Raw genomic sequence first — 62,835 nt, 5'->3', positions numbered from 1 at the left:
CCAATGAATATTCAGTACTGATTTCCTTTAGGATGGACTGGTTGGATCTCCTTGCAGTCCAAGGGCCTCTCAAGAGTCTTCAACACCACACTTCAGAAGCATCAAATCTTTGGCACTCAGCTTTCTTTATAGTCCAACTCTCATATCCATACATGACTACTGGAAAAACCATAGCCTCAACTAGAGGGACCTTTGTTGACAAAGGAATGTCTCTGCTTTTTAATATGCTGTCTAGGTTGGTCATAACTTTCCTTTCAAGGAGCAAGTGTCTTTTAATTTCATGGCTGCAATCTCCATCTGCAATGATTTTGGAGCCCCCCAGAATAAAGTCTGCCACTGTTTTCCACTGTTTCTCCATCTATTTGCTATGAAGTGATGGGACCGGATGCCATGATCTTAGTTTTCTGAATGTTGAGCTTTAAGCCAACTTTTTCACTCTCCTCTTTCACTTTCATCAAAAGGCTCTTTAGTTCTTCTTCACTTTCTGCCATAAGGGTGGTGCCTAAGGTTATTGATATGTCTCCTGGCAATCTTGATTCCAGCTTGTGCTTCTTCCAGCCCAGTGTTTCTCATGATGTACTCTGCATGTAAGTTAAATAAGCAGGGTGACGATATACAGCCTTGACATACTACTTTTCCTATTTGGAACCAGTCTGTTGTTCCATGTCCTGTGCTAGCTGTTGCTTCCTGACCTGCATACAGATTTCTCAAGAGTCAGGTCAGGTGGTCTGGTATTCCCATCTCTTTCAGAATTTTCCAGAGATTATTGTGATCAAAGGCTTTGGCATAGTCAATAAAACAGAAATAGATGTTTTTCTGGAACACTTTTGCTTTTTTGATGATCCAGCAGATGTTGGCAATTTGATCATAAGAGGCTTCCCATGTGGCGTTAGTGGTAAAGAACCTGCCTGCTAATGCAGGAGATCCAAGAGATGTGAGAGACACAGGTTCCATCCCTGGGTTGGGAAGATCCCCAGGAGGAGGGCATGGCAACCCATTCCAGTGGTCTTGCCTGGAGAATCCCATATACAAGAGGGGTGGTCCATAGTCCATAGGGTCGCAAAGAGAAACAACTGAAGCTACTTAGCAGCATATATAAAATAGATAAGCAGCAAGGTCATGCTGTGTAGCACAGGGAACTCTATTCAGTATCTTATAATAATCTATAAGGGAAAAGAATCTTAAAAAGAGTAGACATCTGAAACTAACACAACATGGTAAAGTAAAGCAACTATACTTCAACATAAAAAGAAACTGTTTTGGGGCTTCCCTGGTACTACAATGAACAAGAATCTGCCTGCCAATGCAGGGGACATGGGCTTGATCCCTGGTCGCGGAAGATTCCACATGCTGTGGGGGAAGTAAGGCTGAGAGCTGTAACTACTGTAGCACGTGTGCCTAGAGCCTGTGCTCCACAATAAGAGAAGCCACTGATGCCAGAAGCCAATGCATTGCAACTAGAAAAAGCTTCCATGCAGCAACAAAGACCCAGCAACCAAAAATCAAATAAGCAACAAAAATGCCATATTAAAAAATTAAAAGAGAAACTGCTCTCCAGTCGGTTTGGCAACATAGCTCCTCTTAGCCTGTCACATTCCCTGCTTAACAGTGACATGCAGCATCTTTTCACAGCCTCATTAGCCTGCTCTGATCGCTTTGCTGTGAATTGCTTTTTCCTTTCCTTCGCTTGGGGCTTCTCTGGTGGCTTGGAAGGTAAAGGCTCTGCCTGAAATGCAGGAGACCTGGGTTTGATCTCTGCGTCAGGAAGATCCCGGGAAGGAAATGGCAACCAGTATTCTTGCCTGGAGAATTCTGTGGACAGAGGAGCCTGGCAGGCTAACGTCCACAGGGTCATAAGGATTTGGACACGACTGAGAGACTAACACTTTCACACTATCCTTTGTTTGTCTTTTCTATGGGGTTGTTCATTTCTCTTAGCCATTTGCAGAAATGCTTACATCATGGACATGAATCCTGGTTGTGTTATACACATCATGCATAGTTTTGGCTGATGTTATTATCTTCACAGCATGTCTGGGGAAGATATTGCTGCAGCGACCACCCTGGTTTCAGGATGGACAGTGTAGCGACAAGACAGTCAGGGTAGAAGATGGTGGGTGGTGGAAAGAGAGAGTCTGCCCTCAACCACCTCTGATGGTCAAGACAGTGATGGATGCACTGAGGAAAAAGCAGGCAACTTGGAGACAAAATGACTGTTTACCCTTACCAACTATGCCATTTGGGACTTCACTTCTCTGAAGCTGGCTTTTCTAGAAAAGAGGGGAAATTTGATTTCTATAGGTTTTTGTGTGGAACAAATGAGTAAATTCATGTAAACAACCTGCCTCAGGGCCTGGCACTATCGGTCTGGTACCCAATAACATGATACAGACAGATGCCTTTTGGCCATTTTGAAGGATCATGAACTCATAGCTGATGCTACTTTAATATATTTTTATTATCCATTTGTCATAATGTCCTGGTCAGCTGTGACATATTCAGGAACTCTTCATTCAAAGCTTGGAGACTGAAATCCTCTGACTGCAAGGTCACCGCCTGCTTTCAGTGATTGGCAGATGAGGCACTGGGGCTGGAAGTGAGGAGGAGACTAAGTCAGGAGTCCTGGAGTCGGGGCGGCAACCTCACCCAGCAAAGCCAAGGAGAAGGGCAGGCGAATCCTTTACTATGGCTGGAAGAGGGGGTCTTCTGATGCTGGAAAACTTTATAGGTGGAAAATTTTTACCTTGTAGCTCATACCTAGATTCCTATGATCCCTCCACAGGGGAAGTGTACTGCCGTGTGCCAAACAGTGGGAAAGAAGAGGTGAGTACATTCTGCTGGAGGAGACTGAAATCTACTTAGCCTGGCAGTGACTTGTGGTACTTAATTTTCGAGGAGCAAAGGGGATTGCTAAATGTTAGCCAAAGGAAGGTTTTTAGTTCTAAGAAGGTTTACTTTGTAGCTGAGTATATATGATGTATGGAACAAATCTCAGGTGATCATATGCAGAAGTGACTAATAACCTAGATAACCTCACAGAGAGCCACATCCCTCAGACATTCCTCAGTGGCTGCTAGTAAAAAGTACTATTTGTAAGAATTATCATATTACTAAGTGTTCCCTTTCTCAATCAAGTTTGCCTGAATTTGCCACTATATTCATGGATTTCCAGAAAACCTGTTACTTCACTAACATAAACAAAAATTTTAAACCCAGGGATTACTTATCCTCTAGTAATTCTTCATGTCTTCAAATTATCTAATAAAGTAAATACCGATCATTTCAACGATGAAATGCAAAATCAAATTCCTACATATTTTTCGATTTAAATTTAACACTACTTTTTCTTACTCAAAGGAAACACACACACGTTAAAACTTTTTTTCAGTAATGTAAAATTAATATTATTCAAGTTTTGTAAGATATTTAAGATATATTTTATTAGTATCTTATTGCACTGAGAAAATAAATATATTTGAGGTGATAAATGTGGCTGATGAATATATACTCATCTAAAGCCTAATATATTTCAACTTATTTTGTAAAGCACAAAGAACTAGATTATTTTAAAGATAAGTGTAGTCTTTATATATATATTAACAAATAAGTAGTATATGCAAGGTGTTTTTTTAAAAAGGGTTAAGATATTTTTTTTCTCTATTGTTAATAATATTGTAAATCTGTTTTGTATTAAAAAAAAAACCTTTAGACTTCTGGATTAAAGTTTGCAAATATTGACTAGTTTGTTGGTTAAACTGTAACCCACAGTTTTATCTGTTTCAAATGACCTGGGATTACATGGGGAAAATCCAGCTTTGTGTTTTCCAGTTCTCTCTGTCTGAGTCCTTTCTGAAATAAAGTTAAAAATGACAAGTACATCAAATTCAGGTGAAATCTTTTCTGCAGCTAATGACTCAGCCTTTTCAGATGAGAAAGAGAGGGATCAGTACACCTGCCAGCAGAGGAACGTACATTTTGGATTTCCCAGTAACCTAGCTTGCAGACATTGCATCTGATCCCACAGATCTTATGTTTTTCTGGCTTGAAGAATATGGTTGTCATGCAGGTTACAAGCCCAGTGTCCCCTAAAAGTCACTCACAAAAAGTGTTGCAATGCTGCCAATGGGGCTCCTGTTCTTCCAGCATTTGCCTTGTGCTGTGCAGTCACTAAGCCATGGAACAAAAATTGTCCCAAATCATCATTGTAACACCTGTAAGTGAGACTTTATCATCATCCTTATTTTAAGGATGACAACGTGACGTGGAACAACAGACTGGTTCCAAATAGGAAAAGGAGTACGTCAAGGCTGTATATTGTCACCCTGCTTATTTAACTTATATGCAGAGTACATCATGAGAAACGCTGGACTGGAAGAAACACCAGCTGGAATCAAGATTGCCAGGAGAAATATCAATAACCTCAGATATGCAGATGACACCACCCTTATGGCAGAAAGTGAAGAAGAACTAAAGAGCCTCTTGATGACAGTAAAAGAGGAGAGTGAAAAAGTTGGCTTAAAGCTCAACATTCAGAAAACTAAGATCATGGCATCTGGTCCCATCACTTCATGGGAAATAGATGGGGAAACAGTGGAAACAGTGTCAGACTTTATTTTTTGGGGCTCCAAAATCACTGCAGATGGTGACTGCAGCCATGAAATTAAAAGACGCTTACTCCTTGGAAGAAAAGTTATGACCAACCTAGATAGTATATTCAAAAGCAGAGACATTACTTTGCCGACTAAGGTCCATCTAGTCAAGGCTATGGTTTTTCCAGTGATCATGTATGGATGTGAGAGTTGGACTGTGAAGAAGGCTGAGCGCCGAAGAATTGATGCTCTTGAACTGTGGTGTTGGAGAAGACTCTTGAGAGTCCCTTGGACTGCAAGGAGATCCAACCAGTCCATTCTAAAGGAGATCAGCCCTGGGATTTCTTTGGAAGGAATGATGCTAAAGCTGAAACTCCAGTACTCTGGCCACCTCATGCGAAGAGTAGACTCATTGGAGAAGACTCTGATACTGGGAGGGATTGGGGGCAGGAGGAGAAGGGGACGACAGAGGATGAGATGGCTGGATGGCATCACTGACTCGATGGACATGAGTCTGAGTGAACTCCGGGAGTTGGTGATGGACAGGGAGGCCTGGCATGCTGTGATTCATGGGGTCGCAAAGAGTCGGACACGACTGAGAGACTGAACTGAACTGAACTGAACTGAACGTGCTTATATCAATGATCACACGTACACACACACAGGCACACACTTTCGTAGCTTTTGCACTGTAGTGTTGCAGTCATAAGCGCAGATTGGGGTTCGACTGCCTGGCTTCAAAGATTGGCAGCACCACTTACTATGTATGGTCTGAACTTAGAGCTGAACCTCCCTGTGCCTCAGTCTCTTTATCTATAAAATGGGTATAGTAATAACATCTTCAGTGTTGTTCTGAAGATTAAACAGACTGACATATGTAGAGCCCTTTGTGTCTAGCATTGGTAAAAGCTTTCCAAGTATCAGCTTTTGCTGTTATTATTGTATATAGTGGATTAATACGTGCTCTATATTAAATAGACATAAGACGAATGTGACCGAAGACAACTTAGAAAATATGACTGGACTTGAATTTTCTGCTTTTCAAAAAGATCAGAGTTTTACATGGACAATTGGAAGAAGACTAGATTTGACACTGACTCTCCTCTTATTGGCTGGCAGTGGGGTGTCCCCGAGACTACAGCTCCTGGTGGAGATTTGAGATTTGGTTTCTGAGATGAAACCACCCAATTCCCAGAAATTTATAATTAGGATGAGAATCATTTCTTATACCTTTAGCTTATCTGAAAGTGACCTTGTTTACATAAAGAAAACAGGAAGGTGTGTAGATCAGATTTGGAGTGAGCGGGCCACTGAACTGTCCCGTCATGTGATGCAAGAACGGCTTCCCTGGTGGCTCAGTGGTAAAGAAGGGGCCTTCCAATGCAAGAGATGTGGGTTTGATCCCTGGGTTGGGAAGATACCCTGGAGAAGGAAATGGCAGGAAAGATGCTGTGATGGCTGGAAGACTGTGGGAGAAGATTCTGAGACTGATATGGGTCCCGTGGTGGAAGAAAATGTGTGATTATAGGTGCGAGAGGGGAGGAGTGAGACACAGCCTCTGGATGTGCCGTCTCTGGAAAGGGCATTGCTTAGATACTGCTTAACAGATTATTGACCGGGGATTTTTACAGAACATAATGCCTATGGCTGTGGGCTTCCCAGGTGACTCAGTGGTAAAGAATCCACCTGGCAATGCAGAAAAGGCAAGAGACGCAGATTCAAAACCCTGAGTCGGGAAGATCCCCTGGAATAGGACATGGCAACCCATTCCAGTATTCTTGCCGGAACACCCTGTGGACAGAGGAGCCTGGTGGGATACAGTCCACAGGGTTGCAAAGAGTCGGACACAGCTGAGCACACACACACAATGCCTATGGCTGGTGATTGGTTAGGTGGGTGAATGTTGGATCACAAGGATATTCGTCTTTTTCTTGGCCTAATATTTACATTGTCTGAATCAGGACTATATTCTGAAAAACTGTCATCATCTGAGACACAGTCAGACAGAGTATCTCTATAAAATTCACTAAAAATTTTTTCATCACTCAGAATGTCATGATGCATCAATTTTGAAAATTTTACAGGAATAAACTTGCATTTATAACATACACAGGGTTGGAACAAAAACCCAGGGAAGCAAAATGTGAATGATAACAAGAGTCACAAGTTGTATAATGATCCCTCAATCAGTTTTAAGAGAGGAGAAAGGCAGCAGTGCTTTAGTTGCTTAGTTGTGTCCAACTCGTGTGACCCCATGGACTGTAGCCCGCCAGGCTCCTCTGTCCATGGGATTCTCCAGGCAGGAATACTGGAGGGGGTTGCCATTTCCTTCTCCAGGGGACCTTCCAGACCCAGGGATCGAACCCAGATCTTTTGCATCCCAAGTGGTCTCCTGCATTGCAGGTGGACTTTTTGCTCACTGAACCACCAGGAAAGCCCTGAAGGGGCAGAAGATGCCCTGATAATTCATTCTGCCTGCATGAACTGGCCTTGCTCACATCTTCCCATTCATTGTTTGCTTTGGATTTAACTCTAAAACCCGGTCCCCAAGCCATCTGTTCAAATTCTTCTCCAACAGAGGACCCTTCCACTGGGTGGAGCCAGGCAGAGGCAGGGACTGTGGTTATGCCATAGCAGGCCAGCTGTGGTCTTGGGAACTACGAAGACCTGGGTTTACATCCTGATTCTGCCACTTATTAGCTGTGTGACATCTGGCAAGTTACTTGAGCTCTCTGTGCTTCAGTTTGTTCATCTGTAAAATGGGCTTAACAATACTCATGTTACAGAACTTTAAAGGGGGTTTAATGAAATAATTTGTGCAAAGCATTTAGCATCTTCCTTTATATATAAAAAATAGTCAATGCATAACTAATATGACAAGTTATTCCAAGTCAGAAAGACAGTCTGGGATGTGATTTCAAACTTATAGATTTTATCAAGTATGTCAAAACTTCTTTAAGAGTTTAGGGATTCAGTACACCCTTAAGTTTTCTCTCTCATATGATATTCAAAAACTTCAGTATTTTGAAATTACTGAAAATGTATACCAGCTATTGAAATAGCTTCTTTCGATTATCACCACATTTTGGATAACTTCATTGAAATGGAGAATTTGGGTTATTTTTTGTGGTGCCCTGCTTTGCTGGTTAAGTAAACAACACTTCATGGGCAACTCAGCACTGAGGAGTGTTAAATATTTGAAAGTTCAGTTCAGTTCAGTTCAGTCGCTCAGTTGTGTCCGACTCTTTGCGACCCCATGAATTGCAGCACGCCAGGCCTTCCTGTCCATCACCGACTCCTGGAGTTCACCCAGACTAGCGTCCGTCGAGTTGGTGATGCCATCTAGCCATCTCATCCTCGGTCATCCCCTTCTCCTCCCACCCCCAATCCCTCCCAGCATCAAAGTCTTTTCCAATGAGTCAACTCTTTGCATGAGGTGGCCAAAGTACTGGAGTTTCAGCTTCAGCATCATTCCCTCCAAAGAACACCCAGGGCTGATCTCCTTCAGAATGGACTGGTTGGATCTCCTTGCAGTCCAAGGGACTCTCAAGAGTCTTCTCCAACACCACAGTTCAAGAGCATCAATTCTTCAGCGCTCAGCCTTCTTCACAGTCCAACTCTCACATCCATAAATGATCACTGGAAAAACCATAGCCTTGACTAGATGGACCTTTGTTGGCAAAGTAATGTCTCTGCTTTTGAATATGCTATCTAGGTTGGTCATAACTTTCCTTCCAAGGATTAAGCGTCTTTTAATTTCATGGCTGCAATCACCATCTGCAGTGATTTTGGAGCCCCTCAAAATAAAGTCTGACACTGTTTCCACTGTTTCCCCATCTATTTCCCATGAAGTGATGGGACCAGATGCCATGATCTTAGTTTTCTGAATGTTGAGCTTTAAGCCAACTTTTTCACTCTCTACTTTCACTTTCAGCAAGAGGCTTTTTAGTTCCTCTTCACTTTCTGCCATAAAGGTATTTGGAAGTAGGCAGGAAAAAAGTGAGACATATACAGACCTGGGTTCTGGACTCATCCAACCCTCGAGTGGTTGTTCAGTTGCTCAGTCATGTGTGACTCTTTGTGACCCCATGAACTGCAGCATGCCAGGCTTCCCTGTCCTTCACTATCTCCTGGAGCTTGCTCAAACTCATGTCCGTTAAATCGGTAATGCCATCCAACCATCTCCTTCTCTGTCATCCCCTTCTCTTCCTGCCCTCAATCTTTCCTAGTATCAGGATCTTTTCCAATGAATCAGCTCTTCGCATCAGGTGGCCAAAGTATTGGAGCTTCAACGTCAGTCCTTCCAGTGAATAGTCAGGGTTTATTTCCTTTAGGATTGACTGGTTTGATCTCCTTGCTGTCCAGGGGCCTCTTAAGAGTCTTCTCCAGCACCACAATTTGAAAGCATCAATTCTTTGGCACTCAGCCTTCTTTAGGATCCAACTCTCACATCTGTACGTGATTACTAGAAGCTCTTAGCTTCTGCTCCTCAAGAGCAACAGGGTAAGGTGACCTTCTTCTGTTTACTCCTGCAAGGTCGAAGCCGCGGTGGAGGCGGCCAGAGCAGCTTTTCCAGGCTGGTCCTCCCGGAGCCCCCAGGAGCGCTCACAGGTGCTACAGCGGTTGGCGGACTTGCTGGAACAGTCCCTGGAGGAGCTGGCCCAGGCTGAGTCCAAGGACCAAGGTGAGAGGGGTCTGTGCCAGCCTCTTCCCTCTTTCTCCTGCCGGCTCTCTAGTGGGGCCAAGTCTAGTGCCCTGTCCTGAATGGAAATGCGCTTACTCAGATGCTGGCCATTCACGCCCTCCTTCCAAGTTGTCAATCATATGAATAGAACTCAGGACTCTTTCATCATGTGGCCCCTTGTGGGCCCATCAGGTCCGCCCACCCAGTGCTTCTCATGGCAGCAGTAAAGCTTGGAAAGCCCGACCAGCCAAAGCCTCTGAAGGCTGAGGCTTGCAACTGGCCCACTTCTGCCTCAGTCTGATGGTCAGAGCAAGTCAAGGCTGAACCCAAGTTGAAGAGGCAGGGAAATAAACACACTGTTGGTAGAAAGAACTACAGAGATCTTATGGCAAAGGGCATGGATTTGGGGAGAGAGGGTTGAGATTGCAGCCCTCCACCAGTTCTAAGTAGAGAGTTTCAAACCAAAAAAAAAAAAAAATTGTCTCTCTTCTTTTTTAACTGCATTATTCATTTGTATTTTACTATTTTTTTTTTAATGGAAGTATAGTTGCACTGCTGCGTTTAAAATGGATAACCAACAAGGACCTACTGTATAGCACAGGGAACTCTGCTCAATGTTATGTTGCAGCCTGGATGAGAAGGGAGTTTGGAGGAGAATGGATACATGTGTATGTATGGTCTGAATTGCTCTGCTGTGCACCTGAAACTATTACAACATCATCAGTCAGCTTTACTCCAGTGTAAAATAAAAAGTTAAAAGCAAACAAAACAAACAAAAATTAAAGTATAGTTGATTTAAAATTTTGTGTTGGTTTCAGGTGTACAGCACAGTAATTCAGTTATATATGTCTATATACACATTCATATAAGTGTGTGACTACTCTTCAGATTGTCTTGTGTGTGTGTGTGTGTGTGTGTGTGTGTGTTGGTTGCTCAGTCATGTCCGACTCTTTGCAACCCCATGGACTGTAGCCTGCCAGGCTCCTCTGTCCATGAAATTCTTCAGGCAAGAATACTGGAGTAGGTTGCCATGCCCTCCTCCCGAACCAGGGGATCTCCCCAAGCCAGGGATGGAACCCATTGCAGGCAGACTCTACCCTCTGAGCCACCAGGGAAGCCTATATGTGTGTGTGTGTGTGTGTGTGTGTATGTGTGTGTATGTGTGTATGTGTGTGTGTATGTGTGTGTGTATGTGTGTGTATGTGTGTGTATGTGTGTGTGTGTGTGTATGTGTGTGTGTGTGTATGTGTGTGTGTATTAGTTGTTCAGCTGCTCAGTCACGTCTGACTCCTTGCGACCCCATGAACTGCAGCACGCCAGACTTCCCCGTCCTTCACCATCTCCCAGAGCTTGATCAAAACTCATGTCCATTGAGTTGGTGATGCCATCCAACCATCTCCTCCTCTGTGATTCCCTTCTCCTCCTGTATTTAATCTTTCCCAGCATCAGGGTCTTTTCTAAAGAGTTGACTCTTTGTATCAGGTGGCAAAAGTACTGGAGCTTCAGCCTCAGCATCCGTCCTTCCAATGAATATTCAGGACTGATTTCCTCTTGGATTGACTGGTTTGATCTCCTTGCAGTCCAAGGGACTCTCAAGAGTCTCTGTGTGTATATATATATGTTCTTTTTCAGATTCTTTCCCTTTATAGGTTATTACAAGATATTGAGTATAGTCCCCTGTGCTCTACAGTAGGTCTTTGTTGGTGATCTATTTTATATATAGTAGTGTGTATATGTTATCCAACCTCCTAATTTATCTCTTTCCCCACCTTTTCCCTTTGGTAACCCAAGTTTGTTTCCTAAAAGCAAAGATAATTTGAAGGGCACAAAGTCAAGTAATGTAGGAAGATTTCCAATATGTCAGTCACTGTTCCACTCCCAACACAGTTTCCCAATGTTTAAAACTGCATCCCAGAAGTCATCGTAATGGAGTAAACATCTGCAAATCTCTGTAAAGATATGTTAGGATATACGTGTATGTATAAATATGTATATGTATGCTGCTGCTGCTAAGTTGCTTCAGTTGTGTTCGACTCTGCAACCCTATAGACCATAGCCCACCAGACTCCTCCATCCATGGGATTCTCCAGGCATGAATACTGGAGTAGGTTGCCGTGCCCTCCTCCAGGGGATCTTCCCAACCCAGGGATTGAACATGTGCCTCTTAAAGTCTCCTGCATTGGCAAACAGGTTCTTTACCACTAGTGCCACCTGAGCAGCCCTGTATGTATGTATGTATGTACGTATGTATTTATGTATATGTGTGCTGTAAAGTGGCCTAAAGTTAGAAAGCATCTTGACCCCAAACCCTTAAGTAGAAGATGCTTCCTGACGTGGCAGAGTCTCCAGCATCACTAAAGATAGCTAAGGGACAATTCAGGTAAGAGTGTGTCTAGGAAGTGTGGGGGGCCCGTGATGGTGAGCAAGGGCCACACAGCATCCTCTGCTGGTTCCCATCAGCGTTCTGCCACATGCTCATCTTAATGGCTCCACTGTGTGCTGAGGAGTTAATCAATATCATCACGTTTTTTGGTGATATGCAAACACAGCTGTCTTAACACCGATTATTCCAACCCCTCTGGGGCATGTCCAAAGCTTGGTGATTCTGAATTGAAAGAGCTGGTTCGGGTGAAGTGGTAGCATCTGGAATGATGATAGCTATGAATCATTCAGTCTAATAAGCAAAGATTATTTGACTCACTTCTAACCACTTCTACTTCATCTTATACTCTCACATCTAATTATTTCATAGTCTTATTAAACCATGATCAACACTCTCTGTAATCAAGCAATGTCCATCCCAGGCTGGAAGGAACAGAAGCTGCTTCAGAGGGAGCTGGGATATGTGTGTGGTAGCGTCTCCTCCAAGTTCGAGGTGAAGTACACTGACAGTGCCTTCTGCTGACTTCTTACAGGGAAAACCATAACCCTGGCGAGAACCATGGACATTCCCCGGGCTGTGCAGAACTTCCGGTTCTTCGCCTCCTCCATCCTGCACCACACATCTGAATGCACACAGATGGACCACTTGGGCTGTCTGCACTACACAGTGCGGGCCCCTGTGGGCATCGGTAGGTGCTGTGCAATGACAGCTGGGCCACAGTAGCACATAGAGATGCTTGGTCAGCCCTGTAGAAGTGATCGAAAGGAACAGACTTTAAAAAAAAAAGAAACTTCTGCTTTATCTGAAATTTAATTGACCTTAAAAATCTAAATCTAGTTTATTTTGTTTGTGTCAAATTCCCTACTTATCCCTACATTGTTCTTGAGGAATCACAGGGAAAGAAATGACACTGAGAATAAATTCATAAACCAGGACATTTTGTTCCTTGTAATTAAAAAAAAAAACTTTCAGGAAAGTAGTGCAGTTAAGATCACAGTAGGGTGTCACTTTTGTGTGCTTCAGTATTGTACTCTGGAAATTAGGAGAATAGTTTAATTTTGTCTATATATGTTGTATGTGAATTATATAAATTAATAGATGTAGAGCACTTAGAACAGTGCCTTGTACTGTGATGAATAAGCCTTGACTGTATTATCTATTGACTTATCTCTGTGGTTCCTGCATTTCAGAAATATATGCAATGACTCAAGGTGTCCACTAGATGTCACTCTTTCCTCTGAGAAAAAACCATCAACTCCATATTTTACTAGTTCCATTTTATGATAGGATAAAAGAAGATAAGTTAAAGAAAAGAAAATGGGACATTTTGCCACTTTGATTATCTGAACCCTTCGGAAATAACATTTTCAAGGCAGTATAACAAAACTTTAGTCTCCTTCTAAGAAGTATACTAACACATTATGCTGCAAAAATATTCTCTTACTCCCTGAAGAGCAGATTTTTCAGTGGGAAATTTAATAATATATAAAGCATATTTACTTTCATAGCTCAAGTTTGAGGGTAGAATATAAAATAAAGTGACTCCATTTACTTATTCATAATGTGGGTTTTATTTTTTATGTATTTTGTGGTCAGAAGTCTGGAAGGCTTCTTACATGAAGACACATTCTAAATGTTATAGATGTTACTTAGCCAGCAAACCTATCTTGTTAGGATACAGGTGAGAACCTAGAGATAAGTTATTTATTAAAAAATTCCCTGGGTTAGCTAAAATGGATTTCACATCTCAGAACCTATTTGCTCTTATTTATTACAAGTAATTGTGAATAATTTAAGATCTTATTTTTCAATCCACAACTAATTAGAAAAACAGGTGGAAAAATTTAGAAGAAATAGTGCCTAGACCATTTAAAGATAAAAAAAGATTGTTGAGACAGTACAAAGATCAGTCTACAAACCTCAATACTGATCACATTCTGAGACTGTTTAGGGAGAGGTGACAGCATTTTAGCCCTGGTACTTATATTGTTCTTGTTTATAAATATAATTGAAAGTCATCAAGAAAAGAGTAAGCTGTATTGATTATAGTTTTAAAGGTATGGCTGCTTGTAATATATTTTAGACTAATTTCTCTGAAATTCTACAGAAATTCTACAAAAGATTGGAGATTCTTTTGTGGAATTTTTTGAAGCATTGAAATTCCACAAGCGATTGGGATTTTGGAAGAGCAAGCTGACATTTGGTGTAGCATGAAGGAGTTTTCATTAGTAAAGCATGTCTGGCCCATCTGCTTTGAAGGGTATGTCATTGCTGGCGATGCTTCTGTTCTCCTCTGTTAGCTGCTCTGATCAGTCCCTGGAATCTGCCCCTCTATCTGCTGACCTGGAAGATCGCTCCAGCAATCGCTGCTGGCAACACAGTGATAGCTAAGCCCAGCGAGCTGACTTCCGTGACCGCGTGGATGATGTGCAGACTCCTGGAGAAAGCAGGTAATCAGTGTTAGGGTGTCAGAGGAGAGGCACATGATTGGCTTTGGAGATGTATGTTTTGTAGGCTTCAGCCACTGTAGGGTCACTGACATTTTTAAAATAATGGAAAAAAATTTTAATTGGAGTATAGTTGCTTTACAATGTTATGTTAGTTTCTGCCGTACAGAAAAGCGAATCAGATGTACACATACATACATCTCCTCTTTTTTAGAGTTGCTTCCCATTTAGGTCACCACAGAGCATTGAGTAGAGCTCCTTGTGCTGAGGTTCTCATTAGTTATCTGTTTTATACATAGTAGTGTATATATTGGAGAAGGAAATGGCAACACTTTCCAGTTTTTGTACCTGGAGAATCCGCATGGACCAAGGAGCCTGGCAGGCTTCAGTCCACGGGGTCACAAAGAGTCAGACGTGATTGAGTGTATATGTGTCAATCCCAACCTCCTTTCCCCTCTCGGTGTCCATACATTTGTTCTCTATGTCTGGGGCCACTGACATCTGAAAAGTTATTTTGAATAGAAATCTGCTTGGCAGATCCCAGGGACATCTTTGGTTATTTGTCTTCCTTAACCTCTTCTGAGAAATACACTCTTCTGAGCGGATCCACGGGCTTCGCTCCCACTGCTTCCTTTATCCTTGCCCAGAACGCACTGCTGTGGGACAGTCCTCCCTGTGGGGCTCCACAGACAGTACCCAGAGCAAAGGACAGCGGCACAGTGGCTGGCTACAAGAGCCCGACCAAATCCGACACCAGCCTGCCCCAGACAGTGTCTCCAATCATCAATTTAAATCCTGCATTGGCACCACTGGTGGATCTTGATGAAAAGAAAATATTGCTGGATACCACTCTGATTTGCGTAGGAACAGAAGGCCTGAGACAAACCGCCCATTTTCAAGAGAACTGAATAGACACCCCTTAGTTTTCCCTGCCCTGGAACCCACTACCAAGTGGATGATGATGCCTGTGGCTCCTTGTCTTTCTCTTTCTCTTGGCCATGTGTGTTCCTGGCTCCATTCTAGAGTGTTGAGCCGACACCGTGCCAGGGTTGGAAGGTCACAGGCAGGAGGCTCTAGCTTGTAACCCACGAGGAAGCCCCTCACTGTGAGGCCCTGAGCTCATGTCTCTGGGTTGGAATGACCTGCAGGCGGGATGGGGGAACAGGCTGTCTTTCGGGCCATATCTGTCTCTGCTCTGCTCGCTTCCTTCCAGCCCCCAGAGAAGGTGCTTCCCCACTCACTCACGACCATAGAGGGGGCGGTTGCTGAAAGCCTGTCTCTCTCTCCTAAACACCTTTTCTCTCAAAGCAAAACATACATGTTGGCTTCCAGGATAGCTAAGCCAGTTCCTTACTCCAGGGTATAGATGACAAGTTAAGTGGTGCTTGTTTAGGGAAGCGCATGGGGCCTTGTGACCCTGGTTTAGCTCCCTCGTATCCTATGGAGGAAAGAGGTTAACCAGCCTAGGTCTCTGGGTTGACGTCAATGGCTGCTCTGGACCTCTGGAAACATCCTTACCAAACTGGTAAGGATGAAGTGGACATCCTTACCTCCTTTGCATCCCAGAATGTGTCATCCTTTCCTTACAAAGGTGACCGTGTTCTATCCCTTTCTTTGCATAACTGAGTCTCTAGTATCTGCAACGGTCCAAGGGCTTTCTTCCCTGTCTCTTGCTCGCTGGTTCTTTGGTGTGAGACAGAAGGGGGGGCCTCTGCTCTGCTTCATCCTGTGTTGGGAGATTGCATGAGGAGGTGGGGAGGGACCAAAGAGCTGCATCCGGGACACCTCCCTGTCCTAAAATCAGCTACGTCTTGGTCTATGAGGATTGCTCTTGTCTAACCACCCTCCCCTTTCAAATAACTCAGAACCCAGTCTGCACGAGAGTTTAATGTTTCTATTTATTTGCACAGCATTGCACTCTTATTCCTCTGGGCGAATAAACCTGTTATACCAAGATGGTCCTTCCCTCCCTCCCGCTCTGGGCTGGTTTTTCCAAACTCTCCTCCTCCAACAAACACTGAGAGGGTGATGATCCAATCGCACCTGACATGAGCCCTCAGTCTCTCCACTGGGATAGGGGTGTCAATCTCATCTACTTACTGCTTAGAGCACTCTAAGAGAAACTTCCAACTGTGTAAGAAAGCTAAAACCACCTGCCAGTGCAGTCTGGATATTGCAGCTCTTCTAGTCCTGAGTGTTCACACAGACTTGGAAGATGAACTTCCTTTGAAATAAAAAATCATTTAAGATGTTTTGAAGTACACATGAATACCTCTTTGCAAGTCTTAGAATATTTGTTTTTATCTTGGGTGCACCAAATGTTTGCCCTCATTCTTGAAGTGGCCACTGGTGGTAGATTTCTGGCCCTTCCTATTAATTTTTGTTCTGCTCTATTTAAGCTTAAAATTTTCCTTGTCAGCATCCAGCCATATCCTGGCACTGGCAGGCCTCCCTTCGCTTTGCTGTCTCTTAGCCACCTACTCTGAATTTTAGTGAATTGTTATTTGCCAATTAAACTGTCTTCCCTCTTTTTAACCAGAATCTCTTAAGGGTAAAGGGTGAATGTCTCTAGAAAAGTTTCATTAATGTCTGGATCAAATGGCAAAATGGTTTTGAGAAATACAAGCCACTAGATACATAACTCAATTTATTAACATTGGAGTTCAAGGAAATGTAATCAAAATGTAAATTCCGTTGTGTAGAAGGCACTCTGCCCGCTGAAATGAGCTCATTTTCCTGTGATGATAAATATGTGGTATTTCTATGTTTTCTCTCACCCTTTTAAAAAAAAGCTAAAATAAGCATTAGAAGTGATTTGAGCCATTTTTTTTGCCTTCAGGAGTCATAAAGTCCAACAGTCCACATTCTCTGGCTCTCAACTCTCTATTTGAATACGGGGCAAATATTTACAAGCTCGATAGTGATGGAGATGCAGGACTCATGAGAACGTGAATGACGGGAAACTTTGTCCTTGTTTTCCCCTATCACCAGCTGGCAGGACCTCTCCCTCAAACCTCCTCTTTGGCCCAACCCATGGCCCAGCTGCTCTCATATGGTGTCTATGATCCAGGATGCACTTGAGCTGGATTTCAAACAAGTTTGCAGGCTGAATGCGGAGGTGGGACCATTAGAGGGAGACTCTGCCAGACCCCTGTCTCCTTAGGGGCTCACCTGGATAGGGCCTCAAGGTGATATGGTGAAGGCTGTGCTCTGTGGGAAGGGGTTCTTGATGATCATGGATCATCAGTGAGAACTTATCATGTATACCTTAAGAGCATATTCTTGAAGAGATGATTTTAATCCAAGAGAGTATGTCTAAGTCGGAGCAAGGGAACTATGATAGGAGCGAGAGAGTAGTTACCTTACAAAAGAGCATTTCTGCATCTCCTGTTGTTCAAACCTGCAAACACAGGAAATATATTCAGCTACCTCCAGGCAAACCCTAAGAGTTTCCTGGACGCAATCGATTGCACATAGATTTTTTTCTTCTGAACACTTAAATCTTCCCAAAGTCAAGAACCTTTTCTGAATTGGATACTGTACACATTCATGCACTCATTGACCTAATAATTGCTTACTAACCAAAACCTAGTTTTGCTTTCTATTGGTTGTTATTTAACCCTGGGATTAAACCTGAGTCTCTTACGTCTCCTGCACTGGCAGGTGGGTTCTTTACCACTAGCACCACCTGGGAAGCTCTTATTTAACCTCACTTTGCCTCAATATTCTCATGAGTGATGTGAGGATATTAATATGATGTACCTCCCATTGGGAGATCTAAAGGGTGTAACCCACTTTAGACTATAGTGGGTGAACTATAGTGTAACCCACTATAGTTACAGTTGATTCACAGTGAGCACCCAATAAATGGGAGCATTTACTGGTGTTATCTCTTTACATTTTTATTTTTATTATTACTAAAATTATTTTAATAACATATATATGTAGCATTATATCTTCTTTTCTCATTGATCTATTTTAAATGTGATGCATTAAAAATATTTTTCTAGGGATTTCCCTGGCAGTCTGGCGGTTAAGACCCTGCATTTCAAATGTAGTGGGTGCCAAGTTCAATCCCTGTTTGGGGAACTAAGATCCCATATACCGATAGCATGGCCCAAAAAAGATTTTTTTTTTTTAAATTGAGTATTCATTCTATCTGGCAAAGTAGGCCATGGCACAAGGGATACAACCGAGGGCAAAACACAGGCCCATGTCTGCCCTTGGCTGGTGCCCCTTCTAGTGGTGGATGTGTAGTGAACAGGTAAATCCATAAAGCACGTAATGAATACATGCAGATATAGGGCAGTACGTTTTTGTAATAGAAAAGCCTGGAGCACCCTCTTGGGGCTGTTCTTGGACACTCAGTCTTAGAGGGTGATGGCATCCAGATCATGGGGAACAGGACCTTCAACTCAAACGTCACCTTCCCCGGGGGACCCTCCCTCTCTCTCCTAGGGAGGTAGCCACTCTCTTCTCTGGCTTCTGCAGTGTGGATGCTCCCTGAACTTAACCTTTGCTCTCCTATCTCACAGGGCCTAGCCTGCCTGAGGGTATCTCTGCATCCTCAGCCCCTGAGGCTTAGTCAGTACTCTGGAATGAATTACACAGGACGTTTAACCCTGCATTTTCTAGGGCAAAGCACCCAGAGAAATTCCAGCTGGGACATAATACAGGCAGAGATGATGCTGTTGTCTTTGTTTTGCTATTGACTAGAGACAATCATTTGGAGAAGGAAATGGCAATCCACTCCAGCACTCTTGCCTGGAAAATCCCATGGACGGAGGAGCCTGATAGGCTACAGTCCATGGGGTCGCAAGGAGTCGGACACGACTGAGCGACTTCGCTTCACTTCAGAGACAACCATTAACGTCCCTTCTCACCCCCATTCAAGCTACAGAAACTAACACAACATTGACAGCAATCATTTTGCCAAAAAACCCAAAAACACCACCCCCAAAACCAAACAAACAAAACACTTTGAAGGAGAATCTCTATGCAACCTGAAGCCCTTGACACGCTGAGAAGAATAGCTGTAACCGGTACTGCTTCCCATCCAGGTGTTCCCCCAGGTGTGGTAAATATTGTGTTTGGAATGGGGCCCAGGGTAGGCGAGGCCCTGGTGTCCCACCCAGAGGTGCCCCTCATCTCCTTCACTGGGAGCCAGCCCACCGCCGAGCGCATCACACAGCTGAGTGCCCCCCACTGCAAGAAGCTCTCGCTGGAGCTGGGGGGCAAGAATCCTGCCATCGTCTTTGAAGATGCCAACCTGGCCGAGTGCATTCCGACAACTGTCAGATCCAGCTTTGCCAACCAGGTATGTCTTTTTTTTCTTTTTTTTTCTCCCCCTTTGTTTTTTTGCTTGTTTTTAACTCAGCAGCCTTGTCAAACTGCATCTGTTGCATCACAGTGAAAACCAGGTTGAGTAGGTCTGTGCAGGGCTATTTCAGTGAAAGGAGAATGGTTACATTGTGTTACTCTTTTGACCATCTCTTCAGTCTTAATGTCACTTGGTGGCATTGTGGCATCACAGCTCCTTTTTAGCAAGCTCTTCTTCTCCTGTTGTTGTTCAGTTGCTCAGTCAGGTCCCACTCTTTGTGACCCCATGGACCTCCCTGTCCTTCACTATCTCCTGGAGTTTGCTCAAACTCAAGTCCATTGAGTAGGTGATGCCATCCAACCCTCTCATCCTCTGTCACCCTCTTCTCCTCTTGCCCTCAGAACTCTTATGGGGGACCAGCCATGGGCCAAATGATTGCTTTCTGGCTTCTCCCTTCCTCTATTTATACTTTTCCCAGGCTTTTCTTGCTGTCCAAGAGTCCTATTTCTTGGAAACCTTATTCTCTGCCCCCACCCAAAAGCACCTCAAATGCATTCACACATTCAAATAAATACTTGAACCAATCTCAAGCAGGTTTCTTACCTTAAAATCATGGAGGAGCCTCAAGCAACTTTGTATTTCCTGGTCATTGGAAGAATTGTGAAGATCCAATATCAATGTGATGAAAATATTTGTTTCTGTGTACAGGTGCAATCATACATACACAATGCTGACAAGTCCAGAATGTGGTTTGTAAACTATTACATGTTACGCTCAAATAATAGTAAGGATGGCTTTTCACTCAGAAACCTGTTAGTGCCTCTCCCTGGAACACCCAGTGTCTATGTTTGGAGGTCCAGTATCATCTGAAACTTCACCTGAACAAAGCAGAACTTCTGATTTCCTCCCCTCCTTTCCCTGCACCATCTCTGCTCTCCCTGCCTCGAGTTTACCTTTCTGAAGAAGAGAATACCATCCACTGTGTGCTTGGGCCAAAAATCTGGGACTCATCCTTGTTCTAACCTCCTCTTTTCCTTCCACCTCACTCATCCACCAATAGGTCCTATTGGTTCTATCTTTAAGGTATATCCGGAATCTTCTTTGGAGCATCTTTGCCAGTTTCTTTACTCTTTTGGAGTCCCCTTGCCCCTTTAAGAATCTGCTGATCTCAGTGGACTCCTATCACTTCTCTCATCTCCATTGATTCCACCTGGTCCACTTACCGGGATGTCTGAAAAGCTCTCCTAACCCACTCTCATTCTCTCCAATTCTATTCTCCACACAGCTGCCAGAATGATCATTTAAAAATGTAAATCCTGTCCACATCTTCTTGCTGCTTAAAGCTGTCCATGATCCTTTCATGACACTGAGGATAAAATGCAAGCTCCTTGTGAGCCTGTGAGCCTATAAGATTCTGTATGATGTTGCCTCACTCCTCACATCTTGCCTTTATACCCTATGTTGCTCTGACCCCTATCCCTGCCTCCACCCCCCACCTCAGTCCCATTCACCTTCCTCACTTCCCTTACACACTCCAAGCTCATTTCTCACTTACTGCTGAGAATTCTGTACCTCTATCCATCTGGCTCCTTCACATCAATCAATGGTCAGTTCAAACATTCCCTGTCCCTAGTGTCATCCAGGACTCCCTTTGATAAAAGGGAGTAAAAGTTCTCCCTCCCCACTAGTTTCTACTCTTATCCTTAGCTTAGTTTTCTTGTATTGTTTTGGTCATGGCCTGAAGTTGTGTTATTTATTGAGCTTTATTGCGTGGTTGCCTGTCTTCCCCACAAGGCAATGTATTCCAGATAGTGGGACTTTGTCTTGTTTACTGCTGTTCCCGATTGTCTAGACCCATGCCGGATATGTGACAGGCACTCATGAGTGCAGGGTGATCTGTCCATGCAGTGGAGCCCCCTGACTTGTCCTTGTCTTCATGAGTCATTCTTGGCAGGGTGAAATCTGCCTGTGTACCAGCAGGATCTTTGTCCAGAAGAGCATCTATAGTGAATTTTTAAAGAGGTTTGTAGAGGCGACCAGAATGTGGAAAGTTGGTATTCCTTCTGACCCATCGGCTGACATGGGTGCCCTGATCAGTAAAGCTCATCTGGAGAAAGTAAGTAAAACCTTCTGTGTAAGTTTCAGAAAGAATTCTTGAAAAAAAAATTTTTTTTTAAATTTTGTATTGGGGTGTAGTCAATTGACAATGTTGTGACAGTTTCAGGTGAACCGCAAAGTGACTCAGCCATACATATACATGTATCATTCTCCCCCAAGCTCATTCCCATCCAGGTGCCATATGACATTGAGCAGAGTTCCCTGTGCTATACAGAAGGGCCTTGTTAGTTTTCCATTTTAAATATAGCCATGTTCCATGTACTATGCAGGGTTTCCCTGGTGGTTCGGATGGTAAGGAATCTGCCTGCAATGTGGGAGACCCAGGTTTGATCCCTAGATCAGTAAGATCCCCTAGAGGAGAAAATGGCAACCCATTACAGTATTCTTGCCTGGAAAATCCCATGGACAGAGAAGCCTGGCAGGCTACAGTCCCTGGGGTAGCCACAAAGAGATGGCCATTTATACAGCAGGTCCTTGTTGATTATCCATTTTAAATACAGCAGAGTATACATGCTCATCCCAAACTCCCTAACTATCCCTTTCCCTGGTCCTTCCCCTTGGCAACCGTAAATTCGTCCTCTTAAATCTGTGACTCCAGAAAGAATACTTATGGGGAGAGAAGCTCAGTGCCAAGGCATAGCACCATCTTTGAAATACTGTTAAATTACTACCCTATTCTTTTTTTTTTTTTAATTTAATTATGATCTGTGGGGAATTGTCTCCAGGTACCGAGTCTGAAAATGTTAAAGATAGATACACAAATGTAGTCAAGTTAAAGCAGCACCTACATGACATAAATAAACCTGGGAAGTCAGCATGGAGTCTGACTTCCATAGAGCCAGTCAGTAGAGTGAGGAAAGCAAATTTCAAAGCATAAAGGCCAGCTGATGCGAATGTTGTGGGTTGAGGGTGGCAGGGATTTCCACAGGTAAATGCTCCCAGTCAGTTCTCAGGCAGTAAGGTTCTGCCTCTGGGTAATAGCAAACAGGGGTTCTGGAAGTGCGAATCCAGTCTGAACAATGTAGACTTTAACTGGTGGGGTGACTTGTGAGGTCTTTGTGGGAGAAGCCACTGAAGAAGGTGTTCTCTGGGTGCTTTGTGGAATTTGGGTCTTTAATATCATTTTCATTTCCTGATAAAGCTCCCACAGTAAGTCATAGAATTTTGGAGTTAAAAGATCTCATTTTGAGCTATGGTAACCAAGACCAAGCAAGGGTAATGGTAGTACGCCCCCATGGGTTAACCAGTGAGGGCCAGAGCCCTTACGTAGATTCAACAGACTTGCCACACTTGAATTTGAATTTTGACTTTCACTATACTGTGAAGCACAGATTCCCACAGGTAGGAACATGCAGTGTCAGTCTTCCCGGTCTCTTCTTATTTCTTTTGTTTTCTCAATAAAATAGGAAGCAAGGTGAGGAGGGGAGATGGTGTTGAAGGTTTCAAGGAGGAGGATAAGTTCTGAGATAGTCTTCAAGGAGATCAGGAGAGACAGAAATGGACTTGAAGTGACAGTATTGTCAGCGGGGCAGCTTCAAGGGCTCCCCTCGGAGCTGTGATCACTTGCAGTCACACTAACAAAGCATATGGTCATTGATTTAAAGTGAGGTCAGCCAGCATAGCTGTGTCTTCCTCCAGTCAAATTCACCTGCACGATTGCAGGCACATAGGTAGCAGTCCCCAGAGTGAGCCTGGGGGACCCACAACTGTGACTGTTTCCATCTTGTGAAGCGAGGTGTCACCCGATGTAAGAGGCTCCCTGGTTCTCTCTCATCTGACTGTTCTGAACTCAGCGATCCATGCTGTAAACCCACGCATGCAAATAAGTGGTGAAAAATAACTTTGACGCTTTCCGAATGCTTCCTGTGGAGAAAAGTTACCTTTCCAGGAGCATCTTTCATTAAGCTCAGGCCATGTGAAATTAAAAGATGCTTGCTCCTTGGGAAAGAAGTTATGACCACCTCAAAAGCCTATTAAAAAGCAGAAACGTTACTTTGGCAACAAAGGTCCGTCTAGTCAAAGCTATGGTTTTTTCAGTAGTCATGTAGGATGTGAGAGTTGGACTATAAAGAAAGCTGAGCACTGAAGAATTGATGCTTTTGAACTGTGGTGTTGGAGAAGACTCTTGAGAGTCCCTTGGACTGCAAGGAGATCCAACCAGCCCATTCTAAAGGAGATCAGTCCTGAATATTCATTGGAAGGACTGATGTTGAAGCTGAAATTCCAGTACTTTGGCCACCTGCTGCGAAGAACTGACTCATTTGAAAAGACCCTGATTCTGGGAATGATTGAGGCAGGCGGAGAAGGGGAAGACAGAAGATGAGATGGCTGTATGGCATCACTGACTCAATGGACATGAGTTTGAGTAAGCTCTGGGAGTTGGTGACGGACAGGGAGGCCTGGTGTGCTGCAGTCCATGGGGTTGCAAAGGGTTGGACATGACTGAGCGACTGAGTTGAACTGAACTGATGTGGTGTCTGTGCTTAGGTGCTCAGTCGTGTCTGACTCTTTGCACCTCCATGGACTGTAGCCACCAGGCTCCTCTGTCCATGGGATTCTCCAGGCAGGAATACTGGAGTGGGTTGCCATGCCCTCCTCCAGGGGATCTTCCCAACCTGGAGATCGAGCCCAGGTCTTCCATATTGCAGGTGGATTCTTTCGTGTCTGAGCCACCTCAGACATGAAAGCTCAGGCCATGGCACCATCTAAGGTCCCCTGTGCAGTTCACCAACTCACTGGAGACTCAAAGCTCTCTTCATCAACTCAGCAGAGAAACTGTTTTTCTATCCTAGGCACTGTCATAATCATTAAGTTCTCCAATGAGGGGAGGTGCGTCAGTGAAGCAAATCAAAGTATTTGACTTTCCTGTAGCAGTTGAATGATGTGTAGCCCCTCTATGTGTGTGCATGCACACACACACACACAAACTCTCTTTTGTGTGTGAAAGAAACCAACACCATTCACAGGCTCCTATTGGTAGTTACGACTTTTCTTGGTCATATTCTGATTATTTCTCCCTTTTGTCCCATATCGTGAACTCGGCCCAAATACAGACTTGCTGGGTTTCCCCGTATTGTAGGTCCTGTGAGCGTTAATGCAATATTTGTGATGCTCAGCGTATTCCTGCTGGCTCAAAGGGGCCCGCCCTCTCTTTAGCCCCACCCCCCACCACACCCTCCTGAACTCCACCACAGGCTCTCCTCCAGGCAACTCTGCTTTCCAACAACAAGCAGCCTCAGGCTGTCTGAGCTACTCTACCCCACGTGGGCAGCAGGACCTTTGTCTACTGAGCCCTGGTTCTATTCGGAGGAGAAGAGTAAACAAAGCCAGCTTCTGACCCTGTTGTTGCACTGTTCAGTCACTGAGTTGTGTGTCTGACTCTTTGTGACCTCATGGACTGCAGCACACCAGGCTTCCCTGTCCTCCACCATCTCCTGGAGCGTGCTCAAACTCATGTCCATTGAGTCAGTGATGCCATCCAACCATCTCATCCTGGTTCCCCCTTCTCCTCCTGCCCTCAGTCTTTCCCAGCATCAGAGTCTGCCCCTGTGGTGCCCTTTAGATGATGCCTCATGATGACAAGACAGTCAAGAGGAGGCCACTTAAAATCTGGTTGTGTTAAGCTCAAACACACTGCCCTTTTAAGACATCCATCTTGAAAAGAGGGTACCTCATGGTCAGGAAGCAACAGTTAGAACTGGACATGGAACAACAGACTGGTTCCAAATAGGAAAAGATGTGCATCAAGGCTGTATATTTTCACCCTGCTTATTTAGTAGAAGAAACACAAGCTGGAATCAAGATTGCTGGGAGAAATATCAATAACCTCAGATATGCAGATGACACCACCCTTATGGCAGAAAGGGAAGAGGAGCTAAAAAGCCTCTTGATGAAAGTAAAAGAGAAGGCTGAAAAAGTTGGCTTAAAGCTCAACATTCAGAAAATGAAGATCATGGCATCCGGTCCCATCACTTCATGGGAAATAGATGGGGAAACAGTGGAAACAGTGTCAGACTTTATTTTGGGGGGCTCCAAAATCACTGCAGATGGTGACTGCAGCCATGAAATTAAAAGACGCTTACTCCTTGGAAGGAAAGATATGACCAACCTAGATATATTCAAAAGCAGAGACATTACTTTGCCGACTAAGGTCTGTCTAGTCAAGGCTATGGTTTTTCCAGTGATCATGTATGGATGTGAGAGTTGGACTGTGAACAAAGCTAAGCGCCGAAGAATTGATGCTTTTGAACTGTGGTGTTGGAGAAGACTCTTGAGAGTCCCTTGGACTGCAAGGAGATCCAACCAGTCCATTCTGAAGGAGGTCAGCCCTGAGATTTCTTTGGAAGGAATGATGCTAAAGCTGAAACTCCAGTACTTTGGCCACCTCATGGGAAGAGTTGACTCATTGGAAAAGACTCTGATGCTGGGAGGGATTGGAGGCAGGAGGAGAAGGGGACGACAGAGGATGAGATGGCTGGATGGCATCACTGACTCGATGGGCGTGAGTCTGAGTGAACTCCGGGAGTTGGTGATGGACAGGGAGGCCTGGTGTGCTGCGATTCATGGGGTCACAAAGAGTCGGACACAACTGAGTGACTGAACTAACTAACTAACATGGGGTTGCAAAGAATCGGACATGACTGAGTGACTGCACGCACACACACACACACACACACACACCCCTCAAAAATTTCTAAGGTTTTACTGGAAAATGTTGCAGTGTTAAAATTTTTTTTCACAGTTAAAAACTTAAAAATAGTATTTATCATCAGCCATTTATTTTTATATTTTAGGGAAGAACAATACAGATGGTATTTCCATTATTCTAATGCACACAAAAGTGCAGGTAGCTGTGGGGTTCCCCTTGTTTTGTGGGTCCATGGGGAGATCTCTCAGCTCTGCTTGTAGTCACCCCCACACACATTCAAAGTCTCAGAACCATCCTGCTGAGGTTCAGAGGGTCCCTGGACACCTGCCATCCTCACTGCTCCGCCCAGAACATGTGTGCCTGGATGCCAGGAGTTGCAGCTTTACCCTCGGGGTCTCTAACCACATGAACCCCTGGACGGGGTCTTTAACAGCTCAAGTCTTATGAGGGGACCCTGTGTGTCTCTGCCCTTTGAGAGGGAGCCAGTGGAAGCAGCTCAGGAAGCATATGTGTCTTTTTCAGGCTGTGATTCTTCTCAGTTCATTCTGCCAAACCTTAGTCTGGGATCAAGGAGGCAGCAGACATGCTCCACTGGTGGTTGTGTTTCCTCGCCTTTCACCAGGAAGCTGCGGGGGCTGCGAGTCAAGGAGAGGCCGGCCGCCATCTTGGCGTTCCAACCCTCTTCTGCAGTGGGTCTCTGACTTCTGCAAACCGGCTTCGCCACAGGATCTTTGTGTCCATCCTACTTCTGTGGGATTGTCACAACAGATGGAGATGCGGTGACAGAAGAACCCAGCTGGAGCACGTGACGGATGTTCTGTAGGCAAAGGGCTCCTAGGTGCAGGCGTGGCTTCTCAGGTTCCCAGTGATGGCAGGGGAGGCCCGGGAAATGGCAGGTGATTTTATCCTCAGGGGATGCAGAAATGTCTCCCTTGTCTCTTTCACAGGGTTGCTTTTTGTTTTTGGTTTTCTTTTTACTCTCTGGAATCCTCACCTACTTGACTGTCTGGAGAATCTGGCTCTAGGCCAGCCTCCCAAAGATGCAAGTAACTAGAGAAAGAGAATGCTGGATGTTGACAGTGAGGCTGGAGGACGCACAGAGGAAGTTCATGGGTTTATCCCCCAGTAAGGCCAAGCTTTGGGTCTAACTAAGGTCCACTCTTTTATTTATTTATTTTTAAACCAAAAACATTTTGTATTGAGGTATAGCAATTAGCAATGTTGTGACCATTTCAGGTGAACAGTGAAGGGACTCAGTCATACATACACATCATTCTCCCCCAAACCCAGCTTCCTGTCCTCCTTTGTCAGTTAGGAAAACTGGCATACAGAGTAGGGGGCATCCTTGAAGTCTCACAGCTTGCGGATGTCAGATTATGCATTATACGGTGGTCATCATCACCATCACCATCAACACAAACAGCATCATCTGACCTTCAGAAGTTTTGCTATGTGGCAGGTGTCATGCTAAGGACTTTACATACATTATCGTATTTAGTCTTTGCAAGAACCTGGGAAAGAGGTGGCGCAGTCAATCCCCTTTTTCTGATGAGGAAACCGAGGCCTAGAGCATTTGAATCCCTCAGCTGGTAAGGACCTGAGATTGGAGTACTACTGGACTCCTAAGCCCGCTCTTCCAACCTCCAGGCTTTGCTTTTATGTCCAAAATTACCAAGTGCTAACGATTCTCTGCTCTCTCCTCTCACGGAAAGGTCTTAGAGCAATATTTCATTCCATTTTGTATCACCTTTATCAGTCACAAGGTTGTTTTTCTGAGCTAGGAGTGTAGCTATCATTGTGTTATCTGGGGATATTTTCTCTAGAAAAGAAATTCAGTTTCGTGTGAGTCACCTTATATGCTAAATTCGATGAATTCACAATTTGAAAACCGACACTTCCCTTCACATTTTATTATCCTAAAAGCTTCGAAGAGAGAATTGTGTAATTTTGCTTAGACGTGATCATCTGAAGGCAGAGCGCTCCTTGCACTATTTGAATTGCTGCTGAAAATCCTGGCTCTGCATCCAGCCGGGCCTCTGGAGACTCACCTGCACACACCCTGTTCACACAAAATGCTGCCTCTTGGCATCTTTTAATTAACGTGAGTGTGCTGCTTCGAAAGGGGCAAGAGAGTAGGAGAAAGAGAATTCTATATTGTTTATCAGCCATATGAACTATGTACGCTTTCGGAGATTCACTTATGTCATCAGCAAATAGAGGACAGTAATATGTAGCTAGCTAATAGAGTTTTGAGAGAATTATGTGAGAATGTGTTAAAAGCACTTATCCACATGCCTGGTTCTTAGACATTAAATAAACAACTCTCCTTTTCTTACCTGTGGGGGCTGACTGGCCAGATGATGGTTAGAGCATGTCTGCCCTCAGGCTTACCAGCTGAGTGGAAATATAATCAACCTTAGATTTTATGGGGGGAATAACCTTATATGTCTTTCCTGTGCATGCATGCTCAGTTATGTCTGACTCTTTTCCACCCCATGGACTATAGCCTGCCAGGCTCCTTCATCCATGGGATTCTCCAACAAGAATACTGAAGTGGGTTGCCATTTCCCACTCCAATATGTCTTTCCTGCTGCTGCTGCTGCTAAGTCGCTTCAGTCGTGGCCGACTCTGTGCGACCCCAGAGACGGCAGCCCACCAGGCTCCCCCGTCCCTGGGATTCTCCAGGCAAGAACACTGGAGTGGGTTGCCTTTTCCTTCTCCAATGCATGGAAGTGAAAATGAAGTCACTCAGTTGTGTCCGACTCTTAGCGACCCCATGGACTACAGCCCACCAGGCTCCTCCATTCATGGGATTTTCTAGGCAAGAGTACTGGAGTGGGGTATGTCTTTCCTAGGTGCTTGAAAAATATTGAATTCCCTCTGTGCTATGTGAAAACAAATGATAAGTTGTTACTATGTTTTTTATCTGCCCAGGTCAGAAGTTACATCAAGAAAGCTCGCATGGAAGGAGCCCAAATTCTGTGTGGTGAGGGAGTGGATAAGTTGAACCTTCCCCCCAGGAATCAGGCAGGGTACTTCATGCTTCCCACGGTGATAACAGATGTTAAGGATGAGTCCTGCTGCATGAAGGAAGAGATATTTGGTCCAGTGACGTGTGTCGTCCCCTTTGATAGTGAAGAGGAAGTGATTCAAAGAGCCAACAATGTTAAATATGGACTGGCTGCTACCGTGTGGTCAGGCAACGTGGGGCGTGTCCACCGGGTGGCCAAGAAGTTACAGTCAGGCTTGGTCTGGACCAACTGCTGGCTCATTAGAGAGCTGAACCTACCTTTCGGGGGGATGAAGAGTTCTGGGGTGGGCAGAGAAGGAGCCAAAGACTCTTACGAATTCTTCACTGAAGTCAAAACCATCACTGTTAAACACTGACCTCGGCCAGTGCAGAAGCTGATGCCTGGCTGCAGAGAATCAGTCGTCCAGTGTAGTGAAAAGAAATCCCTCATAAATTTCAGCCAAGTCGTGACTCAGCAGAAGATTCTCTCTATAGCTTATCCTCTGTACTCAGTATTTTTACCGACTGGTGAAAAGATGCTTGCTGTTTTCAGTGGGGAGTCAAAGAAGAGAAGATCTCTGAGTAGGAAGGCATACAAAGGAAGCCACACAAACATTGGGCTCCTCCTAGGTTGTGTTTTTATTGTATTTTTTCATCATTTTGATTCAATTCTTAAAAATTCACAGATAATTAGTTTCCTTTTTTCATTTGCAAGTATATGGTAAAAAAAAAATTCTACAAAGCCAAAGAGAAACATATCACCATAATCTCTAACTTTCGGGAGATTGCAGAGATGGTCTCTCCATCCATTAGCCACTAGCATGGCTCATTAGAATTGACTGTACCTCATTATGCAAGGGTGCTTTGAATGTTGATGATGTAATTTATGTGGGATTTGTCAGAGTAACCATATATGGTAGGTCCTACTAAATATGTCTTTATGAGGACAAAGAAAAATGAAATAATGATTACTTTTGGAAGAAACTCAGAACAAGGAGAGTTTGATATTTTCCTACTATGGAGTCTAATCAATTCCAATTAAAAGTGTATGTATCTCAGGAAACTTAAAATTTTTGAATACTGTATGGCTGAGTCTCTTTGCTGTCTACCTATAGCTATCACAAAATTGTTAACTATACCCTAGTATAAAATAAAAAGTTTAAAAACTTTACTAATCTTAAAGGAAACAATAAATGTTAAATAATTTTAGCAAGCAGTCACCTTCTTCATGAATTGTCCTTTATTCTTATCTTCATCCTCTTAGGAGCATAGACTTTTTACCAAGTATTAGAGGTATTCTTCGCTCTTTTCCCCTGAATCTCCCAATGTTCAGAGGAGAAATCTGAGATTTACAGACATTAAGTAGCACATTCGAGTTCCCACAAATGATGCGGGGAAGGGAAGGACTTGAACCCAGGGCTCTCAGATGCCATACCCTATGATTTCTGGCCATTTCATGCTTACCTTGGGTATTTCAGAAAAATGGAGTCCTTAGGGCTTCCCTGGTGGTAAAGAATCAGATGGTAAAGAATCTGCCTGTAATGCAGCAAACTTGGGTTTGATCCCTGGGTCGGGAGACCCCCGAAGAAGCAAATGTCAACCCACTCCAGTATTCTTGCCTGGGGAATCCCATGGACAGAGGAGCCTGGTGGGCTGCAGTTTATGGGGTCACAAGGACTTGAACACAACTGAGCAACTAACACTTCACACTTCAGTGGTTTGTAGAACACATCATGTTGGGTCTCCCCTCTGTATCTCCCTCCTGCTTTGTCTCTCCCTCCTCTCTCCTGCCTTACTCCACTCAGCCATGCAACCCAATCTATGCAGCCAGCCCTTTCCCAAGTTCTGGTATGGTCCTTCCCACACTGACCAAAACTATCTGTTCACCTGTCTCTCTTCCTGATGGGACAGGAGTTGCCAAAGGTCACGGCAGACATTCCTCCCCTCTGAAGTCTCAGAGTCACAGTCCAGTGCCTGGCTGTGCACAGAGGGCACCCAGAATGAGTCACAAGATGCGACGAGGTCTTCCTGGGGCCCCAGTGTATTTTTTGCATGATGTATGGGGGATTGGGGCAGGTGTACAAAATAATCTTTATCATTTTGTGTAGGATTTAGCATATGTTGGCTTGTTTACAAATGCTGAAAATTATAAGTCCCTTGAGGTGACGTGATAGTGTCAGATTATAGCTGGTTCTTAGCTTCTACCTTCTACCCCCTCTCCTTTCCTCGCTTTCCCTCTTCCCTGGCTAGGGTCCCTTGACCTTGATCAGGTAAGTCTAGGACCAATTCTGAGTGTCAGCAGGAAGAAATTCAGTAGCCCCAGTGTCTAAGAATCTACATCTTCATTCTTGTAGTTGATCTGGCCCAAGCTTCATCCTTATTCCTAACACCTAAGCCCTATCTTCAGTCCGAATTCTGACAACTGAAGCTATTAGCTCCTGGTGCATGAATACCCGTCTCCCAACATGCTGGTTTTCTGTCCAGGAATCGGTCCTCTCTGGAATTTGGAGTCAGCCCTGTCCAGGATCTGGATCCTGCCTTGTGGAGGTGGCTGCTTCCTGCCGACAGACATCCTGGGGGCCATTTTGCTGCTTCTGTGTCTCTTGTGGTCTCTAGAAGCTCCCCTGGGCTCACATGTCAGTCTCATGGATGCAGATTTGACCAAAGGCTGTTCTCCCTCAACTCACCACTGCCTTGGTTCTCAGTTCTTCAAACCATTAGATACAATGTCTTAGCACCCCTGTTAGACCTTTCCTCATCAGTTCTGTCCCAAGTGGGTGAGTTTAGTTCTAAGACCTTATCCTTCTCCAGCCATCTCATACCCGCTAAGGTACCACTTGTGTCTGTGCCTACCCCACTACAGAGTTCCACCTGAGCGAGTGCTGCCTTGGTGTGTGTGTGTTGGGGGGAGGGTGGTGAGTTTGCTCAGAACTGAAATAAAATATCAAGGGAGATGTTGGCACAGAGCCTGAGATAACTAGGGCCCTTTGCTTGCAACTCAGAGGAGGCGGAAGGAAAGGCAACCCCACCTAGCAGTGAAATCCACCAAAGAATTTCACTTCCCATGGTGAAGTCCTCCTCACGTTCATAGTTATGAGGATACCAGCTGGACTGTCCACATACCCTAAAAAGAAGCCTGTCTCTGATCCCCTCACACACAGACATGTAAAGTTAGTCCCCCATTCAGTGATGAGTTTCATGGGTAAATTGTCCTTCCAAACTGCAAAGAATAACTTTGCCAATTACCTATAATAATCAGCCAGCATGCTTTTTTATTAAAAAAAAAATTACTAACCAATCAGGGATCATCAAATATTTGGTAAAAGAGAAATATCAAGATGTGTGAAAAGTGACAGACCACAGGAGAAACGCAAAAGGAAGATGACAAAAAAAAAATTGAATTAGCATCTTCAGAGAGGTCTGAGACAACAGTGGATTCACACAGAAGATTAGGCTGCTGTGAAAAAAGAGCAGGCAGAAAACAGGAAAGAAGCCACGACAAATTAAACATTCCCCAAATACATTTAAAAAATCAGTAGAATTGAATCACTGGTTTGACTGAAAACTAAATTAGTATCTGGAAGATAAAGTTGAGAAAATAGCTCAGAATGTACAGAATGACTGAAAAGGAAAATATCCAAGAGCTGAAATGGCAGATAGATCTAGAAACTTATTAATATGTAACTAATCCACACTCAGAGAACAAAAATGAGTAATGAAATAAATTAGAAAAGAGAATTTCCCTGAACTAAAAAAAAAAAAGATTTTCAGATGGAAAATACTCACCAAGTGCTGAGCACTAGTCTGTTGAAAATCTGAAATTCCTAATATAAAGGTTGTGGAGAGAATTACCAGGTATCTACCAAAAAAAAAAAAAAAAAAAAGCCACACAAAGTAAAAAATACAAAAAAAATGCCCTAGAAGACTGTCATCATACTTTACATTAATATTATTGATGCTAGAAGACAGTGAAGCAAGACTTCAAAGTTCTCAGGGAAAATTGTTTGAGCCTCATTTAATAGCCAGCAAACTGTTACTTCAGAATTAAGGCAAAGTAAGTTATCCAATGACTCAGAAATTTTCTCCTATGTCCTCCTCCTGGAATAACTTGGGAATATAGAAAAAGAAAACTGAATGCAATGAGCAGAACTGTCTGAGGAATAAAATGGAAAGACATTTCAAGTTATCAGCTGTTAATTAGGCCTGGAAAGCAGTTGGCTCAAATTAGAACAGGGGAGACAGGAGATAGTGACTAGAGAACATTGATTCAAAATATGTTTAATAATCTGGATGATCTTAGACATGTAAAAAGTACATGTAGGCTATTCTATCCATTAGAATAAAAGAAACAAAAAGCTATTTAGACAGCATGATAAGACAAGGCGAACTAAAATGTGACATGACTTGGAAAAATTGAAGGGGTAAGCAAGTGTAAAAAGAATCCATTTTTCCATCTTTTTTTGGATGGAAATTTTCGGTAACATAAAAATCACATTTCTATCTTTATGGGCCTTACACACTACTTAATACTAAAATTAATAGTTATATATTTTGAATGTATAAGAAAGATTAAAGGCAAAAGAGAAGAGAGTGGCAGAGGATGAGATGGTTAGACAGCATCACTGACTTGGTGGACATAAGTTTGAGCAAACTCCAGGAGATAATGAAGACAGGGAAGAAAGACTGGCCTGCTACAGTCCATGGGGTTGCAGAGTCGAACATGACTTAGCCACCGAATAACGTTTTGAATATCTCAATATCTGTTGCTGCTGCTGCTACTGCTGCTAAATCGCTTCAGTCGTGTCCGACTCTGTGCGACCCCATAGAGGGCAGCCCACCAGGCTCCACCGTCCCTGGGATTCTCCAGGCAAGAACACTGGAGTGGGTTGCCATTTCCTTCTCCAATGCATGAAAGTGAAAAGTGAAAAGTGAAAGTGAAGTCGCTCAGTCGAGTCTTGACTCTAGCGACCCCATGGACTGCAGCTTACCAGGCTCCTCCGCCCATGGGATTTTCCAGTCAAAAGTACTGGAGTGGGGTGCCATTGTGTTACTGGTTTTCAATTTTTAAAGTCAAACTATTTTGGAAACTTAACTAAATTAAGCTTGGAAGATGTCCTTCAGTGCCTTGAGTGCTGCCTGTCTGCCCAGCACGACGTTATAGAGGCTGACCCAGGAGAACCCTCTTCCCATCTCACCTGTCCTTTCCCTCCTACAAACACAAGGAGGATAAGAAGCCCTCTGGCCCTCCGTAGTGAAATATTCCTCTAAGCCAGAGCCCAGACTTTTAAAAGAAATCTCCAAAGCTTGTGGTCCTTTCTTCTGGATTTGCTTAACTCCTGACAATTTGCTTAATCCTTTTCTTGGAGGTGTCAACAGCTTCCTGTGACCCCCATTAACAGTGGGTGGATCCACCCCAGAATGTCTCATTGATGAGCCCCTCATAGCAGGCTTTGCGGATGACCCATTTCAGGGTGTACTTTGAGGAAGACATTATGTTCATGTGTGTCTAAAGCAAGCCTCTGGAATGTGTCCCGGTGTTCATTCATCTAACGGTCCCAAGCATTTACACTGTCAGTTTCTGTTGCCACGCTTGTCAGTGCCACCATCAGTACTGACTCACTCAGGGACCTTGTGTAAACCACTGGCGTCAGTACTCTGTGGCTTCTGCCAAACAAATGCTAGGTAGCTCTTCTGGGAAGAGTCGTATTTCTGACTGCAGCTGGCCATTCATCAAGCGTCTGGAATTGGCCCTAATCTTGTCTGTTGGCCCCGGATATGCCATCTTCCCGCTCTGATTAAGCTTTCCCATCCCACACCTCATTGCCTCCTCATCCACATTCCTCGGCCCAATCTTTATTTCAGGAGATATCATTGTTCTCCAATCTCATATAATTACCATTCCAGTGTGACTCAACAGTATCCAATGAAGCCCTGAAAAATACTCCTTGGAACAGAAAGGACTGGGGGAGTCATTCAATCATAGCAAGGTAGAGTTGCCAGGGACCTTGAGCTCACCGTGTCCAGCTCCCCCCTCCTCCCACATGGACAACTGAGGCACGGGAGATTATCTGACTTGCCAAAGATCTTAACAGCAAACAAAGCCTCTCTGGAATTAGACATACAGAGATAAAAGTATGGGAGGGATAGAGGTATTCTGAGGACAATGGAAAGAATTGCAAGTTCTGATAAGTATTTTGGACTTCCAACAGATAATCAGCAGCTGGCCTCTGTCTCCACTGAGGATAAGATATGGGGATGTGAGTATGGGGGAAAGGTTCTTAATTACAGTTTGAGTTTTTATGTAAAAGAAGTACTTCATTTCAATGTTTCTTTTGCAGACATAGGGAATGGTGGGGACCCCTTTCTGGACTCTAAGCAAGGGTGGTGCCCCTGTCAGGGGCAGAGGAGTGGCAGGGTGAGGTGGGGGAGCCCTGGACGATATTGTGCAATGTCTGACAGCAAGAGCGGCGTCCCATGTACCAGGTGCCCACTGCCTGTGTGGCTGGGCGGGCCCTGAGTGCTCTCCCCGAAACCTCTCAAGGGGTTCGCTTATCTGATTACAAGTTCTGCTGCTGGGAAATGAACAGGAGGGACGGATGGGTCTCTAAACAGAAGAAATCTGATTTTCCTGCAACATCCCTGCGAAATCAAAGCATGTAAGAATCATCAAGACAGGTAAAAAGTTGATGATCATCTTGTTTATCTCTTGGGTGGGGGTGAGGTGGGGTTGGATTTTAAAACCATTTCTCTGATGTCTCAAGTTCAGCAAAATACATGCTTCTGGAGTTCATTTTTGCATTCAGTTCAGGTATCTTCTGGGAAATACACTCACACTCAGTAGTAATAAATCACCAGGAAGCAGGTCTAAGGGGTTATTTATAATTCCTCGGGATCCCATGGCCCTTGGCTGGCACTTGGGCTGAGTTAGTGGTCTGCGGTCAGACTGCGGTTCCATCATCAGGATGGACATGCCCTGTTCCCGGTGGAAGCGACAGAAAGCGCTGATGAAGCACTTGCCCTGAGCTGTGACCACACTCGCTCCGCCCTCTGCCCTTCCTCTGATGGCCTAAATAAAGCCAGAGAGTTCACATCTCCTCGACAGTGGTTGCAGGGAATGTACTGCACCCTTTCCTCAGGATGTTCTTAGTGCATCCTAATCTTGAGTAAGACTAACTCCATGAACTTTAAGGTTAGAAACAATTAGACAAGAAAATCCCTTCCCTAGATTTCTTGTAACTGTCAAAAAGAGATGAGTAGTGAAAACATTGCCCCATGCCAGACTTCTCACTCTTGTGAACCTTTGAACCATATTGTTTATTAAAAAGAATATGACAGTCCCCTGGCGTGATAAGGTGAGGCATTACTATTTCTGCCTTTTGACGGTTCTTTATGCTTTGTTATGCATCGCAAGTACCCACATAGCCCTAGAAACCTAAATAAATGCTGTGATTATTCCAGACTGTTCAGCACACTGACCCTGTCATTCACCTCTCCTTCATTACAGGAAAATCCTGCTTCTGTCTTCATCAATCCATTTTGGAAAAATGACTTAAATCTTGGCAACTATAGATAGCTTTGTATATCCTATATGGATTGCTTTAGAGGTCAAGCATACAGCATTTAATTTTCAAGTTCTGAAGGATCTGAAGATGGCCCAGTCCTGTTTCCTCCCCCGCCACCTTTTTTTCATCATTTATGTATTTTGAAACCTATGTAAGTGTCCTCTGTGTGTTTTCCATGCAGCGCTCTGAAGATGAGTTTCAACATTGTTTCATTCTCTGCAGAGTGTAAACTCCTGGAAGGCAGGGATTGTATTTTATGTTAGATGAATGCCAGGATTTTTCTTTATTCCTACAAATCCTAGATCAGTGCCTTTGACAGCATGGAAACTGAATACAAGTTTACTGTACTTAGACTGAATTTAATAAAAATAAGGATCATTGTGTGACTATATCACCTGTCTGGTTCTGGAGAAATAATGCATGGTTTACAGTGAGGCTAAGACTGCGTTTAATAGTTAGGCTAATCTTGACTGATTTCTGGGTAGGCCCGTCCATCCCACAAACACGAGTACAGAAATCAGGTGTCCTGGCACATCAGACAATGTAAAATCTGAAGCCAGGCTGCTTGTTTCTTGGCAGAGGGTTGTGGCCCAAGTGGTAGGTAATGGGGTCAGGCCCTCAGACCACTCAGGAGGTGTGGCCTGGCCCAGGTCTTGTTCAGGTGCAGAGTATTCAGAGAGTTCATTAAATGTAACCTCTAAACCACCACTCAGGAAGGGCGTAGGCTTCACTGTGTGGCTGAAAGGCAATGGTTGTACCACCATTGCCTTAGGTCTCCTAGAATGACTCATCGAATTTCTGTAATACTCTCCAAAATGTGTGTCTGGCATCTGAAGGAGGAAGAAACACTCTGTACTTGAAGATGCAAGACAGAGTGTAGGTACTGAAGTCAATCTAATGACAAAATGTTAAATTGGCAGCATGAGCTATGGTTTTGTGGGAATTTAAAATCAGATATGTATTGACTCAAGTGTTTTGGGTTAAACTCACTAAAGCAATAATTTGTACCTTATAAAATGAAGCCTTTTGGTGGGGTGATCTGGCCATTCAATGAAGAGGTGACATCATGGACCAGAAAAGTCCCTGGGGCCAAAGTTTGGACATGTCATTCACAAACTTCTACTTTCATCTCCTGAAAACCCTAAAGCCTTTATTTTCCTTCCTTCAACCCTTTCTTCCTATGATGGTTCCTTTATTGTGACAAATGCAAAATTCTGAATTCCATCCATGGATGAGAAATAAAAATTTTCACCTTATTTCTGTAGCATAGGAAAAAAAGAAAAGAAAAACTTTTCCTCTGTATTCTTAGGTTTATACCTGGGGCCTGTATATTAAACTGACAAAAGATTAACAAGAGCAAAGGCATCACAATTTTAATTTTTTGAGTATGAGGTTTCCAGAGAAAGGAAATGAAGCCCTCTAAACAGCAGTTATGCTTGGGGGGAAGGGCTTGTATGCCATCTTAACAAAGGTGATAAATTGTGGAGAAAGGACTGAGCAAAGAAGGAAAGAGAGTTAGGGCTTCCGGGAATGGTGAACTGTGGGAAGGTAAATACACGGGGGGAAATTAACTGTCTGCGCGCTCAGTCGCTCAGTTGTGTCCGACTCTTTGAGACCTCATGGACCATAGTCCCCCAGGCTCCTCTGTCCTTGACATTTTCCGGGCAAGAATACTGGAGCGGGTTGCCATTTCCTCCTCCAGAAGTGAACGGTAAATGAGGGTTATTTCGTAAGGTTTGTTCACGCAGACTCATCTAGTCTCTGTCTTTGTGATAAAGGTTCTCTTTCTGGTCTGGGAGACGGTGGGAGACACCTTCACACAGGAATTTATGCCCTGTTATTTTTGGTAAATATTTTGTTTGCAGTTCAAAATAATCCCTATACCAAAGCAGTATACTTCAGCGTGGCGTATACTGTGCTTAGTCGCTTAGTCACGTCTGACTCTTTGTGACACCATGGACTGTAGCCTGCCAGGCTCCTCTGTCCGTGGAATTCTCCAGGCAAGAACACTGGGGTGGCTTGCCGTTCCCTACTCCAGGGGATCTTCCCGACCCAGGGATCGAACCCTGGTCTCCTGCATTGCAGGCAGATACTTTATCATCTGAGCCACCAGGGAAGCCTGGCATATATTGATCCCCTCTGTTTTACTTATTTATTTGGCTGCGCGCAGGATCTTTGTTTGTGTCATGCAGGCTCGGTAGTCGTGGTATGCAGGCTTTCTAGTTGTGGAGCAGCATGTGTGTTCTTAGTTTCCTGACTAGGGATGGAACCTTGGTCCCCTACATTGCAAGGCAGATTCTTAACCACTGAACCACCAGACAAGTCCCTCCCCTTTATTTTGTATATTTCCCATCACTTAAAGAAAAATACGCCCACTACAGCTAAGTGAAGATATATTTGGATTTATGCTTGGATGAGAATATTCTGGGAGAAAAACATACCCAGTTGGAGGGCAAGTGATGTGGATGCTGTGAGTAACTGGGGTTTTTAAACTGGGTTTTCAAGGCCCCGTGTACTCAGAGTATGGCATCTGAACAAAGGTAAATTGCAAAGGCGAGTACAGATTCTGCACTTCTGGGTTCCAGGCTTGTTCGAGAACAGAAACGAAAAAGAGTGGGTTCTAGTGGGTAGAATCATCATTTTAAGAAGATCTATGAAAAAAGGAGTTGGACTTACCCACAGGGACCTGACCGAGTCTAACTTTTACTAGTCTGTTATGGTAAAGTGGAAGGAAGTCCAGGTCCTGAGTGTCAAATGGAAGTGGACATTTTTTCATAGTTTTCTCAAGATTTTGTATCTGAAAGGAATCTTTTCAGTAATAACTTAGAACAGAGATTTCATCAATTATTTAATTCTTGGTGTATTATACTTTCAATATTTAATGGGAATATTTTGAACATCCTTGCTATTTGTAGGGTCATACAATGGAACTCAAAAAGAACAGTTTCTGAGTCTTTCATTTCACAGAGGTTTTAAGTGAGGGAGAATGAAAAAAGATGACTAAACAACAGAAACAGAATTAAGTAACATAAATTCGTGTAAATACATACAATACAAAGCAAGGTGGATATTATCACAAGGTGGTATTCTCCTCCAGGGAAACCAGCAAGAAGATCTGGAAAAGCACAGGTTTTGTTGAGGGGTGGGACACTGAAATGCTAGAAAAGGAAATGTATTTCCAAGCATGGAGACAGTTTAGTAAAGCGTTGCTGTTACCCGTTTCCTTAGGATGATTCCATTCCTCAGGAACTGGTGAGTTTAGAGGATGTGTCTTAACAGACATCTCTCTTATCCCTTTGCTTAGCCTGAGGTAACTGTGAGTGAATTGTGTTCAATGTGAGTTTCCTTAAAAGAAGCCAGGTCCTTGGAGGCGGGTTAACTGAAGCAATGCATCCTGGTCCTGGGAATCTCTGTTTAATTTGGGGACACTTGCTGTCTTCCAGGGAGCTGTTTGGTTCACGATGACTTTCACATCCTCATCTCCTTTGCTCTAGGAATTTCTGGTTTTCCATTAATCTTCACTTGGCCTGTTAGATATTTATTTTATGTTGTGGAGTTTTCCCATTTGGATATTTATTCTTGACCTGATGTTTTTCACTGAATGGAGATTTCCTGAATTAAATAATTGCAAACCTGAAAGTGCATGTTTCATAAGAAAAACTTCCTTTCTTTTAACAACTTCGTAAGTCCTACCTAAGTTCGCAGACGGTTCCGTTTCTCTAGCAGGGTTTACCTCAAAGATGTTAGGGTGTGATTTTAAGATGCAAATATTTCTATACCCACTGCCCTCTGTTACAGCTGTGAAATGCTGTATATACTACAACTGGCCAGATTTACGGACTCACTGTGCCTCAGTCCTACTTGGCCTTATTCAGCCATTGAGTCCCACTTGGCTCTCTCTGCTATTTGATGGATGGAAAATGCTGACACTGAGATGGTGCCTGGGAGCCCTGTGGCTGGCTTGGAGGGGATTTATCTAGGTTTGGGCTGTACTGAAACAATAAGCAGGTAGCCACCTCTAAGGCAGGGGTCCCCAACCTCTGAGATATAATGTGGCTTGAATCATCCCAAAACCACCCGCCTGCTCCTCCATCTGTGGAAAAATTGTCTTCCACAAAACTGGTCCCTGGTGCCAAAAAGGTTGGGAACCACTGCTTTAAGGTCATGGGGAAATGGAATCCAGAGTTGACCTAGTTATCCCCAACCCCAAATCCTCTTCAGTAGGAATGATATTAGTGAAGTGTGCTTTACAACTTTGGTAGGGGGCAGGGCAGGGATGGGGGCTCTGGGACCACATCCTGCTCACCTTCGTCTGCCTTCAGAGTTTAATTTTGTTGGGAGATAATTGTTTGGGAGTTCCCTGGTGGCCTAGTGGTCAGGATTCAGAGCTTTCATTGCCGTGGTCTGGCTTCAGTTCCCGGGAAACTGAGATCCTGCGAGCTGCATGACCACCACCATCAACAACAAAATAATAATTATTTGTTTTCCCATCCTGGTGATGTCTGCTCACCAGAGATGAGGACGTAGGGGTGGCTTCTGTTACAAACAGTATGAAGCCCTCTCTATAGAACCAGACAGAGGGCCTGCAGTGGGAACTGCATTCATGTGCCTGGTGCCGCTGGGTGCCCCTCATCCAGGACTGGGGATGTAGAACACCTCATTATTTTCATTTTTTATTTTTGGTGTGTTCTACAGAGTAATTTTATATGTGCGCCAGTCTCTGGATTTTTTTTTTTTAGATCTGCATCATCACAGTCTCCCCTCCATCCACCTCCCCCATCCTTAGGTATTTCTCAGATAGGATCAGAACAACCTGTGCTCAGAGCTCGCATCACGGGCTCCCCTGTGATCTGTACATGCATATCTGTCACTGAGTATTGCTAAGTCAGATGAAATGTGAAGATTATGGGGACTCATATTAGGTTACAGATCCTTAAGACAGCATGTGAGGTGGCGTGACGGCTAATGTTCCTTGGTGCGGTTTCTGAACTTGGCCTTTCTGCAGGCTGTGCAGTTTTCAAGGAAATGGCTGAGTGGTTTTGTTCTGGTTGCTGGCAGGGGACGGATGAGGAGAAACTCATTGTACCTTCAAGTTGTGCCCAAGGGCAGGAACAGAAAAAATAAAAAGGAAAGTCCAACCTGGCTGGTTGTCCTTGGCATTGACCTGGCCTATGAGCTGATGTCCACTGAATGCCTTCCTGGTGCAGTGACCGAAGCTGTCTGGGGAAATATGCACTCCTTTGGGGCTGGCTGTTTCTCTGCACAGGGCTGCTCTGTATCAGGAGGACAGGAAGAGATGATGCCTTTCATTTCTGGTCCTGGAGTGGGAGAGCCCTGGGTTGGGAGAGTTGGGTGGGCATTGCAGCTCGAGGTAGCCTGTCCTCACAGGAATCCCGGTGGGCCTCAGGGAGGGGAGGGGAGTGAGATTGGCCACTCGGTTTATGACTCCTGGTCTCCGTCAGTCTGTGGACAATGTGACTTTCATCAGGCTAAAGATGGCTTCATTATGAATGTTTCTTGACCAGCTGAGGAAATATACACTGAGAACAAAAGTGCTTCTCAAGTAACGAAAGGAAAATTCCTCTCTAATCATGAATTATTTTTTACATCTGAATTGGAGTTCACAAATCCTAGGTAACATGTGTGCATGCGTGTGTGTGTGCTCAGTCATGTTCAGCTCTCTGTGACCCCAGCCTTGAGGCTCCTCTGTTCATGGGATTTTCCTGGCACGTAGCTAATTTTATTTACTACATACAGGACTTGAGAAGAGCTTGGACCAGGCGGTAAGGAGAGGTGGCTTTGCTGTATAGTTCAGCCAGGATCAGGTATGGTTGAGGCATGGCCTGGTTAATTGTCAAAGTCTAGAAAGAGCTAGGACCCTGCACTGGATGTCTCCAAAAGAGTGGGGCAGGCATTAAAGGGCCAGATGCTTCGCAGAGCTGGGGTAAGAAGTGAGAGCACCATTGAGGAAGTGGCCACTAGGGGGCGGCAGTGCAAACAGCTGGAAGTTACTTAGGGTGCCTATCCTACCAGGGCAACTTAAACAGATTAATAAATAAAATGTGGTCTATACAGATGATGGAATATTATTCAGCCTTAAAAAATGATGGAAATTCTGATCGTTGCTACTGTATGGATGAAACTGAAAACATGATACAAAGTGAAATAAGCCAGATGCAAAAGGACAGACAGTGTATGATTTTATATGAGGTACCTAGAATCATCAAATTCACAGAGATGGAAAGTAGAGCAGTGGTTACCAGGGATTGGGAGAGGAGGCAATGGAGGATTATTGTTTAATGGGTACAGAGTTTCAGTTTGGGATGAGAAAAATGTTCTGGAGGTGGATGGTACTGTTGGTTGAACAACAGTGGAAATGTACTTAATATTGCTTCACTGCACATTTAAAAGTGGTTAAAATATGCTGTGTATATTTTACTACAATAAAAAACAAGTGTGGGATAGCTAAAGTCAACTATCAGGAGAAGGATAGTAGAAGGTCATGGTCACTGGAAGGAAAAGCCATCTGGGCACCTGGTGTAGTGAATCAGAAACCTGGACCCAAGCCCAGCTCTTGGTGAACAAGTCACCAAACCTCCTTGTCCTCCTCTTCTCATTTGTGGTTAGAAACCAGGACCCCATGTTCTACCTCAGAGGAACTGGCTTATCTTGTGAAAGTATGTAATATACTCATAAAATTCTACCACGAAGGCATTCTACCACGAATTCTACCATGCAGGCATTACTATCTGAGGGGATGGAAAAGCCCATTGTAAATTCATATTTCAGTGACCTGGATGATCTGGATTCACAGATAGACTGCAAAATCAACATGTGCCTGAGTCGTCCTACCATGCTGCTGCTCCGTTAAGTCTCCGTGGGAGGCTCAGACACATTTACAATCTCAGGGAAGCTGCCTCTTTCCAGCTGAGTGTCTCTGAATGGCCTGGCAACAATAAAGCTCTTAATTAACATCCATAAAACCCAATAAGGGGTGCCTGTTGGATACACATGACCTGTGTCTGGTACAGGGTTTGGGCAAATGAAAGAGTGATTGATCCCAGGTGATATTCTAAGGCGATGGCCCTAGACATCCACGCACCTCTTTCTCTAACTGCTTATTTGCTGACTGCTGTATGTTGCTGTGCTGTGCTCAGTTGCGACTCTTTGTGACCTTATGGACTGTAGCCCACCAGGCCCCTCTGTCCATGGGATTTTCCATACTGGAGTGGGTAACCATTTCCTCCTCCAGGGGATCTTCCCAACCCATGGATGGAACTGACATTTCCTGCATCTCTTTACTACTGAACCACCTGGGAAGCCCATGCAATGTAAAGTACAGAATTAAAGCAGGTTTCATTGCAAGATTCTTCTGGTTCTGTCATCTGCATAGGTTAAAACTTTCAGAGAGGGCCCATTATTAGAGTTATGGGTTGATCAGCCTCAAAAGTGATTGGAAGAAATACTAGCAGCTTTATCACTTTGGGGTAGAATTTTCTGGTCACTCATCAGGGGTGGCACTTGGCTTTTTCGCTGTTGGCTTTATGCAAGGAGCCCAGTTCTAGCCACCTGTTGAATAAGGGCTTTGGGCTGAAACTCTAGAGAAATGGTTCTGAGACACATAACTCCTCCCAAAGCATCTGAGGATTACCTGAATCAAACATCTTTCCACAGCTATGTCCTTAGAGGTCTTGTTCTCAAGATTTTATTTCTTTGTTTTGAATCTGGTTGTATTATACAGCATATACATGTTATATAGCAAATTATATGTGTGTATATATATATATATATGCTGCTAAGTCGCTTCAGTTGTGTCCGACTCTGTGTGACCCCATAGATGGCAGTCCACCAGGCTTCCCTGTCCCTGGGATTCTCCAGGCAAAAACACTGGAGTGGGTTGCCGTTTCCTTCTCCAATGCATGAAAGTGAAAAGTCAAAGTGAAATCGCTCAGTCGTGTCCGGCTCTTAGCGATCCCATGGACTGCAGCCTACCAGGCTCCTCCATCCATGGGGAGCCAGGCAAGAGTACTGGAGTGGGGTGCCAGTGCCTTCTCCGATATATATATATATATATATATATATATATATATATATATATATGGGAATGTCAACTCCCTCCTGTATTTTTGCCTGGGAAATCCCATGGTCAGAGGAGTCTGGCAGGCTATAGTCCATGGGGTCACAAAGAGCTGGACACAACTTAGTTAGTAAACAGAAACAACAATAGATGTATTTTTTAAATCCAGTATTTCTACCTATTCTATATGTTGGAAGGGGTAGTTTCTGTATATGTCCAGTTTACTATCTCAATTAAGAATGGAGCATGGAATCCATATTAGTAACTTCTGAAGATTCTGATGCTAGGCCATCCAGGCAACCAGGGAACCAAGATGGTGCTCTTTCTCTTTCTGTCCTCCTAGGGCTGGTGGTCCCTGATCCCCTGGTGGCTCTGTCCATGATCACTTAGAGTCACTAGAGCCTTTTAGGAGGGAAGAACAGGTCCCACTTATGACCACAAAGCTAGTCTTTTTAAGACATTGACATTATTGACTTACACTGATTGAAAGCAACTTCATTTCTGTGCATCCGGTAATAGACCAGGGGTTGGAGCAGAGGATGGGCTTCCCAGATGGTGTAGTGGTAAAGAATCTACCTGGCAATGCAGGGGATGCAAGAGACATGGCTTTGATCCCTGGGTTGGGAAGAGCCCCTGGAGGAGGGCATGGCAACCCACTCCAGTATTCTTGTCTGGAAAATTCCATGAATAGAGGAGCCTGGCAGGCTATAGGAGTCCCTCGACTTGCGAAGAGTCAGAGACGACTGAGCGACTGAGCGTGACGATGGAGGGAAAGACCGGGAGAAGAGGCATGGTAAAGAGGGGAAAGAAAGCGAGAGAGGGGCAGAGAAGGAAGAATAAGAATGGGACAAAGGAAGAGGATGGAGGGGAAATTTGGGTGGCCCCAGACGGAGAAAAAAGTAAGAGGAAATGAGATGGGATCAGGGAGGGGCATAGTGCCTTCCTGTCTCCTGTTCTCTGGAGGCATCACTGTTGGCTCTATAGCTGGTGGCTTCCAGCCACAGCCGAGTCTGGGTCTGTGACTGCATCTGCAGGCGGCAGTTGGCAGGTGAGAGCCTCTCAGCCTGGTCCTCTCGAGACCCCACCCTTCATCTCTCTGATTCACTCCAAGTCCGGCTCCGGAAGCCTGGCTTGGTGTGACCTGAGGGAAGCCCCTTTACAGTGAGTACATCAGCCGGGGGAGGCATGAGTTGCTATTTTTCACCATTTCTAAACAATGGCTTTATCTGTCTATAAATGTGTGCTACCACCACAGTTGTTTTTCCTTTTTGAGCTGGGGACATCTTGGGGAATTTTTTTTTTTTACCAGCCCCTTTGCTGTGTCCCAGAGAAGATCAGTGAAAATCTCACATGTATGAAAGAATTCTTGAATGTTCTGGAAGGGAACATTCTGAAAACACAGTCTGACTGACCTGAATTCAAATGATCTGCCATTCCAGTTTTCCTCCAATGCACAAAATTAATGTGAGGCGTCTGAATTGTGAGATTGATGAATTCCAATTAGTTCTCTCTTTTAAATAGCAGTGTTTGGTGTGTGGTGCTATTTAGAAACTTCTAGCACCCCCATTCTATTTATAAACTGCCTTTATAAAGCATAGGTTTTAAAGGCTGAAAGAGACCCTAGAAATGCTGTAATGAAAAGAACACTTTCCAACTTCAGCTCGGAAACCTGATTGTTGGTGACCTTGAATAAACCACTGAACTTTTCTGTGTTTGATTTTCCTCCTCTGTAAAAAAAAGCTCTGCTTTTACCAATTGTAGGTGATTTCAGTTCTCACTGTCCTTTATCTGTTGGCCTACTGTGGTTTCTCACTGTGAAACGGGGCTCTCCCGGACAGGGCCACCCGCCGTGGTCAGGGGCAAGTCCCCCCGCTCCTCACCTCCCACTCTTCTTGCAGTGAGTCCCACACAGTCTGGGCCACTGGGCTGCCTGTGTCACCCGGACGCAGACAGAGCCCACACAGGCCCACATCAGCTCTAGGGAGTTATCAGCTCAAAGTAGGGACCCTTGTTGGGTGGGAAATAAAGCTAGTTCCCAGAACTCACCAGATCAGCTCTGGGTACAAATCTGCCAAGAAATTTGTGTCTCTACCCCAAAGCAAAGTCTGTCAATTTAATTGAATGAAGGCTTTCCAATTTGAACATGGACGCTTTTCAAATGAATTTGACAGTGTCCATTTTTACCTCTACCTCTAGGCTCTTTGTGATCAGTTTAGCTTCTCCTTCTGAACACAGACTGGGCATATCTAAATAGGTGGACCATGGGGCTATGACTTAAACCATGTCAGACACCGAACTCATTGCTCACGCCCTGCCCCAACCTGACCGCCTCTCCTTGTATATCTTCTATATCCATTACTACAGTTCAGGGTACTGTGAGGAAATCTGGGTTCACTTCTTGAAGGATAGACAGCCAAAAGACAGCCAAGCCAGAGATCAATTGGGAGAAGGAAGGACTTACTACTTGCAGCAAGCAAGAAGAACAGTGGAGATTTTTCCCAAAGTGGTGTCCTCCCAAACAGCAAAATTGGGGGAAGTTTTGAGCTAAGAGTAGATGCCCATTCATGAAGGGAAGTGCGTGATGTATGCTTATTCATGATGAGAAATGAGCAGAGGGGATTCCAGCATAGAGTTGGGGCAAAGGCCGACAGGGTACAAGCTTTATTTGATTGATGTCACTGAGGGTCAGGAAAGGTCAGCTCCATCATCCCTTAGGTTCCAGTTGATCTTTAACACTGAAACAGAACTGGGGGTCTTTAAAGACTTTGATTAACATAGCAAAAATATCTTTGCTATTGTTACTTCTCTTGCCTGAAAATAATGGTTTGTTCCTGCATTCTTTCATTCTATTACGATGGTTAATTACTGAGACCTGTTAAAGGACAAGTGTTACAGTGAGGCTTACATCACAAAGAGGCTTATGCCAAAAAATGGCTTCTCTTAAGTCAAGAAAGCCCTGCCTGATTCTCTTTCTGGGACCCCCTACCCTATCTGCTTATAGCACTAGCTTCTACCCAGTAGTAGCCTCCAGCCTCTATACCTGGTCCAAGCCAGGCATATCTAGGTCACTTTTGATCCCTCTGTTGCCTTCTTGGTTTTTTTAAAAAATAGTGCAATTTGGTAATGCATTTGATGTCCGTTGGGACCTCCCTGGTGACTCACACAGTGAAGAATCTGTCTGCAATGAGGGAGACCCAGGTTCGATCCCTGGGTTGGGAAGATCCTGTGGAGAAGGAAACGGGAACCCACTCCAGTATTCTTGCCTGGAAAGTCCGTTGGACAGAGGAGCCTGGTGGGCTATAGTCCATGGGGTCGCAAAGACATGACTGAGTGACTAACACTTTGATGTCCTTTTAATTTTTTAAATTTATTTGGCCACAGCCTATAGCATGTGGGATCTTAATACCCTGAGCAGGGTTCAAACTTGTGCCCCCTGTGTCAGAAGCATGTAGTCTTAACCACTGAACCACCAGAGACGTCCCTCTTCTCCTTCTTGACCACACATCAATTGGCCTCTGCGTTAGTGTTCCAAGCTTGCTCTTACAAAGTACCACAAACGAGGTGGCTTTATTAGAAGTCTAAAATCAAGGTGTCATCAGGGCCATGCTCTCTGTGAAGTTCTAGGGGAGACTCCATTCACGCCTTTCTCTTAGCTTCCGGTCACCTCGGCATCCTTGGCTGGCAGATGTATCCCTCTACTCTCTGCCTCTGCCACAATGTGGTGTTCTCTTGTTGGGGGAGGGCAAACTTCCCCTCTCTCCCTTCTTTGTTCTTTTGCTGGCAATAAAAATGACACAAGGCAGATTAATAGGGAAAAAATCAGATTTATTATGTATGCATGAGGAATTTGCATAACTGTGAAGAATTTCGATGACAGCAAGGTAAGGCAAAGTGTATTTTCTGGACTAAGGAGAAAGGGGTCAGAGTGTTACTGAGTCCAAGCTTGCTCTGCTCACTGCACGACAGGCCAATAAATCTGAGAGATGCGGTGTTGAGGCAAGGAAGAGACTTTAATCGGGGAGCCAGTAGACCGAGAAGGTGGCAGAATAGTGCCTCAAAATAACCATCTTATTGGGGTCTGGATGCCAGATTCTTTTATAGATTAGAGAGAAAGTAGCAAATAGGAACTAAAGTCAAAAGGCTGAATAGAGGCGGAGATGCAGTGGGGAAGTAAAGTGAAAGGGTCTTCAGTCTTGCAAAACATCGCCAAGGGAATGTCCAGCCTTCAGAAGGGGTGTGTTAATCTCTTCTATTCACAGGTAACAGGGACAAACTCTCTCTCCATGAGCTGAACAAAGGCACTTCAGTTTACAGTCTGCAGAGGGGCAGGGTCTTCCAGGCGGCTGTGGAGTATAATTATAATAACAAAAGCAAGTCAAAGAAACAGTTTCCAACATGGAGTCAGAACCGCTTCCTCCCTGCAACAGAAGTAGATCCCCTGGAGAAGGGAATGGCTACCTACTCTAGTATTCTTGCTTGGAAAATTTCATGGACAGGGAGCCTGGCAGGCTACAGATCGTCGAGTTGGACATGACTGAGGAACTAACAGTGAAAGACTTTACTGTTTTTGGGCTCCAAAATCACTGCAGATGGTGACTGCAGCCATGAAATTAAAAGACACTTGCTCCTTGGCAGAAAAGCTATGACCAACCTAGACAACCATATTAAAAAGCAGAGACTTACCAGCAAAGATCCATCTAGTCAAAGCTATGGTTTTCCCAGTAGTCATGTATGGATGTGAAAGTTGGAGTATAAAGAAAGCTGAGTGCCAAAGAATTGATGCTTTTGAACTGTGGTGTTGGAGAAGGCTCTTGAGAGTCCCTTGGACTGCAAGAAGATAGTCAATCCTAAAGGAAATCAGTGCTGAATATTCGCTGGAAGGACTGATGCTAAGGCTGAAACTCCAATACTTTGGCCACCTGATGCTAAGAACTGACTCTGGAAAGAGTCAGAGGAACTGACTTTGGAAAAGACCCTGATGCTAAAAAGATTGAAGACAGGAGGAGACAGGGACAACAGAGGATGAGATGGTTGGATGGCATCACTGACTCAATGGACATGAGTTTGAGTGAGCTCCGGGGGAGCTGATGATGGACAGGGAAGCCTAGCATGCTGCAGTCCATGGGGTCGCATGAAGTCAGACACGACTGAGCTACTGAACTGAACTGAGCTGAGCAACTAACACTTTCACTTTCACAAAGTAATTCACAGGAAGGTAAAAAGAGTTAATGTAAATGAATGTTTGTAGGCCCTTCAAAGACAATGAGGCACGGAGAGGTCTTGGATCAAATGGGCTTCACTAGGTTCCTCCCTGTCCCCCATACCTGACATTAATGCTTTATTGTAGTTGTCTATGGGGACTTCCCATAGACCATAGACAGACAGTGGGTAAGAATGACTCAGTGGGTAAAGAATCTGTCTGCAATGTAAGAGACTCAGGAGATGTGGGTTCAATCCCTGAGTCAGGAAGATCCTCTGGAGGAGGAAATGGCAACCCTATTCCAGTATTCTTGCCTGGAGAATCCCACGTACAGGGGAGCCTGGCAGGCTACAGTCCACAGGGTCTCAAAGCTCCTCCTGGCACAGGCCTCCATTCTTTAAGGCAGTTAGGATTCCTCCAAAGGAGGAGAAACTCCGAAGGTTTTTCCTGAGTCTTCTGGGTCACTATCATTTTCAGCTTGAAATGTGCATGCTAGAGAGCAACATACCTTGGGGTGGCTAGCCTAGAACCCATTACTTCCCTGTGATGGTGTCTTTCCTCCTCTTTTCATAAGAACTCCAGTCATATCGGATTAAGAACTCACCCTAATTGGATATGACCTTATTCACTACCTGGATGATTCCCTGTGTCCTTGCATGAACCTGCCTTCTCTTTCTGGAGAATGGATGTGGGGCTGAGGGTCAGGGCTCTTTTTGGCCAACCTTTTAGAAGGCTGAAGGGAGTGGGGCAGCTCCTTAGCAGCTGTGTTTACAATGTGCGACTTTGGAACTTTAGCCATTCAAGACTAAGGGAGAGAACTCATGCAGCGTTCTGTTACATATACGTCACAAATGTGCAGGACATGGACACATGTCTCCAAGGGCACGTTCACACTGTTCCTCTGGGAAGTGAAACATTTTGGCTTCTTCTCTATCCCCCCGTGCACATGCACGGACTGCTTTTCACTCTCCTTTACACAGCTTTATACTGCTTAACTTTTGAAAACAACCTTTTCTACTTTTATATATACAAAAATTGAAACATGAATAACTCTCCTCTGGGAAGCTCCCTTTTATTAAACTGTGGAAAGCCAATGTATCAAAACAGCTACAGACTTTTCCTTTCAAACCTCCTCCCCACCCAACTTAAAAATTATTTCCTGGTTGTGTGTTCTATGCCCACCTTTGGAACAGAGTATATTATCTTACTTTCTTTGCTTTGAAATTCCAAAGACTTGTACCTATTCCCAAATAGGACATGCTAAAGGCAGGAAGGCAGGAAGACAGAAAGGAAGGAAGGAAAGAAGGAAGGAAAGAAAAAAGGAAGGAGGGAGGGAGGGGTGGGAAGGAGGGGAAGGTAGGAGGGAGGGGGCACCGGGAAGGAAGAAAAGAAGGAAGGCAGGATACGAATTACTAATTAATGACAATGGGACCCTGAGGACTGAGCAGAGGTGAGCTGGGCTCACATTCTCCTCTTTAACTTTACGCTAAAGAGTTTATTGTTATTTAAATTTATTTTGCAAAGAGTCTGTTGCAAGCCAGATTCTTAGTTCGATAAGGAAGCACTGATCTGATTAAAGCCTCCAAGACCTCTGAGCTTGTCTGTCTCCTCAGAGGTAGCACAGAGAACTCTTTGAGGTTTTATTATGAAATTATGAACAAGGGCTGTCTGTATCCAAACCATCTATTATACTTCAAGAGCTGGTCAAGAGTTTGAGGGTGGCAGAGAGTGTTCCACTGCAGACTTCTGGCCTGGAATCGAGTCCTGGACTATTTTGCTGGCTGGTCTTGGGTTCATACTCTCCTTTGAGCCTGAGCTCCAGGAAAGCTGATGTTCTAAGGCTTTCTTCTCAAAGAATTTGACTGAACTGTGAATTTAAAAACCAAGAGCTAATGAGTGAATAACCTAGCAACATACATGTGTAATAAAAATAGAAAAATTATGAACTGCGTGAGTATTGATAGATTTGCAAATTTAAACAAGGAATACAACTTGCCACCTATAAGCCTAATGGATGTTAAAAAAAAATCCAATGACTAAGGGATCAAGCCTTCTTATATACTACTGCTATGGTTTAATTGGGACAAAATTTTTAGAGTGTAATTTTTCAATCTATATACATGCGTGCATAAGCTTGAATCAGCCATAACACTTTTCGGAGTTTATTTCAGAAAATGCCTTAAATATGCACACTGCTTTAGCTACATGCTGCTTCCTACAGCCTTATTTAAAAGAATGAAAACCTGCACATAAGCTTTTGGTTCAGTTCAGTCGCTCATTCGTGTCCGACTCTTTGTGACCCCATGGACTGCAGCATGCCAGGCTTCCCTGTCCATCACAACCTCCTGGAGCTTGCTCAAACTCATATCTATCGATCGGTGATGCCATCCAACCATCTCATCCTCTGTTATCCCCTTATCCTCCTGCCTTCAATCTTTCCTAAAATCAGGGTCTTTTCCAATGAGTCAGTTCTTCGCATCAGGTGGCTAACGTACTGGAATTTCAGTCTCAGCATCAGTCCTTCCAATGAATATTCAGGACTGATTTCCTTTAGGGTTGACTGGTTTGATCTCCTTGCAGTCCAAGGGACTTTCAACAGTCTTCTCCAACCCACAGTTCAAAAGCATCAATATTTTGGCACTCAGCTTTCTTTATAGTCAAACTCTCACATCCATACATGACTGCTGGAAAAACCATAGCTTTGACTAGATGGACCTTTGTCGGCAAAGTAATGTCTTTTCTTTTTAATATGGTGTCTAGGTTGGTCATAGCTTTTCTTTCAAGGAGCCAGTGTCTTTTAATTTCATGGCTGCAGTCACCATCTGCAGTGATTTTGGAGCCCACCAAAATAAAGTCTGTCACTGTTGCCATTGTTTCCCCATCTATTTGCCATAAGTGATGGGACCGGATGCCATGATCTTCGTTTTTTGAATATTGAACCATAGTTTATAAAATGCGACACAACCATTAAAGTGAATGTTGTGATTACTGCCCTTCCAACCCTGCTCTGTAGGGCCCAGGGAGTCTCATGCTATGGTCTTATGAAGGATGAAAGTAGGGGGTTCCTAGCCTGTCACATCCTTTTCCAACCAGAAAAGCACAGTGGAGTGAATACTAGATGTGAGAGCTACTGCTAGAACAAAAAATGAATTTTAATACAGGAAAAGATGTTTGTGGTATAATATGAAAACAAAAAGGCAATGAAGCAGGGTGAACACTGTTAAAGAGAAAACTACATGAATATTTGCCCTTATTGCAGCTTCCATCTCCAGAAACGTCATCTTAATCAACCAATCTGGAACGTTCTGGTCAGCACTAATGAGGTGATCCGTCATGCAAGTCTTCTCCATTAACCTCCCACCTCCACTCCAAGGAAGAAGACGCAACTGGCAGGCAACTAGCATTGGTGCAGTCTACGGGGTTGCAGAGAGTCAATTTACCTGTGTATCCATACAGTGGAATAGAATTTAACAGAAAAAAAAAAAAAGAGTAAAATATATGTACTGTGACATGGATGAACAGCTAAAACATTATGCTCAATGAAAAAAAAAAAGCCAGATACAAAAGACGACATTTTATGTGATTCTATTTATATGAAATGTCCAGAAAAGGCAAAGCTCTAAGAACAAAAAGTAAATTAGTGGTGGGCAGGGTAGAGGGGAGAGGACACAGTGGGCAAAGCAGATTAATAGTAAATGTGTTACAATGATGGAAAAATTCTAAAATACTCCCTGGGTGTACTCCCTTTCTCACCACAGACCTTCCCGTGAGCACACCAGCTGGATTCTGTCCCAGATTTGCTAGTTAATGCTGTGGCTCCTGAGAAATAAGAGACGCAGTCCTGACTAATTTTGACTGAAAGAAAGTGCAACAGCCACAAACAGACAGCCCCCAAAAGACAATAAAAACAGATCCTTACTCTGTCCAATGCGATTACTTCTGAGCAACACTCTTACTTGCTATTCGTTAGTAAGTTAAAACCCTTGCCATTTTCTTCTCCCTGCAAAAAAGTCCTGGCCCACAAATAATCCTTTCTTTTTCTAATAGCTCTCTGTCCTACCCTTCTCTCTCTACAAATGTTCCAGTTTGTACAGCTTCTCAGAGAGCTCTTCCAGTTGCTCAAAGGGATACTGCCGCATTCATGAACTGTTGAATTAAGCCAATTGCATTTTTAATTTTACTTGGTTGCATTTTGTTTTTAACAATACTATAAATCTACATTTTTGGTGGCCTGATGGTTTGGGTGTTTTCCTCCCCAGTTTTCCCTTCCTAAAACATTTCTCTCTTCCAAGAGAGGCAGGGCACATACACAGCATAACAGAAGAGAGTTCTTATAATGGAACTCAAAGTGGGAAAAGAGAGGAAATGAGAGTGATAAAGACAGAGGGAAAGAAAGAGAATGAGGGGGCGGGGCTTTCAAGCACGCTATTCTATTTCATATAAATAGAATCACATAACATATTGTCTGTTGTATCTGGCTTTTTTTTTTTAAATTGAGCATAATGGTTTTGCTGTTCATCCATGTCACAGTACATATATTTTACTCTCTTTTTTTCTGTTAAATTCTATTCCACTGTATGGATACACAGGTAAACTGACTCTCTGCGACCCCATAGACTCCAGCATGCTGGCTTCCCTGTTCTTCACTAGCTCCCGGAGTTTGCTCAAACACAGTTCCATTGAGTGGTGGTGGTTTAGTCGCTAAGTCGTGTCCAACTCTTGCAATTCCATGGACTGTAGCCTGCCAGGCTCCTCTGTCTATGGAATTCTCCAGGCCAGACTACTGGAGTAGGTTACCATTTCATTCTCCAGGGGATCTTCCCAACCCAGGAAACGAACTCGAGTTTCCTGCATTGCAGGAAGATTCTTTATCGACTGCGCTACGAGGGAAGCCCAATGAGCAGATGATGCTAGCTAATCATCTAATCCTCTGCCGCCCCTTTCTCCTTTTGCCTTCAGTGTTTTCTCGTATCAGCATCTTTTCCAGTGAATCAGCTCTTCACATCAGGTGGCCAAAGTATTGGAGCTTCAGCTTCAGCAACATATTAAACAATCAGTCAATCAGTTAACCCATTTATTATTTATGGATTGTCTACATCGTGGAACCATGTCTAATGGATTTGTTTCTAAATTCTTGTTAATCTAGATGTCTCTGGGGCCTTAACACTGTTATTGCCTCCCTCAGGCTTTGGGTCAGGATCACTTTCTTTCCTCTAAAGTACCTTCTTTTTGGTGGGGATGGGGGTGTATATCCTTTCTTTTTTTTAAATTTTAATCTTTCCTGTATTGGGGGGCCTCTCTTGGTTTAATATTCAGAATTATTTGAGGTTATTATATATTCCTTGATTCAGAAAAGTATTGCAGAGTCAGATTCCTCTTCAGTTTTTGTGTATACATTTGTGATTTTGAAAACCCTTCTTTTTTACTTACGTGTCTTTTGTACATTCAGGACATCTTTTCACATCTTAGTGTCATTTCGTCCTGTGTCTGATTGCCAGGTGAGTCATCTTAAAACCCAGTTCTTATCATTTTATTTTCCTTCCCAGAAATCTTCAATGCTTTTCAATGGCTTACAGGAACAAGCTCAAACTCCTTATTCTTGCATTTATGAAATCATTTAATCATGTCTCAACTTCCCTTTCCTGCCTTATCTCACTCTATTCTCCTAAAAAGTCTTACTCAGGTTAAGTTGATCTTCCTGTTGTTTATTAGCACATTGCATTTCATTTTCTTTAAAAATAAAGAATTTTAACATGTTTTCTGACTCTAATTTTTATGTTTGCTCCATTTTTCCCCCATCATCCTTGAATGTTATCTGAATTCTAGCCATTTTTCCAGATGTAACTCCAGAAATCTTTTTTCCATAAACCCTTCTCTGGTCCCCTGCCTGCAGCCCTGGTTCTCAAAGCAATCAGGTCCTTTTCCCTCTGGGGCCTACGTTGCTTGCTAATTAGCCCGATTATTTATTTTTTATGGTTGCCATTTATGTTTGTATGTTTTCATGCCAATTCTCCACAAAGAAAGATCAGGAATGCATATTACACTGTGCATGTCTGTGTGGTCAGTCGCTTCAGTCATGTCTGACTCTTTGCTACCCCATGGACTATAGCCCGCTGGACTCCTCTGTTCATAGGCTTCTCAGGCAAGAGTACTGGAGTGGGTTGCCATGCCCTCCTCCAGGGGATCTTTCCATCCCAGGGATTAAACCTGTGACTCTTGCATTGCACGTGCATTCCTCACACACTGAGCCCCCAGGGGAGCCTGTCTTACACTGTATATACCCCTCAGTATTGAAAATGCCTTGTGTGAAATTGCACTCATTAGACACAGGGTTTTCTCCATGTGGTAGAATTCTAGAGCTGGATGGAGGTTTGGAGACCTGACAAGTTGATTGAGTGATTAATGGAGTCTAAACTAAAGAACACTTTAAACTTTTGAACCTAGCTATATACTCAAAATAATCAATTTTGACTAAGTGGCTTTATTAGTATGTATTATTGAGGTTGACTTATAAAGAAAGATGTATAGCATGCATGAACAGTTTGATACAGAAGTATATCTAAGTGAAGTGAAGTGAAAGTCGCTCAGTCGTGTCCGACTCTTTGCGGTCCCATGGACTGTAGCCTGCCAGGCTCCCTCTGTCCATGGGATTTCCCAGGCAAGAATACTGGAGTGGGCTGCCATTTCCTCTCCCAGGGAAGTATATCTAAGACATGGCTAAAATTAACCTGTGGAGAAATCTTTCCACAGTCTGATGGTCTTGTCAAAGTTTAAAGGTTCAGCTTCTGATTAAGACTAATGCTCCGGATTCTTGGATTCAGTGAAACCTCAGACTCCATGATTCCTCATGATTTGTGTTACCGCATGCAGCACCATAATGTACCAGCAGGTGGCGCTGCTTCCCTGCAGAAATTTTTTTTTGATGGGTTCATCAGCCTCCCTCTCACTCACATTGCTACTGCAGAGGCCAGACCCCAAGAAACAATTTGAATATTTTACCTTAGTGGAGGGGCTTTCCTGGTGGCTCAGCAGTAGAGAATCTGCCTGCCAATGCAGATGACACGGGTTTGATCCCTGGGTTGGGACGTTCCTCCAGAGAAGGAAATGACAACCCACTCCAATATTCTTGCCTGGGAAATCCCACGGACAGGAGTTTTGCGGGCTACAGTCTGTTGGTTTGCAGAGAGTCAGACATGACTCAGTGACCAAACAACAACAACCTTAGCGGAAATAGGAATTGCTTCCATTTCTTATGTAATCCCTGATAAACAAGGGTATCAAAAAGTCAGGTTTTAAAAAATGATTTTCATTTGAACATTTCTGACCTTGAAAGACCAGTTTCCTCATTATTATCCTCAAACACTTCAGGTCTTTCAGATCTTGTAACCAGTTGGGAGACCGAGAGGACTTGAGAAGACCATCTAGAATCTTAACGGCCCAGATCCTTGGGCCAGATCCTCACTCAGAAGCAAAGGCAGAGCCAGGAGGCAGACCCAGATCTCCTGTCTGTTGCTTTTGCTGTCCCATCCTGTCCAGGACATTGGTGTGCATCAGCTATGCCTCACCACCAAGTGAAACGTAACAAAGCCAATATCCACTTCATGCTGAGGAGCTACCAGGGGTGTCCCCAAATAGGAGAGTGCGTGTCTCTGTATGTGTGTGTGTGAGAGAGAGAGAGAGAGAGAGAGAGAGCAGGAAAAGGATTCTGTGCAATAATTTTATTACTCTCTTTGCAGCACCTTACCTGGGGTAAGCCCTCCTTTTTTTTTGAATGAATGAAGGAAGGAAGGAAATGAAGAAAGAAAGAAAGGAAAGCTACAGGAGAGGGAAGGGAGGAAAGGAAGAAAAGAACAGAAAGAAGCAAGGGAAAGGAAACAGAAAAGGAGAAGGAGGAGGCTGGAGGGGGGAGCTCAGAGACTTGTAGCATCGCTAACCACCCACCGTGTCTGATAGACGTGGGGATGATTCACGCTCGTTTAGAGCACTCTGAAGAAATAGGATGGAAAACATTTTCTGGCCAACTGGGTTATTTTATTAGCTCTTATTTCATTCTGTTTTGCTGTGGGCAATAAATTAAAAGGTGAATTTAGCGGTGTGTAGATCTCAAGGAGGATAAATCTCCACCGCCCGCTGCGTCACATCCAGCAGCCTCAGCAGCCATTAGGCCGCTCCCTGAGTCCCCTCTGCCAACATCAAGGAAACTGCCCATTCATGAGAGCAGATGGGACATGGAAGTTTTGGGGAACAAGTCCATATTCAAAGTCAGAAAAATTCCAGGAAACCCAAACACATGGTTTTATTAAATTCACGTCTCAAAGGAGAATTATTGCTCTACATGGAAGCAGAGCATAAGAGCTGTGGCCCAAGACAGGAAACACAGCCTCTCCTATTTCTGACTCAAGCATGAAGTATTCGCTTTTCTTTCTTGTGATTTATCTCATTCTAAAGGCAAAGCCTAAATGTCTCGGGTTTTATTTCTGTGATTTTTTTCCTTTAGACCCAGCCCCTCCTTAGGGATTTTGTTTTATGATATATATCTTACTTGAGCTGGTCAGCCATCAAAACTCATCTATTCTGTGTTCCATTCTTAATCTTGCTAGTTGACTAAACAAATTAATCTGAAGTGATAATTCTTATCTTAGAGGACACATGTCATTTAAAAAACATTTTTTATTGAAATATAGGTGCTTTACAATATTATGTTAGTTTTGGGAACGCACCAAAGTGATTTAAGCTGGGACTTCCCTGGTGGCTCAGATGGTAAAGTGTCTGCCTATAATGCGGGATACCCAGGTTCGATCCCTGGATCGAGAAGATGTCCTGGAGAAGGAAATGGAAACCCATTCCAGTACTCTTGCCTGGAAAATTCCATGGACGGAGGAGCCTGGTAGACTACAGTCCATGGGGTCGCAAAGACTGAGCGACTTCAATGTCAACGACATATGTAAACTGAATCAATCATGTGTAATCAGTTATATATAAGTAAATCAGTTAATGTTATTTTTCAGATTCTTTTCCATTATAGGTTATTACAAGATAATTGAATGTAGTTCTCTGTGCTATACAGTAGGCCTTTGTTACCTACTCGACATATAATAGTGTGTGTGTTTTAATACCAAACTCCTAATTTATCCCTCCTTTTTGTTTCCCCTATGGTAACCATAAGTTTGTTTTCTATGTTTTTGAGTCTGTTTTGTCACTAAGTTCATTTCTATCATTTTTTAAGTTTCCACATATAAGTGATATCATGGTATTTGTCTTTCTCCATTGGACTTACTTCATTTAATATGATAATGTGACTTGCCAGGTGCTATGTTGTCATGTACCAAGTCACAAAGACCATGGGAAGATGTCGTGATTTGCCAGGCACTATGTTGTCATGGAGACCAACCTAGGCAGCATATTGAAAAACAGAGACATTACTTTGCCAACAAAAGTCCATCTAGTCAAAGCTATGGTGTTTCCTGTGGTCATGTGTGGATGTGAGAGTTAGGCTATAAAAAAAGCTGAGTGCTGAAGAATTGATGCTTTTGAACATGTGATGTTGGAGAAGACTCTTGGGAGTCCCTTAGACTGTATGGAGATCAAACCAGTTCATCCTAGAGGAAATCGGTCCTGACTATTCATTGGAAGGACTGATGCTGAAGCTGAAACCCCAGTACTTTGGCCACCTGATGCGAAGAACTGACTCACTGGAAAAGACCCTGATGCTGGGGAAGATTGAAGGCAAGAGGAGAAGGGGACAGCAGAGGATGAGATGGTTGGATGGCATCACTGACTTAATGGACATGAATTTGAGCAGGCTCTGTAAGTTGGTGATGGACAGCGAAGCTGGTGTGCTGCTGTCCATGGGGTCACAAAGAGTCAGACATGACTGAGCGACTGAAGTTCACTGAACTGATGTTGTCATGGACCAAGTCACAAGGCCATGGGAAAGTGTGTCTGTGTCTTTACAGAAGACACAGGCAAGGGGTCTGTGTCTTTGCCTCTGCATGATGACATGCAGAGGACTGAGCGCTGCAGGAGATCTGTGGGAGGTGGCAGGGGAGGGGGTGGTGTTCAGGGTTGGTAAAAAGATAGACTGCAGCCAGTGGCAGCTGCCCAGGCTGAGCGACAGAGAAGGGAAGGAAACAAAGTGATTTCTAGTTTTATTTTAGAAACTCAATAGGTAGAATGAAGTGTACAAGGGAGTGTAGTCACAGGGGAGCCACAGTTACGCAAAAGTATGTATATAAGAAAATCTGAGTGTGTTGAGGAACGAGGATGGTATATTTTCAGTGTAGGGGATGAAGGGCTTGAAGCCTAAAGACAGGCAAACTTCAGGTGACCTCACTGTTACCAAGGAGTACAATACATGCTACAACTTTCGTTTGTTTTTCTGGCACACGTAAGGTTTATTTTAAACATCTTAAGGACAGAGTTTCACCATAATTATAAAAATGATATACAGAATCAACAGATTATATTGCTTATACTTCTAAATGCAGAGACCAGGGAACCATTTACACATTGTTTAAAATTAAAATGAAATTAAAAAGAGTTTCAAGCTTGAAAGATGAGGTAATTTACCTAATCTTAAAATGCAGGCACGAAGACCTTGTGAACTATACACTATTCATTCAAACTGTACTCATGATGGAAAACACAAAATGTGCAGCATTTCCAAAAAATCACAGGCATATTGGCCATAATTATTTTGTTATAATCATTGTGCCTATATTTTTGAGAATATTTATGTTTTAAAAGACTAGTAACTTAAGAATGTTTTCAGTTCAGTTCAGTTGCTCAGTCGTGTCCAACTCTTTGCAACCCCATGAAGTGCAGCACGCCAGGCCTCCCTGTCCATCACCAACTCCCAGAGTTTACCCAAACTCCTGTCCATCGAGTCGGTGATGCCATCCAGCCATCTCATCCTCTGTCGTCCCCTTCTCCTCCTGCCCTCAATTCCTCCCAGCATCAGAGTCTTTTCCAATGAGTCAACTCTTCTCATGAGGTGGCCAAAGTATTGGGAGTTTCAGCTTCAGCATCATTGCCTCCAAAGAACACCCAGGACTGATCTCCTTTACAACGCACTGGCTGGATCTCCTTGCAGTCCTAGTGACTCTCAAGAGTCTTCTCCAACACCACAGTTCAAAAGCATCAATTCTTTGGCACTCAGCTTTCTTCACAGTCCAACTCTCACATCCATACATGACCAATGGAAAAACCATAGCCTTGACTAGATGGACCTTTGTTGGCAAAGTAATGTCTCTGCTTTTGAATATGCTATCTAGGTTGGTCATAACTTTCCTTCCAAGGAGTAAGAGTCTTTTAATTTCATGGCTGCAGTCACCATCTGAAGTGATTTTGAAGCCCCCCAAAATAAAATCTGCCACTGTTTCTACTGTTTCCCTGTCTATTTGCCATGAAGTATGGGACCAGATGCTATGATCTTTGTTTTCTGAATGTTGAGCTTTAAGCCAACTTTTTCATTCTCCTCTTTCACTTTCATCAAGAGGCTTTTTAGTTCCTCTTCACTTTCTGCCATAAGGGTGGTGTCATCTGCATATCTGAGATTATTGGTATTTCTCCCAGCAATCTTGATTCCAGCTTGTGCTTCTTCCAGCCCAGCGTTTCTCATGGTGTACTGTGCATAGAAGTTAAATAGGCAGGGTGACAATATACAGCCTTGACATACTCCTTTTCCTATCTGGAACCAGTCTGTTGGTCTATGTCCAGTTCTGACTGTTGCTTCCTGACCTGCATACAGGTTTCTCAAGAGGCAGGTCAGGTGGTCTGGTATTCCCATCTCTTTCAGAATTTTCCACAGTTTTTGGATCCACACAGTCAAAGGTTTTGGCATAGTCAATAAAGCAGAAATAGATGTTTTTCTGGAACTCTCTTACTTTTTCGATGATCCAGCGGGTGTTGGCAATTTGATCTCTGGTTCCTCTGCCTTTTCTAAAACCAGCTTGAACATCTGGAAGTTCACGGTTCATGTACTGCTGAAGCCTGGCTTGGAGAATTTTGAGCATTACTTTACTAGCATGTGAGATGAGTGCAATTGTGAGGTAGTTTGAGCATTCTTTGGCATTGCCTTTCTTTGGGATTGAAATGAAAACTGACCTTTTCCAGTCCTGTGGCCACTGCTGAGTTTTCCAAATTTGCTGGCATATTGAGTGCAGCACTTCACAGCATCATCTTTCAGTAATTGAAATAGCTTAACTGGAATTCCATGACCTCCACTAGCTTTGTTCATAGTGATGCTTTCTAAGGCCCACTTGACTTCCCATTCCAGGATGTCTGGCTCTAGATGAGTGATCACACCATCATGATTATCTTGGTCATGAAGAATGTTTTCAGGCACTACAATTTATGACCATCAAAATAGTCTTCTAATGGGTCCACAGCATTTAAAGATTTAAGCTCAAGACACTTCTGAGTTTGGCATATAAAACAGTCAGTCAGTCAGTTCAGTCACTCAGTTGTGTCTGACTCTTTGTGACCACATGGACTGCAGCACACTAGACTTCCTTGTGCATCACCAACTCCCAGAGCTTGCTCAAACTTATGTCCATCCAGTCGGTGATGCCATCTAACCATCTCATCCTCTGTCATCCCCTTCTCCTCCTGCTTTCAATCTTTCCCAACATCAGGGTCTTTCCCAATGAGTCAGTTCTTCACATTAGGTGGCCAAAGTATTGGAGTTTCAGTCTCAGCATCAGTCCTTCCAATGACTATTCAGGACTGATTTCCTTTAGAGTTGATTGGTTTGATCTCCTTGCAGTCCAAGGGACTCTCAAGAGTCTTCTCCAACA

General features: G+C 43.8%; 1 protein-coding gene across 1 annotated transcript; it reads left to right on the top strand.

Moving 5' to 3' along the window:
- Positions 1-2,685: 2,685 nt before the first annotated feature.
- On the top strand, positions 2,686-29,576 carry ALDH8A1 (aldehyde dehydrogenase 8 family member A1). The gene is made up of 7 exons (XM_052646020.1): positions 2,686-2,823; positions 9,126-9,273; positions 12,189-12,344; positions 13,957-14,106; positions 19,164-19,420; positions 21,378-21,539; positions 29,124-29,576. The coding sequence occupies exons 1-7, from the start codon at positions 2,686-2,688 to the stop codon at positions 29,574-29,576; spliced, it is 1,464 nt and encodes a 487-aa protein (XP_052501980.1).
- Positions 29,577-62,835: the final 33,259 nt, after the last annotated feature.

This window comes from Budorcas taxicolor, chromosome 9 (assembly GCF_023091745.1).
Source record: "Budorcas taxicolor isolate Tak-1 chromosome 9, Takin1.1, whole genome shotgun sequence".
Lineage (NCBI taxonomy): Eukaryota > Metazoa > Chordata > Mammalia > Artiodactyla > Bovidae > Budorcas > Budorcas taxicolor.
This window is presented reverse-complemented; position numbering and strand designations above follow the sequence as displayed.

What these genes read in the sequence shown, in the direction of transcription:
- ALDH8A1 (XM_052646020.1), top strand. Translation starts at nt 2,686, where the DNA reads ATGGCTGGAAGAGGGGGTCTTCTGATGCTGGAAAACTTTATAGGTGGA. An exon ending in GCGGGCCCCTGTGGGCATCG is followed by an intron (nt 12,345 to 13,956) that starts GTAGGTGCTGTG and finishes CTCCTCTGTTAG; the next exon opens with CTGCTCTGATCAGTCCCTGG. An exon ending in GTAAAGCTCATCTGGAGAAA is followed by an intron (nt 21,540 to 29,123) that starts GTAAGTAAAACC and finishes TTATCTGCCCAG; the next exon opens with GTCAGAAGTTACATCAAGAA.